This window comes from Hemiscyllium ocellatum, chromosome 10, assembly GCF_020745735.1.
Source record: "Hemiscyllium ocellatum isolate sHemOce1 chromosome 10, sHemOce1.pat.X.cur, whole genome shotgun sequence".
NCBI lineage: Eukaryota > Metazoa > Chordata > Chondrichthyes > Orectolobiformes > Hemiscylliidae > Hemiscyllium > Hemiscyllium ocellatum.
The window spans coordinates 24,721,476-24,793,564 of NC_083410.1; positions in this window are offsets into that span (position 1 = coordinate 24,721,476).

Sequence of the window (72,089 nt, forward strand, 5' to 3'; positions counted from 1 at the left end):
TCAGCCAATTGGCCCATCTGATTAAGATCCCAATGTAATCTGAGGTAACCTGCTTTGCTGCCCACTACACCTCCAATTTTGGAGTAATCTGCACACGTACTAACTGTGCCTGTTATGCTCACATCCAAATTATTTATGGAAATGACAAAAAGTAGTTATAAGAATCAGTAAACAGATTAAGTGTGAATATAAACTTTAATGCAGTTAGAAGAGGTGTTATTTTTAGGTACATAAAAGATTAAAGTAACATGTAAGACTCTGGCCCCTCAAATGTGATCAGCAAAGAGATTAAGGGAGGGGTCTAGCAACTTCTTCTGCACTCCATCGATATTGTATAATCTACCTTACAATGAGCCCTATTTACTTATGAGTGGGCACATTCAGTGCCCATTTGATCTGGATGACTGGGATGCTGGTGACTTTCTGATTTGTGCTGGAATGCTCTCTTTGGCCCCAATTTGTACAAAGTTCGGTTAGTCTCTGAAAATCCAAATATCCTTTTGCTTCTAAAACTTAGGAGTCATTATGTCGTGGTGCTGAATGCTCTGTGGAGTACATGAATATTATTGTAGGAGTTTAAAATTTTACATGGAAGCCTACCTCTGGGTCTTCCCTTAGATTCATAGAGTCATAGAACTCTATGAAAAGCATGAAAAGAGACCCTGCAGTCCAACCCATCCATGCCGACCAGATATCCCAACCCAATCTAGTCCCACCTACCATCACCCAGCCCATGTCCCTCCAAACCCTTCCTATTCATATACTCATCCAAATGCCTCTTAAATGTTGCAATTGTACCAGCCTCCACCACTTCCTCTGGCAGCTCATTCCATACATGTACCACCCTCTGTGTGAAAAAAGTTGCCCCTTAGGTCTCTTTTATAACTTTCCCCTCTCACCCTAAACCTATACCCTCTAGTTCTGGACTCCCTGACCCCAGGGAAGAAACTTTGTCTATTTACCTTATCCATGCCCCTCATAATTTTGCAAACATCTGCAAGGTCACCCCTCAGCCTCCACGCTCCAGGGAAAACAGCTTCAGCCTGTTCAGCCTCTCCCTATCGCTCAAATCCTCCAACCTTGGCAACATCCTGTAAATCTTCTCTGAACCTTTTCAAGTTTCACGATATCTTTCCGATAGGAAGGACACCAGAATTGCACGCAATATTCCCAACAATGGCCTAACCAATGTACTGTACAGCCGCATCACTGCTGTACTCAATACTCTGACCAATAAAGGAAAGCATACCAAACTTCTTCTTCACTATCCTATCTATCTGCAACTCCACTTTCAAGGAGCTATGAACCTGCACTCCAAGGTCACCTTGTTCAGCAACACTCCCTAGGACCTTACCATTAAGTGTATAAGTCCTGCTATGATTTGCTTTCCCAAAATGTAACACTTCGCATTTATCTGAATTAAACTCCATCTGTCACTTAGGTAAAAACAATGACTGCAGATGCTGGAAACCAGATTCTGGATCAGTGGTGCTGGAAGAGCACAGCAGTTCAGGCAGCATCCAACAAGCAGCGAAATCGACGTTTCAGGCAAAAGTGCTTCATCAGGAATGGCTTTTGCCCGAAACGTCGATTTTGCTGCTCATTGGATGCTGCCTGAACTACTGTACTCTTCCAGCACCACTGATCCAGAATCCATCTGCCACTTCTCAGCCCATTGGCCCATCCAGTCCAGATCCTGTTGTAATCTGAGGTAACTCTCTTCGCTGTCCACTACACTTCCAATTTTGTTGTCATCTGCAAACTTACTAATTGTACCTCTTATGCTCACATCCAAATAATTTATGTAAATGACAAAAAGTAGAGGACCCAGCACCGATCCTTGTGGCACTCTACCGGTCACAGGCCTCCAGTCTGAAAAACAACCCTCTACCACCGCCCTCTGTCATCTACCTTTGAGCCAGTTCTGTATCCAAATGGCTAGTTCTCCCTGTATTCCATGAGATCTAACCTTGCTAATCAGTCTCCCATGGGGAACCTTGTCAAACGCCTTACTGAAGTCCATATAGATCACATCTACTGCTCTGCTCTCATCATTCCTCTTTTCTACTTCTTCAAAAAACTCAACCAAGTTTGTGAGACATGATTTCCCACACACAAAGCCGTGTTGACTATCCCTAATCAGTCCTTGCCTTTCCAAATCCCTCAGGATTCCCTTCAACAACTTGCCCACTACCGACATCAGGCTCACTGGTCTATAGTTCCATGGCTTGTCTTGATCACCCTTCTTAAACAGTGGCACCCCCCACGTTAGCCAATCTATCGATGATTCAAATATCTCAGCAAGAGGCTCAGTAATTACTTCTCTAGCTTCCCACAGAGTTCTAGGGTACACCTGATCAGGTCCTGGGGATTTATCCAGCACAAGACATCCAGCACTTCCTCCTCTGTAATATGGACATTTTGCAAGATGTCACCATCTATTTCCCATTTCGATGATCAGATAAATCCCACACCAATGGTGTGCTTCTTCTGCATTTGGATATATACGTTACATTGAGCTGGGATCAAGCTATGCAATTTGGATGGACCTTAACATGTTTCCCTCTGTTGTCATGCTGGAAGAGAACAAGGCTCAGTTTGGTAGAGATTGGGAGCTTTCCATCTTTAGGTCACATGTCTTAGATCATATGGTGATGACATATGACACTTAAAGGTATATAATTTATATCTACTGAGAGACGGAACACAATACTCACAGCTCATATTCCCACCTAGCTTCATTAGCAAAATAACGTACATTCTTAAAGTATGCTCCTGTGACTCTGTCACCGGTCACCTATATGTGGTTGGCAACTATTCCACCATGTTTTCATGTTGACTTGATCAATGTTATTCCTGATTTCTGGACATCTCTATATAATCTACATCTAACCTTGCCTCTCCATTTTAAAGTTAAAAATCACACAACACCACGTTGTAGTCCAACAGGTTTATTTGGAACTACAAACTTTCGGACCGCTGCTCCTTCATCAGGTGGCTGTGGAGCAGGATCATAAGACACAGAATTTTTGAGGAAAAGATCACAGCATGCAACTGATGTTGTGTGATTTTTAACTTTGTCCATCCATTCCAACACTGGCACCTCCACATCACCATCTCCAGTCTCTTTCTTGAGAGCTTTCATCCTGAGTATATCTTGAAACCTTTTCAATCAATCTTCCCTGCAGCTTCTCCAAAAAGGGTCAGAGCAACCTTTGTAAAATGGGGTCTCCAAAATTAGACACAATACTCCGGTTGAAGCTGAACCAAGTGATTCAAAAAAAGGTTCAGTGTAACATCCTTGCTTTTGCACTCTGCCTCTATATATCAAGTTGCCAGCATTGTTGGAGGCTGCTCTCCAACAGTTGGTTAGCTGTTGCTAGTTTAATGAGTTGGCATGTAAACCACAGGTAGTCAATGTGAGAAAGTCAACATGTACATTATTACTTTGTAGCACATCAGCTTGGGTCTTTGAACTCCTCTTGATGGATCACATAAAGGGCAAGAGTGATTTTACTCTTTTTTAAAATTTCATTGCATCGCCACACGTTGTCGTATTTACTCACCAGTAGACTGTTTATTGCAGCAGTTGGTATACAGCCCCAGCCTGTTGTAACATTTGCAGTGTGATTATCAATTATTAAAAACCTGGAAGAGCATTAGCATCCCCTTTTACACCTTGCTTTGTTCAAAAAATAGCTCTCACTGTCAACAGCAAATTTAATCTAGAAAAAGAAGAGCTTTTAATATAGAAAATGTCCCTCAGGTACTTAAGACTGGTGGAATTTTTAAAAAGATCAGTGAATGCTTTCTGCTCTTTCTGTTGCTTTAATGGTGTTGGCATCATAGGTGAAGTAATCAACACTTTCTGCCAACATTTATGTGCATAAATCTGAGCTGCTGAAATGGTAGTCCTTATAAATGAACATGTTGGGACAGAAGAGGCTCTGTTAGACAAAGCAATCACAGAGCTTGGGCAATGAGTTGGGTTAAAGGAACAATGTTAATGAAGAAGCAAAGGGCTTTAGAGAAGGAATCAGAGTGTAGATCCTAATCAATGGAACACACAGCAACTACCACTGGGGTAAAGGGATTACACCTACCCACCTGCCCAAATCCGCCCACACAGCACAGGAGTTGGGAGGTCATGTTGCGGCTGTACAGGACATTGGTTAGGCCACTGTTGGAATATTGCATGCAATTCTGGTCTCCTTCCCATCGGAAAGATATTGTGAAACTTGAAAGGGTTCAGAAAAGATTTACTAGGATGTTGCCAGGGTTGGAGGATTTGAGCTATAGGGAGAGGCTGAACAGGCTTGGGCTATTTTTCCTGGAGCGTCGGAGGCTTAAGGGGTGACCTTATAGAGGTTTACAAAATTATGAGGGGCATGGATAGGGTAAATAGGCAACTTCTTTTCCCTGGGGTGGAGGAGTCCAGAACTAGAGGGCATAGGTTTAGGGTGAGAGGGGAAAGATATAAAAGGCACCTAAAAAGCAACTTTTTCACGCAGAGGGTGGTACATGTATGGAATGAGCTGCCAGGGGATGTGGTGGAGGCTGGTATAATTGCAACATTTAAGAGGCATTTGGCTGGGTATATGAATAGGAAGGGTTTGGAGGGATATGGGCCGGGTGCTGGCAGTGGAACAAGATTGTGTTGGGATATCTAGTCAGCATGGACTGGTTAGACCGAAGGGTCTATTTCCATGCTGTACATCTCTATGATTCTATGACCATCTTCCCACAGATAGTGGCCCAAATCCCTTTCACCTGTTCTCTCCATGACAGTGACCTAATTCTCATTTGCTTTCTCCTCTCACCCAGGCCATAGCCAAGCTCTCATCCACCTCTTCCTGACTATTGGCCAGGACTGACTCTGTGTTACCTCTTTTTGATGCCAGCATTTCCCTGAAATACTCTCATTCCCATTTTCACAAACTCACTGATATGGCTCTGGGCTTTGACATAGCTCACTCTCCATCAAACCTGAATTGTTTCTGTTGACCCTGTTGACTATGGAATTCCTAATTGGCCAAAGCTAACAACCCCAATAAGGGAAGCCCTGGCTGAACAATATAACCAGGAGATTAGAATCTCCTCAGTTGAGGACTGACTCTTAGCTGGCTGGCCACAGCCAGTGTACTGTGCACTAGTAAATAAAGGTGACTTGGTGATAGGATATCGACCTCTGTGTAGATATTTCAGTGGTGACGAGAGTGGGATTTTCAGTAAATAGTAAACCGTTTCTCGCAGCTGGATTAATACCAGATCCCTTGCATACAGGACTTGTACGCAAAGTTGCAGGAGCAGTGGAGGGGGTGGGGGGAGCTGTCCTTTATGAAGCTGAACATGAACCACACATATCTGCAATTGTGACTGGATGAGGATTCCCAGAAGTACAGGACAGTTAATACCCATAAGACTTCATATCAATAAACAAAACTGCAATTTGGCGTATCATCAGCCTTCGCCCTTTTTCAGCGGACCATGGAGAATATTTTATAAGGGCTGCGCCAGGTTGCCATTTATCTGGATGACATAGTAATAACATGGTAGACCAATAAAGAGCACTTGAATAACCTGGACACAGTGCTTCAACATTTCTCTTAGATGGACATATGCCTTAGATGGGAAAATGTGTGTTCCAGGCACCCCAGGTCAATCATAAGAGCCCCAGCTCCCATGTCTGTACCAGAGCTAAAGCCTGTCCTTTGGTTAGTGAGTTATTACAGAAAACTCATACATAACCTGACCTTCATCTTGGCACCCTTACACCTGCTAATGGGAAAGGGTCAGGCTTAGAAATAGTTGGGTGGTCAAGAAGCAGCCTTTAGGGAAGTTGAAAAAACAGCTCTCCCCATCTAAGTTATAAGCCTACTACGATCCGAAGCAAGTCATAACTCCCCGTACTATATCCGGGTAGTGGTCGCTCACCAGTGGCCCAACTGAAAGGAACGTCTGATAGCGCATGCTTCCCGAACTTTGGCTGATGCCACACGCAAATATGCCCAGATAGAGAAGGAAGGGTTGGCAGTCGTCTTTGGGATGAAGGAGTTCCATGAAATACCTTTATGGATAGAAATTTGTCAAAATAACAGACCGTAAACCCCTGCTCGGGCTACTGAAGGAAGACAAGGCAGTGCCACCCACAGTTTCAGCAGAATTCAGAACTGAGCACTTATTCTCAGCCCACTCAAATTCGAATGCTGTCCAGGAAGCCAAGCAGCTAATGCAGATGCCATTGAGCTGCCTCCCACTGGCAGATACTCCACCGGTGGTGCCTCCCCTGGAACAGTCCATTTTGAGTTAAACTTCCTGTACACTCTTTCAGTCACCACAGACAATATCTGATTGTGGACACAAAAAGGTCTTGTTCTTACGAAACTGAAACAGCCTATGGAGAAGACAGAAGAGCCATTGCAACCAGGACTGAAACCCTTCTGGACATGACAAGACGAGATCACCATAGAGGATGACATATTACTGTGGAGAGCCAGGGTGATTGCCCTGATTAAAGTCACTGGCAGATACTGGCTGAACGCCACCAGGGTCATCCGGGGGTTCCAAGATAAAGATGCCGGCAAGAAGCTTTGTCTGGTGGCCAGGGTTAGGTGCCGACATTGTTGGGGCAGTGCCCAGAACACCAACAAGGTCAGAAAGTGCCACCAGCAGTGCCCCCACATTCATGAGAATGGCAGGGTAAACGCTGGATTTGGTTGCATGTTGACTATGGTCAAGTTTACAATGGAACTGAAAAAGCACAGCATGTCAGGCAGCATCCGAGGAACAGGAAAATTGACATTTCGGGCAAAAGCCCCTCATTCCTGATGAAGGGCTTTTGCCTGAAAAGTCGATTTTTCCTGCTGCTTGGATGCTGCCTGACATGCTGTGCTTTTCCGGCACCCACCAATCTTGACTCTAATCTCCAGCATCTGCAGTACTTAGTTTTGCATGTTGACTATGCCAATCCTTTCATGGAGTCAGTGTCCCTGGTCATCATTGATGCCCATTCAAAGTGGTTGAACGTATATAAAGTATTTTTGGCAAGTCTAGGGATGACGATTGAGAAGCTGTGAGCATCGTTCATTATGCACGGACCTCTGAAAATATCGGTCACGGACAATGGGACATCATTTCCCAGTAGGGAATTTGAATATTTCTTAATGGCATTTGACTCATAAGGACGGCTCCATACCATCCATTATCCAATGATCTAGTGGAAAGAGTGGTCCAAACAATGAAGGCAGGCTTAAAGAGGCAGCCCATAGTGCCAATTGATATCAAACTGTCCCAGTTCCTGTTCGAGTATAGGACCACATGACATGCAACAACAGGGATGGCTCCAGCAGAGTTGCTGACAGGGAGAAGACTCCACACCAAGTCAAAGCTGATCTTCCAAGACCTGGGGAGAGGAAGAGGGTGAATCAGCAGCAGGAACACCAGCCACATGTTTTCTCGAAGTGGGAGAGAAAATGTACTTCAGAGGATGAAGTTTAGTGCTGCACCCATGGAAATGGCCAGTACGGCTATGAGGTGAGGTTGATGTGAGGTCAGGTCCTGTCACTTACAAAGTTCAGGTAGGCAATACACTCCTGAATAAAAACGTAGATCACCTAAAAGCTGTTACTACACAAAAAGGGCAGGAGCAAATCATAGCAGGCCACTCACAATAACCTGAAGACTTCTCAGAAACCTTACGATCTCATCCTCTGTTGAGTGTCGAGGAAACCTCAGAGTCTGAGATGGATGCAGCCCTGATGCTATTACTGCCGGGAGGTGGATACCACCTCAATACCATTACTGTTGAGAGATGGATACAGCCTCAATACCGTTACTGCCGGGAGATGGATACAGCTTCAATACCGTTACTGCCGGGAGGTGGATATAGCCAAGATACTGTTACTGCCGGGAGATGGATACAGCCTCGAGACCGTTACTGCCGGGAGATGGATACAGCCTCAAAACAGTTACTGCCGGGAGATGGATACCGCCCTGATGCTGTTATTGCCGGGAGATGGATATAGCCTCAATACCGTTACTGCAGGGAGATTGATACAGCCTCGAAACCGTTACAGCCGAGAGATGGATACAGCCCTGTTACCATTACTACCGGGAGACAGATACAGCTCTGACACCGTTCCTGCCGGGAGATGGATACAGCCCTGACACATTACTGCCAGCAGATGGATACAGCTCTGATGCCGTTACTGCCAGGAGATGGATACAGCCTCGATACCGTTACTGCCGGGAGATGGATGCAGCTCTGATACCGTTCCTGCCGGGAGATGGATACAGCCCTGACACCGTTACAGCTATGAGATTGATATAGCTTCAATACCGTTACTGCCAGGAGATGGATACCGCCCTGATACTGTTACTGCCGGGAGATGGATACAGCCGTGATACCATACTGCCAGGAGATGGATACAACCCTGATACTGTTACTGCCAGGACATGGATACAGCCCTAATACCGTTACTGCCGGGAGATGGATATAGCCTGATACCGTTACTACCGGGAGATGGATATAGCCTCAATACCGTTTCCGCCAGGAGATGGATACAACCTCAATATCGTTATTGCCAGGAGATGGATGTTGCCCTGATACCATTATTGCCGGGAGATGGATATAGACTCGATACCATTACTGCCGGGAGATGGATACCGCCCTGATACCGTTACTGCTGGGAGATGGATATAGCCTCGGTACCTTTACAACTGGGAGATGGATACCGCCCTGATACCGTTACTGCTGGGAGATGGATACAGCCTCAGTACCGTTACTGCCGGAAGATGGATACAGCCTCAGTACCGTTACTGCCGGGAGGTGGATATAGCCAAGATACTGTTATTGCCGGAGATGGTACAGCCTCGAGACCGTTACTGCCAGGAGATACATACAGCCTCAATACCGTTACTGCCGGGAGATGGATACAGCTCTGATGCCGTTACTGCCAGGAGATGGATACAGACTCGAAACCATTACTGCCGGGAGATGGATACAGCCTCGATACCGTTACTGCCGGGAGATGGATACAGCCCTGACACCGTTACAGCTACGAGATGGATATAGCCTCAATACCGTTACCGGCAGGCGATGGATACCGCCCTGATACTGTTACTGCCGGAAGATGGATACAGCCGTGATACTGTTACTGCCGGGAGATGGATATAGCCTCAATACCGTTACTGCCGGGAGATGGATACAGCCTCGAAACCGTTACTGCTGGGAGATGGGTACAGCCCAGACACCATTACAACCAGGAGATGGGTACAGCCCTGGTACCGTTATTGCCGGGAGACGGATATAGCCTCGATACCATTACAGTTGGGAGATGGATATAGTCCTTGTACTGTTACTGCCGAGAAATGGATACAGCCCTGACACCGTTACTGCCGGGAGATGGATATAGCCTCGACACCGTTACAGCCAGGACATGGATACAGCTCTGACACCATTATGCCAGGAGGTGAATATAGCCCTGATACAGTAACTGCCAGGAGATGGATACAACCTCGATACCGTTACTGCCAGGAGATGGATACAGCCCTAATACAGTAACTGCCAGGAGATGGATACAGCCCTAATACAGTAACTGCCAGGAGATGGATGTAGCCTCGATACCGTTCCTGCCGGAAGATGGATGCAACCCTGATACTGTTACGGCCAGGACATGGATACAGCCCTGGTACCATTACAGCCAGGAGATGGATACAGCCCTGATACCGTTACTGCCGGGAGACGGATGCAGTACAGCTCTGACACCGTTACAGCTACAAGATGGATACAGCCTCGATACCGTTATTGCCGGGAGATGGATACAGCTCTGATATCGTTCCTGCCGGGAGATGGATACAGCCCTTTGTTGGGAAGGGTGCTGCCTGTCACTGGGTACTCGCGCATTTCCTTTCTTCCTGGTAGTAGAATATGGATAAACATTTTCTGCACTCTTTGCTCTTCACTCTGTCCTACTCCTGCACACATATGGCATGGTTGCTGTGAATTAAGTAAGCACTACTGCTGTTTGGCAGGACTGTGAGGGCTTATTTAAAAGAAAGGAAAATAAGGACATGTGTTACCAGGACATTTGGAATCTGAATAAATATTTCTGCATGAAAACATGGAACTAGGGGATTTAGTACCTCCCCAGTTCAGACTGTACTGTATATACCTGTGCACTGTGTTAACCTGTATACTGAATGTACCTGCATACTGTATATACCTATGTACTGCATATACCTGTATACTGTATAAATCTGTACACTGTTTGTACCTGTGTACTGTATATACCTGTATACTGTCCATAAGTAAATAAAAAGTGAATCCCTGACAGAATATCAGTCTCTGTGCAGTTATTTCAGTTGCTTCAGCAGCAAGAAACACCATCCAAACGGTCCCTGCAAGATCTTGCGGATACACCTGCATTCTGAAATCCAGTGGTGGGTTACATGGGATCCCTCACTGGGTTACATTGTGGATCACAGACTACATAAGAGACAAACCTGTGTTAGTGACATTGAGCTTAATGCAAATTCAGCTCCATTTTGTCCCAAGTTTACACTTATTCCCTAAGATTCATCAGCCTCATGTTCTGTTCTCTGGTTCCCTAGAAGAGTCACACTGGTCACATTAACTTGACTTCTTGCTCCACAGTTGCTGCAGGTCCTGCTAGGTTTCTGCTGCACTTTCTGTTTCTTATTTCAGATTGCGAGCATCTGGCAGTTCTTGGTTTTTTTTATATTACTCAGCTGCACAACATTTGGAATCATTTTATCCAATCACTTTTCATCACCAGGTGTATTGACTCTTACCTCAAGATGTTTTGTTTTTAATTATTTTTTTCATGTTTACAATATTGAAATGTCCAGAGGGGACACACAGTAGAGATCATGATATCCCTGAAAGAAAGTAAAGTAAGAAGCTTCTCTGATAAGGTCATATGCCATCATCAATAAGGTCACATGCCATAACACAGTAATTACATTTTTTGGTATCCTATGTACTACCACTGAGACACATTACAACAAGTTGAACATTACTTTCGCCTATTGCCATTTCTTCATTGCTGATGGGTCAAAACCCCTGAACATCCTTCCCAATAACACTGATGGTGTATCTCCACCAAACAGACTTGAGCAGTTCAAGAAGGCAGCTCACTACCAGCCCCTTGAGGGCATTGAGAAATGGGCAATAATTATTAGTCTTGCCAACCAAAACTCATATTCCAAGAAAAAGTTTTAAAAGTGCATCCTTTGGCATATGCCCTGATTACCACTGCTGGCAGCTCATGGTATCTGGCACTGCTGCTGTTACATGGGCTAAGGGTTCCTGAGATATTTTGCAGCCATTAATTCTCCTTTGTCTCCGCTGTGTCTACAGTCTGTCTAGTTATCAGTGCTAGAGGAGAGTCTGCTTGTGAGTCTGGCCAGATGAGGCATTTGCTTTGGTTAACAAAATAGTTTGTTGTATGATTACAACAAATTGAACTTAAATGATAAGTCAAGCATAACTACTAAGGATTTTCAGGAGCTGTACAAAAGAAAGACCTTCTCCCCATAAAGGTCAGTGCAAAGCAAAGTTGCCATTGTCCCAATATACCATAGAGTCACTTTCTCATTTCAGTGAGATGACTGGTGGTGAGCTTAACTTAATGGTCACCACCCCAAGGACTGGAGTTGAGAAAGCAGGCACCTTCATGGTGATGTCAGCTGGTCTAGGAAATGCAACCAAGCTGTCGCCATCATGCTGAATCACAAGCCAGCCCTTAGACACCAAACCAACCCTCATGTCTTCTCCAAGCCTGGTCAGAGGCTGAGGAGATTTATAAAATGATGAGGGGCATGGACAGAATAAATAGACAAAGTCTTTTCTCTGGGATGGGGGAGTCCAGAACTAGAGGGCATAGGTTTAAGGTGAGAGGGGAAAAATATAAAAGGGACCTAAGGGGCAACTTTTTCACACAAAAGGTGTGCCTATATGGACTGAGCTGCCAAAGGAAGTGGTGGAGGCTGGTACAATTGCAACATTTAAAAGGCACCTGGATGTGTATATGAATAGGTAGGGTTTGGAGGGATATGGGCCAAGTGCTCGCAAATGGGACTAGAATAATTTCAGATATCTGGTCAGCATTGACACTTTGAAATGCATCTTTTACTCATGAATGTGCATTGACCTGAAACATGAGTAGGTCCTACTTCCACAGATCTTGTCTGATCTGTTGTGTATTTCAACAAATCTTATGCTTATTTTTGGTTTCCAGCATCAGTTATATTTTACTTGGGCAATCCACTTCTGTTGGAGTGCTGTTAATCCTAAACCATAACCTTTCGGGGAACAGGCTTTCAATTTTAATTAAAATACCAACCTTGGAGACATTCCCTTGCATTTTCATTATATAAATTCATCTTTAAGCAAATAGAAATTGCCCTCAAGGTTATCCCAAACAAAGCTGTGATTTCAATTCATCTTGTTTGTTATCTCCCATTAGAAGGGGATGTTATGAAGACTTTGAAAACCTGCAGTCTTAGCAATTCTCAATGATATTATGTTCTTACCAATGCATTCACTTGTCACTGTTCTGATTAAGTTTGTGCTTTCTACAACATATGTCTGTGCGGCATAACCAAGAGACTGGGAAAAGGGAAATATAATTCAGAGCTGACTGTTTGCAATGCCATGGGAAATCCATTCATAATGATTTGCCTGTTTGGTGTTATACTGATTTTATTGTTTTATAGGATTTGCACATTGCTGGCTCAGCTAGCATTTATTGCATGTCCCTAATTGCCCTTGAAGGTGAGCCAACCTCATGAAGCAATTTTATTGGAGTAGGTACACCCACAAAGTATTGCAAACAATTGGCAAGATGTTGGCACAATAACAGTGAAGGAATTGTGTGTAGCTCGGAGGGGAACTTGCAGGTGATGGTTGTTACCTTGCATCCCACAGCCTTTGAGCATCGGGATGATGGAGGATGTGGATTTGGCAGATTCTATTTAAGCAAACTGCGGCCATTCATATATGGTATTCTTTGTTGGCACTCCGCATCAAAGATGCAGGGAGAGATTGCTGAAATGTTAAATGTTGTAAATACATTTATTTTGATTTTGTTCTATTGTACAGAATATAGTTCTGTGAATAATTCATTCCCATGTCACATTTATTAGATGGCTGTGTATTATTGCACAGATTCTAAACCGGACATACAGTGTAGCGTTAACAAAAACAAAAATTGCTGGAAAATCTCAGCAGGTCTGGCAGCATCTGTGGAGAGAGATCAGAGTTAATGTTTCAGGTCCAGTGCCCCTTGCTCAGAACTTTTGAAGAAGGTTGACTGGACCCAAAATGTTAATTCTGATTTCTATGCACAGATGTTGCCAGACCTGCTAAGATTTTCCACCAATTTCTGTTTTTGTTTCTAATTTCCAGCATTCACAGTTCTTAGTTTTTTATTCAGTCTACCTTAAAACAGTAATATGTGGCATTCTGAGATAAGGCCTTGACTTCAGTTGCTGTTAATGCAATGGAATCAATGAAATATCCTCAGTCAGTCAGATATTTGTGTGTGATGTACAATGACATCAGTAAGCATAGATATGTATGTCTGTGATTTGAAAATGGTGTAAGTAGTGTTGTTAACAATCTTTAAGGCATTTGTCTCATCAAGAACCTGGTCTTTGTGATATATGTTACGTGAACTGACATATACAGCAGCACCCAGATTATATTATTATTGCAGGGCTGTTTGACTCAAGAGTCTATATCATGGTGACACATCAACTGGGCAGGATGTATAATCATTCAGTATGACTGCTGTTCTAAGTAACCATTTTTTATCAGGAAACAATTCATTTCAATGATTAATTGAGAAAGTGCAGACTGCTGTTGAACTCTTAACTCTACCTTTCCTCATACCACACACTGAATGCAAGAATGAGAAGAATGATAGACAGGCAAGCTACATCCGAGTTGATTACTTGTGTGACCTGCTGATTTATATGAATATTCTTCCTTAACCTTGCCTCACCTTATAGTCATGACACCACGAAGGTATGCACATAACATTATAGTGTGCATTCTATCAATCCGCAGTTAATCAAAGAATCAGAGAGTGATATTGTACAGAAGGAAACATTCAGTCTATTCATGCCAGCACTGGTTCTTTTACTCTCTTGCTATTTCCAAATAGCTATGAACATTTTTGCATCTCATGTCTGATTCCCTTTTGAAAGTTAATGATTGAAGCTGCCTCCACCACCTTTTCCAACAGGACATTCTAAATCACAACAATTTACTATTAAAGAACCAACAGTAATGCAATGCAAGTTGATGTTGTATGGTCAGCTTTTTTCCATCATGTTGCTTTTGATTCTTTTATTAAATGCCTTGAAGCAGTGTTTAATTACTGATCCTTTTGCCATTGATAATAACTTCTCCATATATACGATATCAAATCCATTGGTGATTTCAATCACATTGATCAAATTGTCCCTTAACCTTCTCTGTTCTAATGAGAATAATCCTCAGTTTCTCTTGTCTCTGTGTAATTCAACTTATGTTTGACTTTGGGCAAATCATGTTTGACTAATTGCTCGAGTCCTTCAAAGATGTAACAGGCAAAGTGGATAATGGGGATCCTGTAGATGTAATATATCTGAACTTAGGGAAAGCATTTGATTAGGTGCCACACAAAACATTAATTCACAAGGTTGGATCAGAAGATTAGGGGTAATTTATTAGTTTGGATAAATGACTGGCTAATGGACTGAAGACAGAGAGTTGGGATAAATAGGTTTTATTTTGGACGGCAGAATGTAACTCATGGGGTGCCATAGGCTTGGTCCTCAGATATTTACAATCTACATTAATGACTAGGGTATAGGGATAGAAGGCTCTGTAGCTAAATTTGCAGATGACACAAAAAATAGTTAAGATGGTAAATTGCAATGAGAAAATAAGAACTTTGCAAATGGATACATTACAAATAAGAACCTTACAATACCAAAATGTGACAGATGGGGTTTAATGTAGGTAAGTTTGAAGTCTTGCATTTTGGTCGGAAAAATGGGAAGGCGACCTAATATCTAAATGGGGAGAGATGTCGGGATGCTCAGGTGCAGAGGGATCTGGGTGTCCTCATTCGTGAGTCACAGAAAACAATCACTCAGGTATAGCAGATAATATAGAAAACAAATGGAATGTTGGCTTTTATAGCTAAAGGAATAGAATGTAAAGGTAAGGAAGTATTGTTGCAACTAAACCAGGCATTGGTGAGACTGTACCTGAATTTTGCTCCCTTTATTTGAGGAGAGATGGAGTGGCGTCGGAGGCAGTTCAGAGGAGGTTCACTGGATTGATGCCAGAGATGAGGGATTTGTCGTATGAAGAGAGATTGAATAGTTTTGACCTACACTCTCTGGAATTTAGAAAAAGAGGGGTGATCAAATTGAGATACTCAAGATAAAATAGACGTGGAGTGGATGCTTCATCTTGTGGAGCATGCTAGGAACTACTTCTCCCAAACGGTTGTGAATCTGGGGAATTCACCACCCCAAAGTGTGGTAGATGCTGGGACAGTGGGTAAATTTAAGGAGGGGTTAGACTGATTTTTAATTGGTAGTGGGTTGAAGGGTTATGGGGAGAAGGCAGGAAAATGGGGTGAGGAGCATATCAGTCTTGATCTTATGAACTTTTTCATTCCTGGTGTTATTCTCATAAATCTCTTCAGTGTCCAGATTTCTACATCCTTTTACTTTTAAGAAAACAGATACAATACTCCAATTGGAGTCAAATCAGTATTTCATCGAAGCTTGTTATAGATTCTTTGCACTTGTGCTCCATGTCACCATTTATAAAGCCAAGGGTGCCACATGCTTTTTCTTTAACAATCCTGACATCCCATCCTGATGCCTTCAAAGACTTGTATACGTATGTTGCCATATCTCTATGCACTTCCATCCCCTTTAAAATTGAACCATTTCTTTAATGTTACATACCCACATTTTTGGTTTAAAATTGAATTGTCATTAAGTATATTCAAGATGAAGATAGGTTGTTAATCATTAAAGAAATCAAGGATTATAGGGAAAAGGCAGGAAAATGTAACAGGATTGTCAGAGCAACCATGATCCCATTTACTGCTGGATCAGATTTGGTGAGCGGAATGGTCTACTTTGTCTCCTACATTGCGTGGTCTTATAGATGCAGCAAAGGTTTGCACTATCAGACAATGGCTCTTCATGTTAGACTTTCCTTGAAGCTGTCATAAGTAAAGACTCTCTGATCTCATCAACACAACTGCATTTAAACTAGGCTTCAGATGTTACAGACAGTCAACAGCCATGATTTGTAGCTCAATATTGAGCTGACACTAAATAGTATGCTCATGGCAACGTCCGATATGGTAAAACAAATCTCACACTGGTGGCCTGGAAAGAGCTCTACTATTTTAATGCTAAAGCATGTCTTTGGGACCTGCAGTGTCCAGTTATGTTATCCTTGACTTGTGAATATTTGACACCGACAATGTTATCATCTCGTGCAAAGATGAATAGTTTCAATTATTTAGAATGAGCGTTGTCCCCTATTCTTGAAATAAGCCAAACCCTTGCCCTATTCGGAGAAAAAAATAACAACGTAATAATAATACCCTATTTCTAAAATTCTAGTGTGGTCTTTGATGGCAACCACTAAATCAAAAATAACAACTTTTGCAACAAGTCTCTGAAGTAGTTTAATTTAGTTTCCTGCATGTGATCTACACGTCTGATTATTACACTGGAGAACATTCATCACTCAAACAAGTTTAATGAAGAGAATCCAGGCACTAATGGTATCCTCTGCTGTTAGTACTTTCCCATCATGCTCCCGTAATATGATTTCAAAACCATTCAATCGTGAAATGCTTTTATTGCTGCATCAGTGGTTATCAGCCCTCAACACTGTTCAGTGTCAACTTGAAAAAGATGTCCAATGTGGGATTATTCAAACATCCTGCATTATTTAAACAGGAAAGGGATTCTAAATGCCCTGAGATGGCAGTATCTGTCCCATTCCTGTTACTCCTCCACTGTCTGTATTGACAATGTATTGCACTTTTGAATTTCAGACTGGTAAGTGCCATGTCAAAGCAGGGAAATTGTGTGGAGCTGCCTCATGAGTGGTGTCATTGCAGAAAGGCACACTGGACTGAAAAGTTCATGATCTCAAAGGGGCAGAACTTTAAAAGAGAAGCTGAACAGAAAACTCCTGGGACCAATGCTTTAGAATGGAAACAGGAAACAGGAAACTGGCATATCTAATCCAAATAGTGTTATACAACACAGAAACAGACTCTTCTGTCCAACCAGACTTTGCCGCACATAATCTCAAACTAAACTAAGCCAGCCTGCACTCTAAATTTACTTAGATATCTTTCAGATCTTACTGTAGTTTTAATGAGCTTTGGGCATGAATTAGCTGGTAGCATGTTCATCTCTGTGTTAAAGTTTCCAAGATCAAGTCTCCTTCCAGGGCTGAAGCACAAAATAAAAGCTTGACAATGCAGCATTAAACCCATCTGCTCTCTCAGGAGGATGATATGGCGTTACTTTGGAGAGCAGGGGAATTATCCCTCAATCAGCACAGCAAAAACAGATTACCTGCTTCTTATCATCTTGTTGGTTGTGGAGCTTTCTGTGCATAAATTGACAACCACATTTCCGATGTTACAACAATAAGTATACTTAAAATAACCAACTTAATTATCAGTAAAACACCTTGAGAAAACTGTTCATTATGAAAAGTGCTGTAAAAATGCTAATTTTCCTTTCTTTATTCTCTGATATTTCACTGGACACAAGATTTGAAAAGGTACTCATTATTTGCACACCATGCAGTAGGTTTGCTGTCACCATCTGGATGTTAGGTTCCACTACTTTGATATCTTCAGTTGTTCTGTCCATGAGTTCACATGACATCATAAAATTGGACTGTGGGGGATTATGACCATCCTAAATTGTAACCCTTTGAGGCCTTTTCAGATTCATCTTTCCCCCAGCTTTATTTATCATCCTTCAGGTTATACATTTGTGTATATAAGTTTCTTACCAGTACCCTTCTTCCCCAGGTCTCTGACTTTACAAATTCAGATGATCCCCAGAGAATGTTCTCTTCAGAGTTGACAAACTGATAGCTTGATAAGTGGAAGATTATTGCCTTTTCATCTATAAATCCCTCGAAACTGGAAGACTTTTAATCTCTTGGACTTCCTTCATGGAGTAGACATTAACTGCTGAAGCAGACTATTTATTTCTTGCAATATCTTGAACAGTTGGATCTTTGTTGTTCCTTTCCATGGTGGCTTTCATGGAGTTGTATGCACCATATCTTCAACCTGTCTCAGCAGATTTTTATTCCCAATCTTCCTGTAGCTCTGTGCTGAACTATGTGGAATTTTCATTCAACTTTTTAAATTGTTTTGGACTTTTTCATCCATCCTAAACTATCACATTCAAGCAACTAAAATTCTAACATGTTGAATTGAAAACAAATGACTCCCATATCTCTTATCGTTTCTCAAGCCGAATGTCACTGTTTGTGGCCTTAGCAAATCATTCCCATTTCCATAATGGATTTATTGAATGAATCCCATTACCTGCAGCTTGATTAAATGATGTTTACTTTAATCAAAATTTTACTAAATAATTCCAGCCACTTGTAACTTAAAGAGATGAATCCAATTCAATTTTAAAAATTGTTTTTTTTGTCTGATTTCTGCTGTCTGTGGCTCCAATAATGAAATGGATTTTTCAGTGTTTTTTCTCTCAGATAGTTCTCATTGCCCATGGTTTTAATAAATGTTTCCTGTTTTAACACCATTTTAATGAAGGATGTTTTGTCTTTGACTGTGGCCTTAGTGAAGTCTTCCAATGTTTTACTTCTGAGGCAGCTTCGGCCTTTAATCTACTCTTTTGTGCCTTTAATTCTAACATTGCAATGTTCCTGAGCCTACAATCTCAGTAGAAATTGCTTTTGTCACCCTTGATTTCCCTGTGGCTATGCCTCATAGCACCTGCCTACTATAGCAGCAATGTTCTATCTGAGCTGTGAGTGTTGACCGTACCTCACCCTTTCCAAGTCTGTAAGTACTGCACTGCGTTTTAAAGTTTTTCCTTGTACTGCATGGTTTTAACTTTATTTAAACAACCACTGTGTCCATTCACTCTGTGACTGAACCCCAACTTGAGACTGCTGCTATAGAATACAAGCTATATATTGCAATAGGGTCTGTACCTGCTTTAGAGTAACTAATTCTCCTTCACCAGGCAGTGCCAACTCTCCTGATGCAGCACCTCTCTTACCAGGTCTGAAGTGATTCTATCATTGATTATAGCATCACAAAGTCATAGAGATGTACAGTATAGAAACTGTCCCTTCGGTCCAACTTGTCCATGCTGACTAGATATCCCAAATTAATTTGGTCCCATTTGCCAGCATTTGGCCCATCTCCCTCTAAACCCTTCTTATTCATATAACCATTCAGAGGCCTTTTAAATGTTGTAATTGTAATTGTACCAGCCTCCACCACTCCTCCAGCAGCTGATTCCATACATGCACCATCCTCTGTGTGAAAACGTTGTCTCTTAGGTCTGTTCTACATCTCCCACCTCTTACTTTAAATCTCTGCCCTCTAGGTTTGGACTCCCCTACCTTGGGGGAAAGGTTTTGGACTCCACTAGCCTGGGGAAATGATTCTTTCATGTTGAAATTTGCCATGTTGGGTTTCACCCGTAAGTTTCTTGAACATTCAGTTATTTAATAATGCTGACTGTTTGCAGGAGAAGGAAACTTGAAGCTGGTCTGTAGATGCTAAAAATAATCTTCAAACCTCCATCTCTGCCAACGTGTTGGCAGAGGCAGCTAAACAAAATCCACCCTGCTACTTCGTGCGTTGCATGTGCGGCTAAACCGGGTTTGTGCCTCACCATGTGGTAGGTTTGCTGTAAACATCCTCCTTCATCTCCAGGACCTGCTTTGTCCAGTACGATGGAGGAAAGTCACTTCCTGATCAAACTGGATGAGGCCCTTGCACCGAACAAGAAGTAGTTTATTACCTGTTCTGAAGTTGGGTCACTGAATGCAAAACATTAATTCTGCCGGATCTACTGTATTTTTCCAGCAATTTCTGTTTTTGTTTCTGACTTCCAGCATCTGCAGTCCTTTGGGTTTTTTGGATAGATTTAAAAGAATCAAGTATAATACTTTTTACACTATCCAGTATAATAGTGTTTTTCACAGCTCCAAAGAAAGTGGTGTCATGTATAATAACAAACCTGTAACATTTGCAATTTTTAATATGGTTTACTTATAGGTGTGTTAGTCCGATTTCATCACTTAGTTTCTTTTGCATTGTGCCAGGCTGCCTGTTGCTCTATGGATTGCAATTTACGTAGTTCGCACATTAATATTTCCACTTCTACTACATCCAAATTGCAGGTTGAAGTGTAATTATCCAAAATGTTTGTATGGTGAGCAGCTTAGCAGCCACCTTCAGCCAAACAGCATTTTCCAAGCAATGCACAACTGAGTAGCCAATCCTGACAAAGGGCTTATGCCCGAAATGACAGTTCTCCTGCTCCTCGGATGCTGCCTGACTGGCTGTGCTTTTCTAGCACTACACTCAGACTCTGATCTCCAGCATCTGCACTCCTCACCTTCTGCACTGTAACTGATCTGCCGAGTTCTGTATTACACCCACAATTCCCACTGAGCTGGTGAGAGGAGCGATTCCTTAAGTTTTAAAAACATGATGGAGCAACCGAAATGAAATGTTTAAATGGAACTTTTATCAAATGCTCCTGAAGGACATTGGGAATTGGATACTGATGCGTTGTTCCCCACTCATCCGGGGTAGGGCTTTTGAGACAGAACAACGTGGAGAATGAATGTTGTCAAAGTAGCCGAGGGTGAAATTGAAGAGAGGCCAGTCAGGCTATAGTCTGGGGGAAGTAATGCTGAAACTGTATATAGTTCACTGGTCAGGTTGTATCCTGATATTATGCCCAGTTCTTGTCACTAATGGAGATCTTCAAATGCTCACGATGGAAAGCAGGAATAGGTGCATAGAAGAACAATAAGAGAGATTCTCTTGTGATTGAATAATGAAACAACACTAGAGAAACATGATATATTACAACACTGAAAGATGGCCAAATGACCTTCTTCATCCATGCATACCTTGAGATTGATCAGTTAATCAATAATGCCTCAGTTATATCGGCTTCTGTCCCATTATTTTTATCCTTGGCCTTTTTTTTGCATCATTGGCCTTAGCCTTTTAATCTTCTTTTAATTTGAAAATACCCTCAATAAATGTAATTATAATGTTCCCAAATGTATGAGTAGGTCAAGTATGACTGCAGAAATAAACTCAGTACATTTTAATTAGCTGCAACAGCACTAAAACCAGACAAATCCTGAATATTTTCATCAAGGAACAGTTTGTGTTTTGCCATCCAGTTCAGGCTTAAGTGGTATCATCTAAACTTGACTCAAACTATCTGTCATCAACCAGTTCAGTTTATATTAATATTTCATCTACCAATCTTCTGTCAGAAGCACAAAAACTGTTGAGAAAGTCAACCATGCATTAGCAACACTCAGAAGTCAGACAACAAAGTTATTAATGAGGAGACAATCATTAAAAGGGAATTTCTGGAAGCCCCATTGTATGCTGGGTTGGCTCCACATGGAAGAACGCATGGAAACACCCAAGGTTCAGGGTGATTGGCCATCCCAAGCTGAGAGGTGGGTGCTAGTGCTGCAATCACTGGGGCTGTCTTGACTGCAACTCAAGATGGAGGTACCCTCTGAAGACTTTACAAAGTGCAATTATAAAAGGTGGTCACAGTGGGCCAGGCATATGGTGCATAGGGAGAAAAGGATTTTCTAAAGAAGAATGAGAAATAGCAATATAAACTGTTGGTACAATCTTACAAGAGGTGCTGGAACAGAAGGACCTGGGGCATGTACACACAAAGTTTAGAAGGAGGCAGGACAAATTAAGACAGTTTTCTCGAAAAAAGTGATGATATTTTGCCTTGTCTGCAAAGGAATACAACACAAAGTAATTAAGTTTTGCTAAAACAACAAATTTATGCTTTACGCCAGACCCTGCAAAATGCTGGCTAGGCTTCAACTAATTGTGATCAATTCTATCACACTGTAATTGGATTGATAAGACATGAGAAATGTTACAGCAGAGACTTACTGAAGTAGCAACATGGTTAAGGTGAAATCTTATTGAGGTGTTAAAAATCAAGAGTGGTTTTAATCAAGTAAATAAAGGAAAACTTTTTCCAATGGTTGTCCAGTTCAATAATCAGAGGACATAAAGTGAAAATTGCTGAAAGAGCCAGAGATAGTGTGAAGAATGTGTACATATACACATCATTCTGCTGGGGCGTGTTTGCAAGGAAACAGATCCAACAGTGAAAAGAGAATTGTAAGGGGAGAAAAATTACAGGGGAATATGATTAATTACATGGCTCTACCAACAAACTAGTAAGGCATGATGGGCTGAATGGCCTCCTTCATAGCTATATTATTTAACGATTATGTGATAAAATATAAAACTATTCTCTTTTTTAGGCTTGTTTGTTGCAAAAAATCAACACATCTACTTTGTAATGTGATTATATGAAACTTTCTTTTGTTGACAGGCCTTCCATTTAGTAATTATTAATGTTTCATTAACATCCTTGAAGCATTTTCAATACTTGTTTAATTCAGGCTTTGGCAGGGCCCACTCAGCACATTCTCATGTAAATCAGTCTTCACTGATTCCTGGAAGTGATTTCAAATGTTTTTTTTAAATTGCTGACCTGCTGCGTGACACTTAGAATCCATATGGTTTGTTTAACTTTAGATGTTTTTCATCACGGAAGTTCTTTTCCAGTCTAATTACAGCGACTTAAATAGTTATATTTATCTTCCACCAAAAAAAGTTGATTGAGGATTTTTAATGTCTTTTGCATACTTTTCTCAATCATTTGCAATAGTTGCAATGTTTAATTTTTCTTCTCTAACTTAAATAGTGGAGAAATGGAACCTGTAGGATATTCCAAGGTTAAATGATGGTTATGTATTTGCATGATTACCACCTTGCTCAGTTGTTGATCCTTCCTTTCCAAGGACAACGGACAGATCATGGACTAGTAATTGTTTTGCCACATGCTGTTCAGTATGCAAAATTAAATATTTTTTAAAATTATATTTAATAGAATGCAGGTAATAGGCACCAGTTAGGGATGCACATGTTTCCCTAGAAATAGATGGGTTGAAACTGTGGTTATTAAGGTAGGCGGTCCATGTTTGTAATATGCAACTCAAAATGAATGCTTGTAAAAGTGTGCAAAGATTGGTTCTAGTTCATCCTTCAAGATTAGAGTGGTGCTGGAAAAGCACAGCAGGTCAGGCAGCATCTGAGGAGCAGGAAAATCGACATTTCAGGCAAAAGCCCTTCATCAGGAATCAATCATCCTTCACCAGGCCTTTTGAGTTTAAGAAAGAAGAAACAAGATTATCATTATCTTGTTCCTTCTACCATTATTTGTCACCAATTATTCTTCATTCTAAGGTACCTGCCCTGCTGTTATTCTAACAATATTGCTGATATTCCTCTGAGTTTCTCTTCTTTCTTCCAAACCAAAAATAGACCATGTGTCCCAAGGAGCTAATTATACATTCAATGATTTTTATCAAAAAATAATAATAATATGATGAAAAATGAAATCTTGTTAAATTTGTCTGAGGCTTTACTAAGACTATACTTGGACAACTCATCCTTGCATTCAAGGGAGAATATATTTGCTTTGTAGAAGGGTCAGTGACCCTTCACTAGATTGTTCCTGGGATGAGACAGTTGATGAAAGAATGTAATTTGGGCCTGAAATCTTTCGGGTTTGGAAGAATGATGGGTGATCTCAATGAATCTTACAAGACTCTGATAAGAGATTGATAGGGTAGATGTTGAGGACAGTTTCAGATAGAACACAGAGGCACAATTTCTAGATAAGGGATCATTTAGAGTTGAGATAGAAAATGTCACATGCACACACTCACTTGGTCTCCCCTGCACGCACGCACACACACATATAAATTGTTGGGGTGAATTTGTACTTGCAGAATTACATTTTATTTTGCTCAAAAACTGCATAAATCCATGTAAGATTCCATAACTCTCACTTTAGAAACAGAATCAGTCTGACCTAACGTCGGGACACAGACAGACTTTAAGTTCACATCTTCAATGCATTATCTGAGCGGAGATGACACCTATTGTTAAAAGCAATCTTGAGAGTGTAACTGTAAAAAAGTTCTAAGACTTACATATGAAGGAACTGAAACTAACATGATCATTCTAAAAGATGAAAGACTTAAGCTAAGTTTATTTGATGTTACATTCCATGACACTGCAATCCTGTTGCTATAAAGTGACATGATTCTACTCCACAATCACCTGATGAAGAAGCGTCGCTCTGAAAGCTAGTGCTTCCAAATAACCCTGTTGGACTGTAAAATGATGTAAATTGGCACTTCCAAATCTATCTATGCCAATCACAACCTAGTCAAATATATCTGGTCGCCCCATAACTTCCTGCATTCCAATGAAAACAACCCAGTCTATACAAACTTCCTTCATAGCTAAAATCCCCCAAACCAGGCAACATCCTGGTAAACCTTTTCTGTACCCTCCCCAAAGTTTCCACATCGTTCTGGTAGTATGATGACTAGAACTGTATGCAATATTCCAAGTGTGGCCTAACTGAAGTACTGTAAAGGTGCAATGTAACTTGTCTAGCTTTACGCTCAATGCCCCTTCCAATGAAGGCAATCACGCCATAGACCTTTTTTGCTACCTTATCTACCTGAGCTACCAGATGAGAAGACATTTCCTCAGTCAACTGACTGTGATGCCTTGGAATTCCCTGCCCTAGAAGATTGTGGATATTCTATTGTTGAGGTTTTTATTAGAGACAGATTTTTTGGGGTCAGATATTAGCTGAGCCAGTAATATTTGGGTGGTGGGTTCTTCCCTGGGTCATAAACTCTCCCTCAACAGGTGAGGTGCTGCTTTGTGTACAGGCAAGGGGTTAATTGGCCAAGTTTAGGAAGCAACAGTTAGTCAGTGGCTGTAGGTGCTGGCAGGAACAGAGATGGAACATCAGGTTCAGGGTTGAATTGACAACCATCATGATGACTGTCATCTGTGCATGCCCTGAAGTGATGAAAGCATATCTGAATCATCAACTTGGCCATAGAAGGTGGAGAGTTGGAATTTCAGGTAGTTTCGGGAAATGGTATTATTACTAAGTGGTGTTGCTGGGTTAGGGTTTTCTTTTCAAATAAAACTTTCTCTGTGCTGTTGTTCCTGATCATCACAGGTAGAGCTGTTCAACTTTACCCAGCTCCCCCATCTGCCTGACCCCATGAAAACCTGGTGAACTTAGTGTCACAGTGTTAAACATCTGAACCTGCTCAGCACATTATAATGATGCGATTGATAAGGCTGGGGCAGACTCACACCCACAATCATTCCTATTATCAGTCTGCATTCTTGATGCTACATAGGCGAGGATGCCTACATAAAGTCTGTGACAGAAGAAAGGTTTGATATTAATAAAGATATTCAAGATCCTGACAGGAAAAGACAGTAGATAAAGATAAACTACAGTAGTCCCCCACACCCATGGGGGTTATATTCCATGACCAATGTGAATAGGAGCGAACCCATTCATTTAAATGGAAAACATAGATTCCGGCAGTCCCCTGGTCCCCTGGTGCTGGAACATTCCCGATAATATGTTCCGGCTGTTGTAAACCATGGGTGAGTGAAACTGTGGAAAACAATTCCACGGATGAGGGGGTCGCCTTATACTTCCACTAATTGGGGATTCCAGAACTAGGGGGAGTGGTCTAAGAATAAGAGTCCGACCATTCAGGAGAAGCACTTCGATACACCAAGGCTGGTAGATATTTGAAACTCATTCCTATAAGTGGCAGTGGATGCTGGATCAATTGTTACTTTTAAATCTGAGAAAGATAAATTATTGTTAAGCAAGATTTTAAGGGATACAGGAGTTTGGCCACAGATCAACCATTATCTCGTTGAATGACAGAACTGGCTGAATGGACCTACTCCTGTTCCCATGTCACAAGTAAACAGTAAAAGTTTTCATCTTGTACTGATTAGCTAGTTACATCTCATCTTAGATACATTATTGTCACTTATGAGAGAAATAGCGCAACTTGAGAGTAAGCACACATTACTGCTATCGAAACATTCTGGCAAAACATCTACAATTCTGGTGCAGCAACACAAACTGAACACTGATCAGCCTTTCCTGTTCTACTGAAAAGTAAATTTTATTTAAAGGCGTTTGTGGCAATTGTTTAAAAAATGTTATTTCAAGCACAGCAAGACCTAAAACTGTAGAATTCACTGTTGCTACACGTGAAGCCGAGAAAGCAGGCAACTTCAGTGATTCCAATAGTCACTGGGGTGATATTCAGAGGGTGATATTTGGGGTCTCCAATAGTCACTGGGGTGATATTCAGAGGGTGATATTTGGGGACTCCAATAGTCACTGGGGTGATGTTTAGAGGGTGATATTTGGGGATTTCAATGGTCACTGGAGGGAAAACTGTTCTGCTTATATGTTACAATCTTTGAAGGGTAATGGAAATGCTGGAATAGGACAAACCTTTTCTGGTCTTTCTGCTGTTTTTCCACCAAAACAGCAGCATTCAAGGTGGAGGGAAAGTACTTCTGTCAACATTTCTCTTCCCAAAAGAAATAGCGAAACACTTAAAAGTTGAGATGAAATAATTAACAATCACCACAGGGGAGTGTGGTTGGGTTCTCCTCTCGATGTTTGGGTCGCAATCACATATAGTCCACTCTACTATAATGCGTATTTCTTCAACGTGAATTGGCTTTAACGTAGTTGAAGAATTTACACTGTCATTTGCAGAATGTGAACTTTTCTCCCCTGTATTGGCTAGAACGCAATTCCAGCCCCATTCAGTTTTTGCACAATTTTCTTATAATGCAAGATTGCATAAGAACAGAGTGATGGTGTTTTATGAGAATCGATTTGTATTCATAGATTTGCTACAGTCCAGAAGGAGGCCATTTGGCCCATTGCGCCTTAATTGGATCTATCACCTAGTGCCAATCTCCTGCCTTTTTCTCATATTCTTGTACAGCATTTCTATTCAAGTAACCATCCTGAATAGCTCAATCAAACCTGCCTCCAGCATCTTCCTGGCAGTGCTTTCCATAGCCAACCTCTAAGTATTTTCACAGATTCTCCATGGGAAGAGAGATCTGCCAAGTGTTGTGGCCCTGCCATTACCAGGGTCTAATTTCCTGGTGGGGCTTTGATGGGGTGTACATATATCTCAATGCAAGGTATCACAGTCGGGTACAATGGGCTTCATTGTCGTATGGGTCCATCTTCTTCTGTGCATGTTCATGACTGGGGAATGGGGGCTGGCAAAATCAATTCAGTGAGGAACCTAGGGAGGTTGACGGGATGAAAAATCTAGCAAAGAAACCAAGGTAGGTTCCTGATAAGAATTAGTAAAGGGAAAGGAGTCCTCAACTAGATGCTGCAACCTCCATTAATCAGACCCCATAGCTCTCTGCACCTAGTTGAAGGATATATCCAGCACTTGCCTTATGGATTTTGAGGCCTTGTTAACGTATTCAGATAAAGCGAGGGGCCAGGACAAGCACTATTGGAGGGGAAATTGTTGGAGTGACAATGTGATAGTGGGTTTCTGCCCAGCATAGCTACATTTTCCATTGCTAACACATCCATTCATGGACATTATAGCATGGGAATGCCTAGCTCAATGTACATTGCTAATTTAGCACTTAAACCATCGATATCTTCACCTCTGCCTGCCTCAATGGTTGGAATGCAAAGAAAACCGGCTCTAACTTTTATTAAAAGCTCTAAGCTTTGCACCATTTTGCACTGATGGCTGTGTGTTGAGTAAATGTTTGTGCTGTGACAGATTTCATTGCCTCGGAATAAGAACAGAGATATGGTGTTAAAGAGAGAAGGTACACAGTCGCTTTGTGCAACATAAAATAGCCATATGTTCCCATCTTTTGCCAATCTGTCCCCTTGACTCAGAAGAGGAGCCTGGCAAACATGCAACAAATCCATTTTAAGATTCCATGCTGTGAAGAGAGGTCTTTTGCAGGAAACTGCCGGAGTTATCTCCAACAGCAGACAGCTGCTGCTTGCTAATTGCAGTCAAAAGTATGCTCATAATTGTCAGTTTAAGAAAAATTAGTGGATGAATGTTGATAAGTGCGGTTCCTCTCCCAAAAAATGGTGATGAGAAAGAAAGGACTTTACAAAGCTTCTTTTAAAAGGGCAGCCTATATTTCCCTTCCTTTGACCACATTCAAAGTGGATTGCAGTGCACAATGAGGTTAGGAGATGTACTGTATAAAATATGAGGAGCACACCATGTTGTGTCATGGTAGTGTCTTCACTTCTGAGCCAGGAGGCCTGCCTTCAAATCCCACCTGCTCCAGAGATATTTTGATTAAAAACATCGATAAAATGTGAGGCCTTTCTGTCATGGCAGTTAATTTGTGCCAAGTAAATCTGCAAGTGAGCATGATCTTTGGGTGGAGATGTTTGTCAGATCACATTAAGATCCTTCACATGGAGAGTCACTGGTGGGACTGCCAAATCTGGCTGGTTATATTCCAGGAAATCACAGGAAACTGGTGACTTGGCACTTGTCAGTGAAGCTTGAGGAAGGGGAAAGAAAAATGCGTGGAAAGATTAAGGCAAAAAGGGAGTACACAGAGTTGGGCTGAATGGCCTCTCTCTGAGCTGTCTTCCAATGTAGTGCATGAGATTGACAGCTACAAAGATATTGGGAAAGTCGGCTTCCTATTTTCATAGAAACACTGAAAATAGGAGCAGGAGCAGTCCATTCGGCCCTTCAAGCCTCTTCCACCATTGAATACAATGAAGGATCACTGGTGGTTGGATGAAAAATTGAGTGTCATGCTAGCTCCAACATTCTCAATAAGCCCTAAGTGCTTGCCCCAACAGCTGGGGAAGTGTCAGCTATTCTGTGAATACAATGAAGGCTGAATGTACAATTCATTACTCTGGTGCTGCTTTACCTCATACCCTTCAATCCCTTTAGTCCACAGAACATTATTTTAAAGCTTCTTGAAAACATACAAAGTTTTCATCTCAACTTCTTGTCACAGAGAAATCCACTGTCTGGGTGAAGAAATTCCTCCTCATCTCAATCTGAAATGGCCCACCCCATTTTCTCAGACTGAGACCCTGTTTCTGGATTCCCTAATCATTGGGAACATCCTTTATCTTTTCTAGTCCTGTTAGAATTTTATAGGATTCTATGAGATCATCCCTTAATTGTTTAAACTCCAGTGAATATAGTTCTAACTGATCCAGTCTGTTTTCATAGAGCTGCCCTGTTATCCCAGCAATCATTCTGGTCAGTCTTGAGTTACATTGGCTGTTCCAGTGAAATGGGAACACTGATCCAGTGTGACACTGAGTGAGAGGGATTAAACTTTTCTAATTTCTGTTGCTGGGTTTGAACAATTCCTTCCCTTCAACTTGGGGAAATAAAGATCTGCAGTGGACCACATTTTGCCTAGTCACGACCAACTCAATCTGACACTGATTAATAACAGCAATTAATCTCTATGGCAGCAACCGGGCAGTTTCAACAGATTGTAACCTTGGCTCATTATCAGCTCCCTTTCTTTCAGATCTACAGCCCAAGTGAACATTACCTCATATAACTGGAGCACTGATATAATCGTTTGTAGGCCATTTGAATCGTTATGTCCTATGGTCTCCATTGACATTGAGTCAGGTTTTTCCACAGTTGGAAGAGTAGGTTCCTTCTTAGAGAAGATCACATGGTGCCCGAACACAAGCAATGATTTGCTGACAGTTGGTCCTAGTCACTGTTGCAAAGCACTGACACACACTCCTAATGCTTTCTTTGATCTCTTGAAGATTGAGGGCCAATTCTGGTTCGTACCTGGCCACTCTTGGAGAGTTGGCCTGGCCACTTCAAGGAGTGGTATTACATCTCACATGAAGCAAGACTTGTTCATTTTCTGTGTATTTGTTCCTGTAAATTAAGAAAGTGGATGTGCTGGAAATTCTGGGAAGCATCAAGATAGTTAAGTCCCCAGAGATGGAATAGATACATCCAAGGTTACTACAGGAAGTGAGGAATGAGATGGCTTTGCCTCTGGCAATGATCTTTGTATCCACACTCTCCATGGGAGTAGTACCGGATGATTGGAAGGAGGCAAATATTGTTCGTCTGTTTAAGAAAGGGAATAGGGAAATCCCTGGGAATTACAGACCAGTCAGTCTTAGGTTTGTGATGTGCAAGGTACTGGAAAGGATTCTGAGAGCTAGGATTTATGACTATTTGGAAAAACAGCTTGATTAAAGATAGTCAGCATGGCTTTGTGAGAGGCAGGTCATGTCTCACAAGCCTTATTGAGTTCTTTGAGGATGTGACGAGACAAGTTGACAAAGGTCGAGCTGTGGGCAGGGTGTAAATGGATTTCAGAGAGGCATTTGAGAAGGTTCCCCAAAGTAGGCTCATTCAGAAAGTTAGGAGGTATGGGATAGAGAAATTTGGCTGTCTGGATATAAAATTGGCCGGTTGAAAGAAGACAATGAGTGGTAGTGGATGGAAAGTATTCCACCTGGCGGTCGATGACAAGTGGTGTCCCACTGGGACCTGTTCTTGGGCCTCTACTCTTTGTTGTTTGTATAAATGACATGGATGAAGAAGTGGAAGAGCAGGTCATTAAGTTTGCCAATGATACAAAGGTCGGTGGTGTTGTAGATGTGTTGAGGGCTGTTGTTGGCTACAACAAGACATTGACAGGATGCAGAGCTGTGCTTAGAAGTGGCAGGTGGAACTCAACATGGATAAATGCTCAGTGATTCAGTTAGGAAGGTCAAATATAATGCTGAATATTAGGTTAAAGACAGGATTCTTGACAGTGTGGAGGAATAGCCAGATATTGGGGTCCACATGCATACTCCCTCAAAGTTGCCACCCAAGTTGAGAGGGTTGTTAAGGCAGTGTATAATGTTTTGGCTTTAATTAATGGGGGATTGAGTTTAAGAGCCGCAAGGTTTTGCGACTGCTGTATAAAACCCTGGTTAGACCAAACTTGGAAGATTATGTCCAGTTCTGATCGTTTCATTATAGGAAGGATGCATATGCTTCAGAGAGAGAGAGCAGAGGAGATTTACCAGGATGCTGCCTGGATTGGATGGCTTGTCTTATGAAGAGAGGTTGAGTGAGCTCAGGCTTTTCACACTGGAGAGAAGAAGGAAGAAAGGTAACTTGATAGAAGTGTACAAGATAATGAGAGGTATAAATAGAATAGATAGTCAGAGACATTTCCCCAGGGCAGAAATGGCTGTCACGAGGGGTCATAATTTTAAGATGATTGGATGAAGGTGTAGGGGAGATGTTCGAGGTAGATTCTTGATGCAGAGAGTGATGAGTGCATGGAAGGCACTGCCAGCGGTGGTAGTAGAGTCAGAGACATCAGGGAAATTTAAGCAACTGCTGGACAAGCACATGGATGGCAGTAAATTGATGGATATGTTGGTTAGGTTGATCTTAGATAAAGATAAATGCTTGGCACAACATTATGAGCCGAAGATCCTGTACTGTGCTGTACTGTTCTATTTTCTAAAGTTTAAACTGCATGTTTGTGTTATTCATGTATCATTGCTCTGAATCACAACATCGTTATATATTTTAGGTATGCCTTCTGATTAATGGGATGTTCTGTTATCTTGTGGCAAAAGAAGGGGAGTGCTTTGGGATAACTTTAAAAGACCATTGGTCAGATCTTCCCAAAGTTGAGGTCATGACCTCTTTGGTGTCCTAGTTTCTGAGGCTACAATGGCATCATGAAGCTCTGAACAAGTTGTAACAGCTGTGCCCCCACTCTAACATGCCCCAACTCTCAAAACTACCTCCCAACTTCAATCAAAGTCACAACTGTACAGTGAAAACACTATTTTCAATTCTTGAGATGGGGTCACAGTGAAAAAAATGGAAATCAGTTGAAACTCGCCTACAGAAGAAGTGTCATGTCTCATATGGCCTGGGAGTTGTAAGTGTAGACTGACAGTGTAAGAGATCTAGAAACATACTCATGTGTACACATATTCCTGTTCAAGATATTACAGAGAACATACATATTTGCTTCATACTGTTTCAATTCCTGTGACTCCTACATCATTTACAACCTTAAAGAAACAAACAATATAGCAGAGAATTTCTCATTCAAAAGGGTACAGCTGCACAGTTCCTTGAAAGTGGAGTCACATGATATACAGGGTAATGAAGGAGGCTTTTTGTATGCTTGCTTTCATTGGTCAGCGCATTGAATATAGGAATGGGGATGTCATGTTGTGGCTGTGCAGGACATTGGTGAGGCCACTTTTAGACTATTGTGTTCATTTTTGGGCACCCTGCTATGGGAAAGATGTTGTTACACTTGAAAGGGTTCAGAAAAGCTTTACAAAAGTGTTGCTGGGATTAGAGGGTTTGAGCTATAGGGAGAGGCTAAATAGACTGGGGATTTTTTTTTCCTTGGAGCATCGGAGGTTGAGGGGTAACCTTATAGAGATTTATAAAATCATGAAAGGCATGGGCAAGGTCTTTTCCAAAACTAGAAGGCATAGGTTTAAAGTTAAAGGGGAAAGATGTAAAAGCGACCTAAGGGGCAACTTTTTCATGCAGAGGGTGGCACATGTATGGAATGAGCTGCCAGAGGAAGTGGTAGAGGCTGGTAAAATTACAGAAATTAAAAGGCATCTGGATCGGTATGTGAATAGAAAGGGTTTAGAGGGATGTGGGCCAAATATTGGCAAATGGGACTAGGTTAATTTAGGAGATCTGGATGGCATGGACGAGTTGGTCAGAATGGTCTAGTTCCATCCCTGTATGACTGTATAACTCTAATAAAGGAGTAAACATTTTGTGGAGGAGCCAGTGTTGGACTGGGGTGGGCAATGTTAAACATTACACAACACCAGGTTATCATCCAACAGGTTTAAGCACGATATAAAAGCAAATTACTGCGGATGCTGGAATCTGAAACCAAATGAGAAAATGCTGGAAAATCTCAGCAGGTCTGGCAGCATCTGTAAGGAGAGAAAAGAGCTGACGTTGAGTCTAACTGACCCTTTGTCAAAGCTGATCAAGATCAGGATTCCAGCATCCGCAGTAATTTGCTTTTATCCAGTGCTTAACCCACTGCCACCTCTCCTCCAGGAATGCCTACCCTGAAGAAATACTACTCTTCTCTCCCAACTTTGACGAAGGATCAGCTAGACTTGAAACATCAGCTCTTTTCTCTCTTTACAGATGCTGCCAGACCTGCTGACATTTTCCAGCATTTTCTCTTTAGATTTAAGCACGAGCATTTGGAGCGCTGTTTCTTTATCAGGTGGTCGTGGAGAATAAGTTTCTTCACTGTGAGCCGAGAGTTAGTGGCATCGATTTTTTTTCATCTTGTGCAGCAATTCTCCTTTCATTTCAAACAAAGCTCTTGTTCCACTCTTCCCTTCCTATGAACATGAACTTTCCCATCCAATATAAACCTTGCATGAATGAAATTGCTTTCTGTTGTATATTTTGCTTTCAATCATTGCATGAAAGCTCAATATTACTGGCTATCACTATTTTAGAAAGGGTGGAGAAGGAAAATAAGATAAAATTGCATTATTTCAAGGGGACATTCTTTAATGATGCTGATGCTCAGTTTAGTTGAATCTAATTTAGATATAACAAGGACTTTGTGACTATGTTGGGATTTTATTGTAGACCAGAATGGATGAGATTTGTAAGTATTTGAGGAGGTATCCAGATGTAATAGATTTTTAATTATTGGGGATTTTAATTATCATAAATTAGATTGAGGTAAGACAAAATGCCCTTACTTGCAAATCAGCAGATTAAAGGTAAGACAACACTTGGGAAATAATAAGTGTGATCTAATTAGCATTGCTCTGAAACTAAATTAAGAAGTAGATGAGTCAGAGATCAAGGTGCTGAACTGAAAGTGATCATATTTAACATCAATTAACCTGATTAATTGATTGGAAACAAACAGCTCAAATATAAGACCAGTAATGTAAAGTATTTGAAAAAGCTCGAGATAAGGTTATTGGTTTTAGTTATTCCAAAAAAGAATCAAAGACTGGTGTTCTAAGACAAATAAATAATTTGAAGCAAAAAACGAAACTCCAAAAATTACATAAAGTGACATATATTAGAATTCAGGGAACTGTAATGAAATATGAACATAAACTTTTGCTTTTCTTTGATGAAATGAACGTGATCATAGACACAAAGAAATTGGATTGATCCGGATAGTCTGCAAACGCATGAATATACAACCATCTTCAGATAGAATAGTTGTGTAGATGATCTGCCTTGGCTTCCTCCAGAGGTCTCCAGCATCGCAGATACCTGTCTTCAACCAAATCGAAACACTCGACATGGTGCCAAGGAAGTAGTGAATATGCTGGCTACTGCAAAAGCTTTGGAGGGTTCCAAGAATATTCCTGCAATAGAACTGAAGACTTGTACTCCAGAACCCACTGTGTCGCTATCCCAGCTATCCCAATAGCAACACTGGCATATGCTCAACAATATGGAAAATTGCCCAGATATGTCCTGTCCACAAAATGCAGTATAAATCCAATCTGGTTAAGTACTTCTGCTTCAATCAATTCTCAATCATCAGAAAAGTGATGGAAGGTGTCTTCAAGTTACACATATTCAGTAATAATCCATCCGCTGATGCTCAAGATTAGATTAGATTCCCTCCAGTGTGGAAACAGGCCCTTTGGCCCAACAAGTCCACACCTACCCTCCGAAGAGTAATCTAGGAGGATTCTGTGGGACCATTCTGCTCCTGATTTCATTCATTACAGCCTTTGTCCAAATATGGATAAAGGAGCTGAACTCAAGAGGGGAAGTGAGAGTGACTGACTTTGACATCAACATATTTGACTGTGAATGACATCAAGGAGCCCCAGCAAAACACTGAAGTCAATGGGAATCAGAGGAAAACTCTCTCCTGGTTGAATCATAACTAGTCCAAAGGAAGATGGTTATGGTTGTTGCATTTCAGTCCCAGGTCATCTCTCCCAGAGTTTCTCAGGATAGTGTCCCAGGCCCAACCATCTTCAGCTGCTTCAAAAATGGCCTTCCCTCCATAAAAAGCCCAGAATGGGGTGCATTTGCTGATGAGTGCACAATGTTCAGCAATACTCACGATTCCTCAGGTACTACATCGGTCATTGTCTATATGCAGCAAAATCTGGATAGCGTCCAGATTTGGACGGATAACAATTTTATTCAAGTCACATAGTCCAACAAGAGAGAATCCAACCATCTCTCTTGCCATTCAGTGGTATCACCATCACTGACTCCCTCACTATCAACATCCTGAGGGTCATTGTTGGCCAGAAACTGAGCCAAGCCCACCTGTGGTTACAAGAGCAGGTGAGATGCTTGAAACTTTGTGATAAGTAACTCAGCTCTTTTCTCTCCAGTGCCTGTCCTTACACTGTGGGACTGTAATGGAATACTCCACAATTGTCTGAATGACTACAAGTCCAACAGTACTCAAGAGTCTCAATACCAATCAGAACAAAGCAGCCTGTTTGATTAGCATCACATTCATACCCTCCAGCATTATTACAACGCAATGAATGTGTACCCTCTACAAGATACACTGCAGTAATCCGCCAAGTCTCCTCTGAGGGCACCTTCTAAACCTTTGAACTCTACTGCCTAGAAAGAGAAGAGCAACTGAGACATAGGGACATCACCACTTGTAAGATCCTCTTCAATCCACACACATCCCAAATTGGAACAATTTCAACATTTCTTCACTGTCACTGGGTTCAAACCCCCAAAATCCTTTCCTCACACCACCTGGTTTGCAATGGTACAAGACATTAGCTCCCCACCACCTTGTCAATGGCAATTGGGAACAGGCAATAAATGCCTGCCTAGCCCTCGATATCCACATCACATGAAACAATGTGCAAAAATGACTTAAAAACAGAAATCACTGGAGAAAATCAGCAGGTCTGGCAGTGTCTGTGGAGAGATAGCACAGTTAACATTTCAGGTCCAATGACCTTTCTTCTGAACGGTTCTGTGCCTGAAATTTCAACTCTGTTTTCTCTCCATAAGGGGCTGCCAGACCTGCTGAGCTTCTCCAGCGATTTCTGTTTTTGTTTCAGATTTCCAGCATGCGCAGTTCTTTGTTTTATTCAAAAATGACTTGCCCAGCATAGCTGTCCCTGCCTGCAGTTGGTTGGGTTTGTACATCTGCTTAATGCTGGTCGCTGTCAGGAAGATCCCAAATTGTTGCGCATTTTGACTTTTAACAAGTCCTTAACAACTTTAATTGACCTGCTTGGGAAGCAAAGATGAGGTTTGTAGGCCTCTCCTAGAGTGTCGATTCGATGGGTCATACAGCCTGCTTCCACACTATAGGAATCCATAATTCCTGAAAGTGGCTGATGATGGAAAGAGAAGCAGAAAGCCTGGGAGGGCGACGTAGCAATAGTTTTATTTTAGTTCTATCTAGAACTGCCCTGCCCACTTTGAGACAGCAAAATTCAGTTGGAGGATTGCAACCTAGCTTGAGCATGGTCCTGGAATTTAATTTTAATCTCTGAACCTTCCACTGCCCCCAGCCATATCTGATATTTTGATATATAATAAACAATCGTTTTGAAGGAATATATAAAAGAAAAACAGTATTTTTTTTAATGCTACAGTGATATTTCTCCAGGGCTGCTTGCGGCAGTGTCTAGGAGATTGATCTACAATTCCGGATGCTCCATTACAGTCCCTAGGTGAGGGAACCAGCTTTGTCATTCATTAACAACGTTGTGTTGCTCAGAGGAGCTCATAGGGTGTCTGCTGACAGCAAATCTGCCCTCACCTGCCACTTCAGATTGTTGCTAACCTTTGTTCAATACAGATCCTGAGTCACTTTTACCACATTAAACCTGGAAGTCAATTAACTCAGATTTACCTCTCCCTCAGGCTGCGCAGCATTCTCTTAAAAAGAATTTTGTCTGACAGGTTTAGACAGAAGTGGCCTGAAGAAATAATGAAAGTATGACCTGCATTACTCAAGACCATCTCTGGAGGATTCTCAGCTTCACTTCGGAAGGTGTTGCTTACACCGAGTTGAATAGTGGAAATGTTCATGCTCACTGTTGAAAGATATGCTGCAGAGCCCTGGCTTGGGCATTGTTGCTGCCCTTCCGTGGCTTGCTTAATTATTCTGATTATTTTTTGATTCAGCCTGTGACAAGATGGATATCAGAAGTATTTACATTACGTAGATATAAACTCTTTTTGTTTTGTGTACTCTACTGAAGAAACTAATTGTTCATTGTAAGAAATGCTTTTCCCTGGTTATGGTGGTCAATGCTTCAAGTATTCATCTTCATTTAATAACATGCTAACTCTCCTGTAACTACTATATGAGTATCTCTTACTCTGAGAGAACATACAACAGGCTATTGTTATTACCTTGTTATGGATCAGACCAAATCCCTCAAAATATATTAAGACAATAGCTTAGACCCTAACTTTTTCTGATTTTAAAAGCAAGTGCCAGGTGTTGTGTTTCACATGCAAATCAACTGGTCAGACTACCATTCTTGAACAAAACACACTTTATTAATACACTATCATTAAAATATAACATAGGAAAGAACTGGAATAACTTAACTCTATTGAAAAGCATAACAGAACAATAGATTATTTAACTTTTAAGCATTAACTGTTCCAATATCCATAGAACTCCTACAGTGTAGAAACAAGCCATTTCGCCCAACGAGTCCACACTGACCCTCCGAAGAGCATCCCACCCAGATCCCAACCCTATTTCCTATGGCTAATGCAGTTAACCTACACGTCACTGAACTTTACGGTTAATTTAGCATGGCCAACCCAACTAACCCTGCACATCTTTGGACTGTGGGAGGAAACTGGAGCGCCCAATGGAAACCCACACACTCATGGGGAGAATGTGCAAACTCCACATAGATAATCCAAAGATGTGCAGGTTAGGTGACTCAGCCATGCTAAATCACCCTTGGTGTTCATGGAAGTGTAGGCTAGGGGGATTAGTCAGGGATAAATATAGGGTAGGGGAATGGGTTACTCTTTGGAGGGTCAGTGTGGACTTGTTGGACGAAATGGCCTGTTTCCACACTATAAGGATTCTATGTGCCATTGTTCCCTTATCTGGCCAACATGACCTTCCAAACCCACAACAGTATGACTCCTAATTCCTTGCTAAAAGGGCCTAGATATTTTCAAATAAATCTATTCAGAGATGTTCTTAAATAACTGGAGTAAGTGGGATTTGTATCCTGGTCTTCTGACTCAGAGGTAGGGACACTACTACACAGGAGCTGAGGGACAGAGTCCTGTACACCAGCAACACTACCACACAGCCCCACTGAAATGACCTAATGAGCCTGCCAGTATGAGGCCAACTAGAGATGGACACATACTATCAAACAAAAAAAACCTTTCCCATTAATAGTCATTACAGTGCTTTCACTTGTGAAAAGTTGAATGTAGCAAATATCGACAGAGATTTCATGCAGCTTAACTATCATACAAGCAACCAAAATTATATTCTCCAAAATGTAAAGGTTCATTAAAAAATGTTTTCTTGTCCCACGGGTCTGATTTGTGTGGAAGCTCCATGCAGCGATCAATGAATCTCTAAATGTAGAAATATTCAACAGCTCATTGATCTTGGGGATTGTTGTCTGATTGGGTAGTGGGGAGGTGGTGATGAAAACCTCAATAATGAACCTTCTGGAAAAGCATAGAATCATTTTCAGCAACTTCCAGAGCTCAGGATGTTCAGAATAATTCAGAAACCCAGACATTCCTGTCAGTTTCTGTGGAATAATGATGTTGGATACTAACAGTTTTGCCATCATTATCATTGTAAAACGCAAGCCTTTAGAAACATGGATGCAAGAATTGACCATAGAAAAACATTGCCATAATAAATGTGTGTTAAACCGTCATGTTAGAGAAATTGAAACAAATGCCATTTGGATTGTATAAGGGACATGTTGATTCATTCTAAAATCTACTACCAGTTTATTGAACTTGGAAAATTACCTGCATTATGTTTCATTCTCCAGTCACTCTAGGCTCTGCAATGACAAAAAAAATGACATCAAAGGGTACTAACTTTCTTATGAATTTTAATATAAGTCCAGAGGCTCCTTGAATTAAAATGAATGCTACATATATTGACCCAAAACTGAAGACTAATGTAATGACAAGACTAATTGCAGTTGCAATGGTCACTTCCCACTCAAATTAAATACATTGTTTCTCTCCTTTTGCAGCTCATTATTTTTAGTTTTGGACTCTAATCAGTTTTTTTTCCTTTATTCATTCATGGGATGAGGGCAGTCACTGGCTAGGCAGCATTCATTGCCCATCATTAATTGCCCAGAGGGCAGTTAAGAGTCAACCACATTGCTGAGAGTCTGGAGTCACATATAGGCCAGGCCAGGTAGGGATGGCAATTTCCTTTCCAAAAGGACAATAGTGAACCAGATGGGTTTTTCCAACAATCGACAACAGATTCATGATCATCTGTAGACTCTTAATTCCAGATTTTGTTTTTGAGTTGAATTTAAATTCCACCATCTGCCAAGGTAGGATTCAAACCAGAACATTACCTGGGTCTCTGGATTAACAGGCCAGTCATACAATAGGCCATTGCCTGCCCGAATTTAAATAGAAAGAAATAATATAAGCATAATATAAATCACATTTGTATTTAGAAATCCAATTGTTGTACCTTGATGACCGAGAAGTCAACATGGCAGCTGTTGAAATAAATGGTTATTTGCCAGTACTTATTCTTGATATTCCCCATTCCTCTTTGCAAATTCTATGCAGACCCAAAATATTTTTCCATATTAAGTGAATCAGACTATCTACTAACAGACAGGTCATTTGACCGAACACACTCAAATTCTCATCAGTTTAGGTTGGTCAGTTTCTTTAAGGTTATTACAAAATGATACTTTAGCTAGCAGCCAGCAATATCATTGTATCTAACGCAAAAACAAAACTGAAAATGCTGGAGAAACTCAACTCTGAGGAGAAAGAAAAAAAAAGTTCCATTTTGAGTTCGGTGTGACTGCTTCAGAAAATAGACTATTCTCTCTCCACAGATGTTCCCAGACCTGCTGAGTTTCTCTCGCATTCTCTGCAGATTACTAACATTCATAGCATTTTGATTTTATTTTATATTTAATTTTATCTCATACTGTATAATGACATAACCTGAAATTAAGCAGTTATTAATTTGGTGGGGATATTTACTCCATCTAAATTTATTGATTGCAAAACTTGAGTACTGTTCCTTTTGGCATTTTAGCTTTGAACTTGGTCCCTGTGCTCTGGCTACCTTTGTTATTGTTGCATGCCATTCTCCATGTTAGAGCCTTACATATGGTCCAATCAGAGAAGAGTAGCTCATCCTTACAATTGTAATCATTTTGATTTAGTCCTTGCCCTCCCCTTCACTGTTTTGATCACACAGCATTGCCCTTTGATGTGAAGGGCACTGCTTGTCACTGGCCACTCGGGTGTTTTTCCGGTTAGGAGTTGGACCAGTGGCAGTGTGTGCCTGTGGGAGAAGAGAGAAGAAGAACAAGAACAAGAAGGAGGAAGGAGGTGAGAGCTTTGTGTTCTGGGCCTAGCGTTTGAGCTGACCTGGGGCCCACTCCCACTGCTGGTCTCTGGGACCCCACCTGGGCCTGCCTCCACCACCGCAGCCTGGGACTCGCCTGAGGCCCCTTTCCCACAACCTCCACCACTGGTGTGACCTGAGGCCTACCTCCACTGCTGCTGCCTGGGACTTGCTTGGGAGTCCCTCCACTGCTGGGACCAAGGGCCAGCCTGGGACTCGCTAGAAGCCTGCCTCAACTACTGCTGCCTGAGGCCTACCTCCACCACTGCAGCCTGGGACTTGCCTGAGGCCCCTCCCCACAACCTCCACCACTGCTGCGACCTGCGGCCTACCTCCACCGCCGCTGCCTGGGACTTAGCTGGAAGTCCCTCCCCAACCGAGGGCCAGCCTGGGACTCGACAGAGGCTGCCTCAACTGCTGTCGCCTGAGGCCTGCCTCCACCACCGCAGCGTGGGACTCGCCTGAGGCCACTCCCCACAACCTCCACCACTGCTGTGACCCGAGGCCCACCTCCACCGCTGCTGCCCAGGACTCAATTTTGGGGCTGCCTGGGACTTGTCTTGGGGACCCCCGCAACAGGCCTGCCCCCAACACTGCAACTGAGGGCCTGCCGAGGACTTGCCTGAGGCCTGCCTCCACGACCGCTGCCTAGGACTGGCCTCGGGCACCTCCCCAAGGACTCCACCGCTACTACTACCAGAGGCCCACCTCCACCGCTGCTGCCGGGGGCCGACGGAGTATGGCGAGCCCGAAGGTCGCAGGGCCCAGCCGGACCTACGCCAGGGTAGCCGCTGCCTTAGGCTCGGCTGCCCCAACCCCGGCCGCAACCGCATCCCCCTTCAGGCACCTGACCAAACGCCTGGGGGTAAAGGCCTATCCCCATCCCAACATGACCATCGAGGCCTGCAGTAAGGCCATGGCTAGTGTGGTCGGCCCACTGGCCATTGTCGCTGCGGCCCGCATGTACGGGAAGTCCGTCTTCTTCCTGAAGACCGAGCAGGCGGTCCACCTGGCCGTGGAGAGGGGGCTCACTGTGGGCAGGACACATTTGCCCGTCGACCCTTTGGAGGTCACGGCCCAGAGAGTCGTGATCTCCAACGTCCCGCCCTTCATTGCCAGTGAGCTCCTTCTTCCCCACCTCAACACCTTGGGGGAGATCCGGTCAGGTGTTCAACCGCTCCTGCTCGGTCTTAAGGACCCCGCCCTCCGTCACGTATACTCCTTCCGACGCCAGGTGTTTATTTGCCTGGCCCGGGAGGAGGTCACGGAGGGCTCATTCACTGTCCTCCACGAGGGCGCGGCATACCGCGCCTTCTGGATGGCGGACGGCGTGCGGTGCCACCTGTGCCGCGAGGTGGGGCATATTAGAAAAAAACTGCCCCACCCAGAAGGCTGCCCAGCCCCCACCAACGGCTGCAGGTGGCGCCGCCGCACCCACTCCCCCTCCCCCAAAGTCAACACCACAAGCCCCGGCACCGGGGGCTAAGCCGGAGGCTCCCAATGCCTCAGCCTCTGGCAGGGAGGGGGGCGAGCGTCTGACCGGACGGAAGGCGCTCAGGAAGACGCAACGCATCAAGCCCGCCCACGGGGAGACCACCCTATCCCCATCCCCTTCCCCTTCCCCTCCACGTAGCCCACGACCTGCCCCGCCCCGGCACGACAATGCCCCTGCGGCCGTGCCAGCGTCGCCCCGGCGCGGGAACCCTGACCCCCGAACCCCCAAACACGTACCTGATCCCGGTCCCACTGACCCCAACACCCACCTTGTCACAGGAACACCTGGGGCTTCAACCCCTCCTCCGGAAACCGAGCCCAGCCACCCCGCCACCCCGCCACCCCGCCACCCCCTAGCACTAACCTCGGGGGAACCACCGCTGCTCTACTTCCTCCAGCGACTTCCGTGTCTCTGGGCCCCAGAGAGGAAACTGGGCCCCTGCCCCGCCCGCCATCACCTGATAAACCAGGGGCGGGGCAGGAAGTGACACGGCTGACCCTCCCCACCCTGGCCACGCCCCTGCCTTCCCCCAGCCAATCGTATTCCGGGAAAGGCTGGGGGGAGGGACCTCGGGCCCCATGACCACCAAGGCGGGCGGGGAGGGGAAGACCCATAAATTCCCCCCTGTCTCTCTGGGAAAGAGGTGCTGGCCCTTGGAGAGGGGAGAATTCCCATCAGCGCACTGGTGGTGCTTCCCCTCTCCAGGGGATGAGCCGACAGTGTCTCCCCACTGTCCTGCACCATGGCCCGACCTGCCCAAACCCCCAGGGGCGACAGCCGGGCCTTCCACCGCCATAACTCCTCCAGCCCCGGGGAGGATTTTAATAACAACACGGGCCATGGCGCAGATGACAGTCTTTTATTCACTGCTGGGTCGTCGAGCGGTGGAGGCGAGGAAGGTGTTATCCTCGCTCCTCCCTCCCAGACTGTTTTTCCGGGGGCCTTGGCCCTGGGGGAGGACCTCTTCCCTGAGGAGCCGGGCGTCCCGGTGTCGGGAGAGGAGCGGGGCCCCGAGCCTCCGCCGCCCGGCGACCCGAACTCGGGGCGTTCCGGGAAGGGGTGTACCGAGGAAGGTACTGAAGGTGACCCTGGGGGTGGGGTCACTGGAGGTTTGAGGCCAGTTGGCGGTGCCGGACCAGCCCCCATCTTGGTGGGGGAGGGGTCGGTGACCGAAGGCGACCTCCCGGAGGAGGGCTCTGAATCGGTGGCGGACACCGGGGACGACGCAGAGTCCGTCTCCAGCGAGATTTTCGAGTCCCAGGTGCCCCCACCGATCTCCCCCTCATCCCCCTCGAGGAACTCCGGGAATTTGTCGAGGAAACTCGGAGTCGCCGGGATAGAGCCCAACTGGCGCTCGACCGCTGGAGCTCCTTCGAAAGAGTCTACTGGTCAGCCCACGCTGCGCGCCAGGTGCCCAGGCTTGACGTGAATGAGCGAAAGCGAGTCAGGAACTTCCTGGGAGCACTCCTGGTGAGGGCGAGGGACTTCTGTGCCCCTCTCTCGTCCTCCCAGTAAATATGTATATAGTTTAACTGTGTGTACTGGTGGTGGTTGCACTATACTTCCGACATGGAGACAACTATAGCCAGCCTCAACATCAACGGCAGCAGGGAGTCACAGCGCAGATTCCAGACCCTCACGGTCCTTCGGGACGGGAGGTATGCGGTGTGCTTCCTGCAAGAAACCCACACTACCCCGGGAGACGAAGCTACCTGGCTCCTGGAGTGGCGAGGGGGGGGTCTACATGAGTCACCTCACCCGCAGATCTGGCGGGGTGGCTATCCTGTTGGCCCCGCATTTTCAGCCGGAGATCTTGGGGGTCAGGGAGCCAGTGCCAGGCCGTTTGCCTCACCTGACGGTTCGGCTGGGGGGGCGCGGTGCTTCACTTGGTGAACGTCAACGCTCCCCTGGCCGGGCCGAGGCAAGCGAGCTTCTTTGAAGAAGTGTCCGCTCATCTTGCTTCCATCGACGAGAACCAGTGCATCGTCCTCGGGGAAGATTTTAACTGCGAGCTCGAGGACAGGGACCACGGCGGTGCCCGCACGAGTTCGGCGTCTGGGAGGAGGTTGGGGGACTTGATCAAGTCTTTGGACCTGGTGGACGTCTGGCGGAATCTCCATCCTGACTCCATCGCCTTCACCTTCGTGAGGCCTGGGGTCGGAGCGTCCAGAATCGACCGCCTGTACGTTTCGCGGGCGTACGCCTCCTGTTTTCCGAAGGCCTCCACACGCAGGTGTCGTGCACGGACCATCACCTGGTGTGGGCGGAACTCCTTCCGTTCGGCGCCAGGTTGGGCTCCGCGTACTGGCACTTTAACAACCTGCTGCTGGAGGACGAGCGGTTCCGGGACTCGTTTCGTCATTTCTGGGCCGGCTGGAGAAGGAAGCGGGGAAGCTTCCCCTCCCTGAGGCTATGGTGGGACGTGGGCAAGGCTCACGTCTGCGTCTTCTGTCAGGAGTACGCGAGGGGGTCGACAAAGAGGCGGAAATCCAGGATCGGGGAGTTGGAGAGGGAGATGCTCGACCTGGAGTCACGCCTCGGTCAGCCCGACGCGGACCCGGCCCTGCGCGGGGTGTACGAAGAGAAGAAGGCTGCGCTCCGGGACCTGCAGCTCGTCGGGGCTCGGGGCGCGTACGTGAGGTCGCGGCTCCAGCTCCTCCAGGACCTGGACCGCGGCTCCCCCTTCTTCTACTCGCTGGAAAAAAGGCGTGGCACCCGTCAGCAGCTCCTTGTGCTGCTGGCCGACGACGGGTCCCTCGTCTCGGATCCGGAGGGTATCAGGGCCCACGTCCGATCCTATTACACGGCCCTGTTCTCTCCGGATCCGTCCAGCGAGGATGCTCGCAGAGTTCTGTGGGAGGACCTGCCACAGCTCAGCCCGGAGGACACCGGAAGGCTCGACGCTCCCGTCCTCCTAGAGGAGCTGACCGGCGCCCTCGACCGGCTCTCGAGGGGCAAATCCCCGGGGCTGGACGGGCTGACTGTGGAGTTCTTCAGGGTGTTCTGGGACGTCCTGGGGAGCGACTACGCACAGGTCCTGGGGGAGTGTCTAAATGCCGGAGAGCTGCCCCTTTCTTGGCGCAGGGCGGTCATCGTCCTGCTGCCAAAGAAGGGGGACCTTCGTTCGTTGAAGAACTGGCATCCGGTCTACCTCCTCAGCACAGACTACAAAATCTTCGCCAGGGTGTTGTCTTCTCGCCTGGCTTCCGTGCTGGCCCACATGATTCACCCGGACCAGTCCTACACGGTCCCGGGCCGGAGGATACACAACAACGTCCATCTGGTCTGGGACCTGATCCATTTCTGTCGACGGGCTGCTCTGCCGAGCGCCTTCCTGTCTCTGGACCAGGAGAAGGCGTTCGACAGGGTCGATCACGAGTACCTGCTCGGGACTCTGCGGGCATTCGGGTTCAGGACGCAGTTCGTCGCCCGGATCCGACATTTGTACGCCGCCGCAGAGTGTCTGGTTAAAGTTAACGGGTCCCTGACGGCGCCCCTTCGCTTCGGGAGAGGAGTGCGTCAAGGCTGCCCCCTGTCCGGCCAGCTGTATTCCCTGTGCGTGGAGCCTTTCCTGTGCCTCTTGCGGAGGAGGTTGTCAGGGCTGGTTCTGCGCGGCGTGGGCACGGGGGTGGTCCTTTCGGCCTACGCCGACGACGTGCTCCTCACTTTCACCGACCCGGCTGACCTGGGGAGGATGCACGAGTGCCAGGCCGTGTACTCGGCGGCGTCTTCCGCCAGGATCAACTGGGCCAAATGTTCCGGGCTACTGGTGGGTCCGTGGCGGGTGGACTCCCTGCCGGAGGAGTTTCGGGGGTTCAGCTGGAGTACCACCCATCTCCTCTACCTGGGGGTCTACCTCAGCCCGACCGAGGAATCCTGGCCGGCCAACTGGCAGGAGCTGGAGGCCAAAGTCTCGGCTCGCCTAGGCCGCTGGACAGGACTGCTCCGAGTGCTATCTTACAGGAGCCGAGTGCTGGTCATAAACCAGCTGGTGGCCGCCATGCTGTGGTACCGGCTGGTCACTTTGGTCCCTCCTCCTGGCTTTGTCGCTGACATCCAGAGAATGTTGGTCGACTTCTTCTGGGACAAAAAGATGCACTGGGTCGCTGCGCAGGTTCTGAGTCTCCCTATTGAGGAGGGCGGTCAGTCGCTGGTGTGCGTCCGCACCCAGGTCGCGACCTTCCGCCTTCAGACCTTGCAGCGATACCTTTACGTCGAGCCTCCTCCTAGGTGGTGCGCCCTGGCCACGTATTTTTTCGCCAGGTGCGTAACCTCAACTACGACACGCAGCTCCTGTTCGTCGACCGTGACGGTTCGGAGGTCGCCCTCCAGGTGCTGCCTGTCTTTTACCAGGACCTGATCACTGTCTGGAACATGGTCGAATCGCGTCGCGCCTACCCTCCGGCAGGAGTAGCGGCTGTCGTCAGGGAGCCGTTGCTCAGGAATCCGCACCTCCGTGCTTGCGGGTTCGAGTGGCTATCGGAGGGGAGGGCCGTGGCGGCGAGGGTTACCAGGGTCGGGGACGTGCTGGGTGCCGGGGGCCTGGGCTGGACGTTGCCGCAAGACATAGCGAGCAGGGCAGCGGTAGACGTCCGGTACGTGGCCACCGGCATCCGACGCCTTAAAACGGCGGTGCTCGGACCCAACGTAGTGCACCAGTTGGAGGACGCTCAGGTGTGCAGTGGGATCCCGTCCGTGTTCACCCCAGCCCGGACGGAATTTCACATTGGCCCCAAGGTCCCGTACTTCCTGCGGGAGCCTGTACCCCACAACCTGAGCCACCTCCGAAATTTTAATTTTGTCCCGTTCAAGGACGTTAAAAGGTGTGCCCTATATCGACTGCTGCTGCACGCCGTCCACCTCTTCTCCCTCATCCACCGCCCGGACACGCCCTGGCGTGTCCATTTGCCACCGGGCGGTGGGGATCCCCAGTGGAGGGCCCTCTATGCTGGAGTCCTCCCCCTTTCTCTCGGGGATCTGGGGTGGAGGGTGCTGCACGCAGCGGTCCCCTGCAACCGCAGATTGCAGTGGTTCACGGACTCCCAGCCCAACTGCTTGTTCTGTGGTGCTGTGGAGTCCGTGGACCATGTGTATGTTGGGTGTGGGCGTTTGCACTCCCTTTTTGATTTTCTTTAAAAACCTCCTCCTCTGCTTTTGGTTGCACTTCAGTCCCACGCTCCTGATCTTCGGGCACCCAGTGCGGAGGAGGGAGGGCAGGTCTGAAGACCTCCTCATGGGTCTGCTCCTGGGCCTGGCCAAACTGGCCATAAACAGGTCCAGGCAGCGGGCCGTGGAGGGGGTCGTTAGGGCCGACTGCCTGCCCCTCTTCCGTGGTTACGTTAGGGCCCGGGTGTCCTTGGAGAAGGAGCACGCGGTGTCCACCAACACCCTGGAGTTGTTCAGGGAGAGGTGGGCGCCGCAGGGAGTGGAGTGCATCATTTCCCCCTCCAACTCTATTTTGATTTAGTCCCTGCCCTCCCCTTCACTGTTTGTTCACACAGCATTGCCCTTTGATGTGAAGGGCACTGCTTGTCACAGGCCACTCGGGTGTTTTCCTACTTTTCCTGGTGGTGGAAATTGAATAAAGATTTGTACACCTTGTCTCTCACTGTGTCTCACAGCTGTACACACACACACCATGGGTGCTGGGGATAAAAATAATAAGCACTACTGCAGTTAGGTGGTAGTGTGGGGGTTAATAATAATAATATAAACAGGAGATTCTGGAAAAAAAACAACCCTGCCCTCCCCTTCACTGTTTTGATCACACAGCATTGCCCTTTGATGTGAAGGGCACTGCTTGTCACTGGCCACTCGGGTGGAAGTTGAATAAAGATTTGTACACTTTGTGTCTCACAACTACACACACGGGCACCATGGATGCTGGGGAAAAATAAACACTACCGCAGTTAGGCGGTAGTGTGGGGATTTTGAATAAAAAAGAAAAAAAGGAGTGTAGGAGCACTGCTTGTCAAAAAAAAGCAATTGTAATCCTTTTTAATTAAGTCCTGTTTAGGCTTTGCCCACCTTTTGGGACAAGGCGGACCCAAAACTGGACCAACACTACCACTGAACCACAGAAGCCCACATCCTCCCAACTGTACACTCGCTTCCGCATTATCAATGCACTTACACTTTCTTTGAGCTGAATATGAGTAACTCAGATGCCATGAAGCGGAAAAGAAAAAGGAAATTTTGAATATGGAGTATTATTTTCTATGCATGTGTGGGTGAAGCAGGTGACATGTGATGGCTGAATTGAAATTAACTTCCTGAGAGAAAGCAGACTGTTTATTTGCTGCCATCTGTTTAAAACATCTCACAAAGTTCAATCCAGCTTCCCCATCCCCCCATCCCCTGCACTAGATTTAATATTCTCTCCGTGTCTCCTGCTCACCACTAGGTGGAGTTGTAGGTGGCTTGGGTGGTGAAGAAGGTGTTTGGCACGCTTACCTTCATTGGCCAGAACATTGTCGTGTACAGGCCATTGTTGAGGCCAGCTTTAGAATACCGCACGCTATTTTTATTGCCCTTCTATAGGAAGGATATTGTTAAACTTGAAAAGATACAGAAAAGATTTACAAAGATGTTGCTGGGACTGGAGGGTTTGAGTTTTCAGCGTTTGAATAGGTTGGGGTATCAGAGGCTGAGGGGAAATCTTATAGAGGCTTATAAAAACATGAGGGACATAGATAGGGTGAACAGCAAAGGTCTTCTTCTTGGGATGGAGAAGTCCAAGATTAGAGTGCATAGGTTTAAGGTGAGAAGGAAAGATTTGAAAAGGACCTGAGGGGTAACTTTTTCACACAGGAAGTGGTGTGTGTATGGAGTGAGCTGCCACCGGAAGTGGTGGAGTAGGTACAATTGCAACTTTTAAAAGGCATCTGAATGGGTCCATGAATAAAGGGTTTTGAGGGATATGGACCAAATGCTGGCAAAAGAGTCTCAGTCAGATTGGGATGTCTGGTTGGTGCGGATGAAGGATCGAAGGGTCTATTCCCTTCTTAATGGGCGTGGCCAGCAAGCTTCTCATTGTGCTGTCTAGATTTATTTCTGTTAGTAATTTGGAGTTGTGAGGAAATGTTGGTAAACTTGCTCCACTTCCTTGCATCCAAAATTGTAAAAAAACTGTGAGCAGTGCCTTCTGAACTGATTTCCATATCTTTACTCCTCAAACAAAATATTGTTAAGCACTTTGAAAAAACAGTACAATAGCAGTAATCTTTAGCTGTGATAAAGGCCTGGCTTCCTCTCTGATACGACAGAAATTGAAATAACATGTGTCAAAGAAATGGAAAAGAACATAACGGCTGTCTAAACTATTCATTGCTACTTCTTAATTGTTAGTTAATACCTTCTACTGGAACAGTGCTTATAACATCAAAATTCTATTTCTAGTTACCTACTATTTCTATGAGACAAGACAAAGGAAAGGAAAGATGACACTTCATATAAATTCATTCCAATCTTAACATTACAGAACAAAAGATCTTGATAAACACTTTGTATAGAAAATTATGCATCATTTTCTTGTCTTCCCCACATCTCTCCCACCCCCTACATCTAGCCTTTACTATATTTTGTTTCATGGTCTATGGAATGCTGGGTGACGGGTCATCTTATGTGATTAGATTCAAGAATTGGTTTATTAGATTGTGGTGATGCTGCACAGTTACAGAGGAAGACACAACAAAGCCATGGGACAATGCACTGCTTTGAATGTTTGCTGGGGACATGACACAGGTTTTGACAAATGAGAAATGCTGGCATGGAGTGGCTTCAATTTGGACAAAACACAAATCAGTTCACTCTACTATGCTTTTTAATAAATGAAATACAAACTGCCATGTTATGCAACAGAAGTTTGCCCTCTTTTGTCGCTCGGTTAATTTTTCTATTTGAAATGCCTGAAGTTTTCCCTATATATAGTCTGAAAGGCCTCACTGACTTAGGATGCTTCTCATTATACTGAAACACATGTCTTTTTGGGTCATTTCATTATGTCGTGTGATTGAGAGACTGGATATTACTGACATAACCTAGACAGGGACCAGTTAATGAATTGCAGGCAGTGATTACATAGCAAATATTGGATACCTGGGAATGATTAGATAAAGAATAATAAATATCACAAGGGATTACATATGGAATAGAAACTCACTGTACGAAGGACACAAGAATAGTGGAATCAAAAAAGTATTCTAATTAGCCACCTTTTCCATCCTTTATCTTCTGGCAAAATAGAAATAGATGCAATTGTACTGTGAATGCTCTAACAGACTGTATGCTCAGCAGAATGCAGCGGTCAGTGAAGTAAATGAGTAACTCAGAATGTGGGAAATTATAGCCAAGTTAGCTTATAGGTTTTTAATTCACATTTCCTAGTCCTGGTATAGGTCAGATTACATTGCATACATCTTATTTATTTCCTCTACTATTAAGCACATGAATTACAGTAAAAAATTGGATTTATATAGCATCATCTGTTAGTCCAATTACATTCCACAGTCAAAGCACTTTTGAAATGTTGTCACTTTTATAGCAGAGGGCAACACTATGGGCAACATACATAGCAGGATCTCACAAAGCAACAATGAACTAATGGCCAGATAATCTGTTATAATTGGGGGATGATTGTGCAAAAATCAAAATTAATGGCATTAGGGGAACTCTCTTCCTCTTCTTCAAAAAGTGTCATGGAGTCTGTACCTCCATCTGTATCTCTATTCAATGGTACATCATTTAAAGTTAAAGTATTTCTGACATTACTGTGCTGTGCTGGACCAGCAACGGAGTACCAAATAAATTATCAGGTCAAGACTCTGGAGGGAAGCTTGAGTTCACCATCTTCTCTGATGAAAAATGTGTTGCTGGAAAAGCACAGCAGGTCAGGCAGCATCCAAGGAACAAGAGATTCGACGTTTCGGGCGTAAGCCCTTCTTCAGGAAGGGCTTATGCCTGAAACGTCAAATCTCCTGTTCCTTGGATGCTGCCTGACCTGCAAGAAGGGCTTATGCCCGAAACGTCAAATCTCCTGTTCCTTGGATGCTGCCTGACCTGCTGCGCTTTTCCAGCAACACATTTTTCAGCTTTGATCTCTAGCATCTGCAGTCCTTACTTTTTCCTTCACCATCTTCTGACAGGAGTGAAAAGTTTGTCATGTTAATCTAAGATGAACACTTTCCCCAGTATTTGTCCTGTATAGGCTGTCTTGCCTGTCTTCATAAGATGTTCTTCTCAGTATCTCTGTGGCCTTGTTCTAATGTAGCAACCACCTGGATATGGTGTTCCCTATAAAGTTTTATTAATACATTATAGTATCAATAAAACAGCCCTCCATTGCACTATGTACATAATAAAATACAAATTAATAGCAGAAATAGGCCATTCAGACCCTTGAATCTGTATTTGCCATTCAATAACACTCCAGTAACCTCCAGCTCATGTTCCTGCCTAACTCTGATAACCTTGTACTCCCTGGCATGACCAGAATCTATTTACCTCTGCCTTAAAAACATTCAAGGACGCTACTTTAACACCTTCTCAAGAAGAAAGTTTCACCCTCTTCGAGAAGAAATGTCACCTAATGTCTGTTTAAATAGATGAACTCTGATTTTTAAACAGTTAGTCCTCGTTCCAGATTCTCCCATGAGGAAACATTCTCTCCACATCTACCCTGTCAATACACCTCAGGATTTATGTTGTTTGGTTCAATCAAGTCAGCACTTACTCTTATAAACTCCAAAGGACATCAAGTACAGTCTGCTCAATCTTTCCTCATAAATCTATCAACCCCCTTTCAGATGTTAGCAAACCTTCTCTGATCTGCCCCCAATGTATTTTCATCCTTCCTGAAATAAAGTGGCCAATATTCTGCACAGTACCCCACAGGTAGATGATGAAGGAGCAGCAGTTTGAAATTTCATACTTCCAAATAAAACTGTTGGTTTATGACCTAGTGTTGTGTGATTTTTAACTTTGTCCACCCCGGTCCAACACCGGCGCCTCCACATCATACTTATACAACAAACACAGATAATGCTAAAGAACTCAGCAGGTCTGGCAGCATTGATGAAGAGAAAAACAGAGTTAACCTTTCCAGTCAAGTTTGATACTTCTTCAGAACACTGCTTACTTTTGAATTCAATTCCCTTGCAATAACTATATCATTCATTGAGTTGCTGTAATTACTTGCTGTACCTGCATTCTAACTTTGTGTGATTCATGCACTCAGTCACCCAGATTCTCTTGCATCCCAGCACTGCAATATTTTACCATTTAGATTCTTCTTTAATTTTCTTGCCAAATCGGAAAAAAAATTCACACTGCCTCACATTATACTCCAATTTCCATATCACCTAATCTATCTATATCTTTTTGTACCATCCTTATGTCCTCTTCAGAAATTATTTTCCTAGCTATCCTTGTGTCATCAGCAAATTTGGCAACAGTACCTTCTGTCACACCTAAATCATTTCTATAAATCGTAGGCAATTGAGTGCCCAGCATTGAGCCCTGTGGCACACTCACACATTGCATCTAAGTCTGCATTCACAGCTGGTCACATGTTTTCCTTGAGTCACTCAGCTTCACAAACAGCAGCCAAGCTCACAAGCTCATTACTTTGAGTGTAGCCATTGAGAATGATACAAACTAACCTGGCAGAAAAGGGCAAACATGATTTGGGATGCATTAATTCAAATTTCTTAAAATAAACAATTTTAGCATCATACCATTTCAACCTAAAATAGGATACTGGAGGAATAAAAGTCTCAAGATCATTTTCTGACCTGTGTTAAGTTAGTGGAGGCAGTCCTCTTGTTAGCTTTGCAGATTTAAGGAATTACTGATGTTAATCCATTCTTGTGCAAGTAAGTAGAATAGAACTGTTAAGGTTAATGCGGCGGCACGGCGGCTCATTGGTTAGCACTTTGCCGCACAGCACCAGGTTTGATTCCAGTCTCAGGCGACTGTCTGTGTGGAGTTTGCACATTCTCCCCGTGTCTGCGAGGGTTTCCTCCTGTTTCCTCCTACGGTCCAAAGATGTGAAGGTTAGGTGAATTGGCCATGCTAAATTGTCCATAGTGTTCAGGGATGTGTAGGTAGGGTGTGTAAGTTAGGGGTAAATGTAGGAAAGGAGAATGGGTCTGGGTAGGTTACTGTTGTGAGGGTTAGTGTGGACTTGTTGGGCTGAAGGGCCTGTTCTCACACTGTAGGGATTCTATATTCTTATATATATGTTTCTGTAGGGATGCTATATTCTTAATCTGCCAATTGAATAAGCTCCTAACATTTGCTGTAAAATGCTATGTATGAACAGAGCTCACTTGAGTGAGATACCAAAGTGTGAGAAGCGTATATAGAACAGGATGGAAGCCAGTAAAGAAAGTTGGTGAGGTTATTTCCTTACCCTTCATTCTCTGAGCTATTTACCCCAATCCTGTTGCATTATGACTTCTTACACACTCTAACTGGATTAATGTTACATTGGATGTTGCGTTAGTCCCAGAGGCAAAGGTTTAAACTTCAAAGACCTTAATTATGCTCAGATAAGATTTTGCAGAAATATGTTAACAGTAACGGTTGAGTGGAATTTCAATGCCTAGGTATTAGCAATTATATCTTGTTTTTATTTATAACTAAAATATATCCTTTATCCATCAAAAGAGGAGAAGGAATATGATGGTAAAATAATTAATTGTAGCTTGATTTGTTTGTCTTTTCTGCCTCTGTCCTTTTATTTTTGACAGACCCCATTTTCTTCTTTGATATCTGGAACATTTCCAAAGAACATTTTATACATTTTGCAGGGTTTTTTTGCTGCCAGTCTCTTTGCAATTTGAACGATAACTTGTTCAACAACAACTTTATATATTATCTGATAATCTCCATTCACTACATTCCTTAAAATTTGAAAACATTTATATGTCCAGTTGTGCTACATTATCTGTAAGTATTTCACTTCGAGGTTAAAACTTTTATTCTGTGTAATTATATATTTCATTCATATTCTCATTAGAAATATGGATGCAGAAGGTTAAGAATAGGAGAGTCTCCTGGTCAGTCATGACGCAGATTATGATCCCAAAATGACAGCTTCTGGTTTCTGGTGTTTGTTGATCATTATTTCAACTGAATGTATGTTCCTGAATCTCCCCAATTGCCTGTCATAGTGACTTATTCAGTTTGCATCCAAGGAGCAGGAGAATCGACGTTTCGGGCATAAGCTCTTCTCCTGCTCCTTGGATGCTGCCTGACCTACTGCGCTTTTCCAGCAGCACATTTTTCATCTCTGATCTTTAGCATCTGCAGTCCTCATTTTCTCCTATTTATTCAGTTTGCCTGATATAATTTACTTTTGGAGATTTTAGAACACAAACATGTCCAGGCTCTTCTGGTGTGCTGGTAGTATCCCAACCTCTGAGCTAGGCTTCAAGTCCCACTCCAGAGGTGTATAAGAACTTGTTTCAGAGGTGTGTAAGGTGGTCCAATCAGTAAGTTTGCAGATGACATGAAGATTGATGCAGTAGCAGAAAGCATAGAGGACTGTCAAAGAATAAAGGAGAATGTAGATAGACTGGAGAGTTGGGCGGAGAAGTTGCTGATGGACTTCAATCCAGGCAAATGTGAGGTGATGCACTTTGGGAAGTCTAATTCTAGAACAAACTATACTGTAAATGGAAGAGCCTTGGGAAAAGTTGATGAACAGAGAGATCTGGGAGTTCAGGACCATTGTACCCTGAAGGCGGCTGCATTTGATAAGGTTCCTAATAATAGACCATTGCAAAAATACAAAGGCATGGGATTGAGGGTGACTTAGTCATTTAGATGAGAAATTAGTGAGCTGCAAGAAGACAGAGGGTGGTGGTTGATAGGAAATGTTCACCCTGGAGTTCAGTTACTAGTGGAGTCCTGCAAGGGTCTGTTTTGGGGCCACTGCTGTTTTTCATTTTTATAAATGATCTGGATGAAGGAGTAGAAAGATGGGTTAGTAACTTTGCAGATGACACTAAAATTGGTACGATTGTAGATTGTGCAGAAGGATGTTGCGGGTTACAGAGGAACATAGATAAGTTGCAGAGCTGGGCTGAGAAGTGGCAAATGGAATTTCATGCAAAAAAGTGTGAGATGATTCACTTTGGAAGGAGTAACAGGAAGACAGAATACTGGGCTAATGGTAAGATTTTTGGTAGTGTGGTTAAGCAGAGAGATCTTGGTGTCCATGTGCAGAGGTCCCAGAAAGTTGCCACCCAGGTTGATAGGATTGTTAAGAAGGTATAAGGTGTATTAGATTTTTATTGGTAGAGGGATTGAGTTTCAGAACCATGAGGTCATGTTGCACCTGTACAAAACTCTGGTGTGGAATTAATTTGAGTATTGTGTCTAGTCCTGGTCACTGCATTATAATGAGGATGTGGAAGCATTGGAAAGGATGCAGAGGAGATTTACCAGGATGTTACCTGGTACGGAGGGAAGGTCTTATGAGGAAAAGCTGAGGCTGTTTCATTAGAGAGAAGAAGGTTGAAAAGTGACTCAATAGAGACATTCAAGATGTTCAGAGGATTAGATAGGGTGGACAGTGAGAGCCCTTTTCCTCAGATGGTGATGGCTAGCATGAAGGGGAATAGCTTTAAATTGAGGAGTGATAGATACAGGACAGATGTCTGAAGTAGTTTCTTTACTCAGAGACTAATAAGGATGTGGAACACCCTGCCTGCAACAGTAGTACACTCGCCAATTTTAAGAGCATTTAAATGGTCATTAGATAAACATATAGATGATAATGGAATAGTGTAGGTTAGATGGGCTTCAGATTGGTTTCAAAGGTCAGTGCAACATTGAGAGCCAAAGGGCCTGTACTGCGCTGTAATGTTCTATGTTCTTTGCCAATTACCTCAAATCTGTTCTCTTTCATGTTCAATTCTACCAGCAATGGGAAAAGATCTTCACAGCTCATTCTGTCCAGACCCCTCATGATTTAGAATATCTCTATCAAATATCCCCATAAATCTCCAAGGAAATCAGACATAACATCTCCAATCTATTGAAGAAATTGACTCTTTGTGCATTTCTGTGTCTTAGTGAATCATTCAATGGAAATATGTTTTGGGAGAAACATTGAAGAGTAACTCGCCATTTCCATGTTCTTAACAAATCTTTTTAAAACCATTTAGTCTAACTGTTCTTCACTCTCATTCACTGACCATTTAAATTCACGAACCCATTTATCACCAGTGATTTCTTTTTCATTTGTATCCTATGAAAGCCTTCCAAATGCAAAATATTACATTCTATCTCTGTCTTCTCAGTGAACTTAGAAATAAGGGCTGGTACCTTATGGTATCATCGATTCACTTTATTTCTTCCCAACTATAGGATATTATCAAGTCTGATGCAATCCCTGCTGAATGTTATTTCCCAGTCCCAACACTTTTCTTCATTAACTCTGACCCTCTGCGAAGTAATGGATCTGTTTTATTCTTTGTTAACACATTCAGCAGCATGAAATAGCTCCCTATTAGGTCGTGTACTCAACTTTCCCAGTTAAACAATTGCTTTCTCCAATCCCTTGGAAATTATAACATAAAGAAACTTTCATAAAATCACTGCTTGATGAACATAAAATATTTAATGCAAAATTTATTTAACTGTACTTGTTTAAACAATCTATAAATGCAATTATTTATCTAAATTGATGAAATATATTTGACAGTCATAGAGATGTACAGCATGGAAACAAACCCTTTAGTCTGTGCTGACCAGATATCCTCACCTAATATAATCTCATTTGCCAGCATTTGGCCCATAACTCTCTAAACCCTTCCTATTCATATATCCATCCAGATGCCTTGAAATGTAGTAATTGCACCAACCCTCTCCAGTTCCTCTGGCAGCTTGTTCTATACATGTACCACCCTCTGCCTGAAAAGATTGCCTCTTAAGTTCCTTATAAGTCTTTCCCCTCTTACCTGAAACCTATGTTCTCTAGTTTTGGTTTCCCCCAACCCAGGGAAAAGACCTTGTCTATTCACCTAATCCATGCCCCTCATGATTTTGTGAAACTTCATAAGTCACCCTTTAGCCTTCAAAGCTCCAGAGAAAATAGCCCCAGTCTATTCTGCCTCTCTCTAAATCTCAAATCCACCAACATTGGCAACATCCTTGTCAATCTTTCCTGAACCCTATCAAGTTTCACACCATCCTTCCCAGAGCAGGGAGACCAGAATTGAACACGCTATGCCAAAAGTGGCCTAACCAATGTCCTGTACAGCCACAACATGACTTCCCAACTCCTGTACTCAATACTCTGACCAATAAAGAAAAGCATACTGAATGCATTATTCACTATCCTATCTACCTGTGACTCCACTTCCAAGGAACCATGAACCTGCACTCCAAGGTCTCATTGTTCAGCAACACTCCCCAGGACCTTACCATTTAGTGTATAAGTCCTGCTCTGATCTGCTTTCCCAAAATGCAGCACTTCACAAATATTATCTAGATTAAACTCTATCTACCACTCCTCACCCCATTGGCCCATTTGGTCAAGGTCCGGTTGTAGTCTGAGGTAACCTCTTTCGCTGCTCACGACGCCTCTAATTTTGGTGTCATCTACAAACTTACTAACTATACCTCTTATGTTCACATCCAAATCATTTACATAAATGTCTATACCTGACAAAACAGTGGACCCAGCACCAATCCTTGTGGCACAACACTAGTCACCGACTTCCAGTCTGAAAAGCAATGCTCCACTACCACCTTTGAGCCAGTTCTGTATTCAAATGGCTAGTTCTCCCTGTATTCTATCTCATCTAATTTTGCTAACCAGTGTACCTTGTTGAACACCTTACTGAAACCATATTGATCACATCCATCACTCTATCCTAATCAATCCTCTTCATTATTTCTTAAAAAAAATCTCAGTGAAGTTTGTGAGGCATGATTTCCCACTCAAAAAGCCATGTTGACTATCCCTAATCAGTCCTTGACTTTCCAAATACATGCACATCCTGTTGTCAGGCTTCCCTCCAACAATCTGCTTGTTACCAACATCAGGCTCACTGGTCTATAGTTCCCTGGCTTGTCTTAGAGTCATAGAGTCATAGAGATTTACAGCATGGAAACAGACCCTTCAGTCCAACCTGTACATGCCGACCAGATATCCCAACCCAATCTAATCCCACCTGCCAGCACCCGGCCCATATCTCTCTAAACCCTTCCTATTCATATACCTATCCAAATGCCTCTTAAATGTTGCAATTGTACCAGCCTCCACCACTTCCTCTGGCAGCTCAGTCCATACACATACCACTCTCTGTGTGAAAAAGTTGCCCCGTAGGTCTCTTTTATATCTTTCCCCGCTCACCCTAAACCTCTAGTTCTGGACTCACCGACGCCAGGGAAAAGACTTTGCCTATTTACCCTATCCATGCCCCTCATAATTTTGCAAACCTCTGTAAGGTCACCCCTCAGCCTCTGATGCTCCAAGGAAAACCGCCCTAGCCTGTTCAGCCTCTCCCTATAGCTCAAATCCTCCAACCCTGGCAACATCCTTGTAAATCTTCCCCGAAGCCTTTCAAGTTTCACAACATCTTTCTGATAGGAAGGAGACCAGGATTGCACGCAATATTCCAACAGTGGCCTAATCGATGTCCTGTACAGCTGCAACATGACCTCCCAAATCCTGTACTCAATACTCTGACCAATAAAGGAAATCATACCAAACGCCTTCTTCACTATCCTATCCATCTGTGACTCCACTTTCAAGGAGCTATGAACCTGCACTCCAACGTCTCTTTGTTCAGCAACACTCCCTTGGACCTTACCATTAAGTGTAATAGTCCTGCTAAGATTTGTTTTCCCAAAATGCAGTACCTCGCACTTATTTGAATTAAACTCTATCTGCCACTTCTCAGCCCATTGGCCCATCAGGTCAAGATCCTGTTGTAATCTGAGGTAACCCTCTTCGCTGTCCACTATACCTCTAATTTTGGTGTCATCTGTAAATTTACTAACTGTACCTCTCATTCTCGCATCCAAATCAATTATGTAAATGATGAAAAGTCGAGGACCCAGCACCAATCCTTGTGGCGCTGCACTGGTCACAGGCCTCCAGTGTGAAAAACAACCCTCTACCACCACCCTTTGAGCCAGTTCTGTATCCAAATGGCTAGTTCTCCCTTTATTCCATGAGATCTAACCTTGCTAATCAGTCTCCCCTGGGGAACCTTGTCGAACGCCTTGCTGAAGTCCATATAGATCACATCTACCACGCTCCCCTCATCAATCCTCTTTGTTAATTCCTCAAAAAACTCAAACAAGTTTGTGAGACATGATTTCCCATGCATAAAGCCATGTTGACTATCCCTAATCAGTCCTTGCCTGTCCAAATACATGTACATTCTGTCCCTCTGGATTCCTGCCAACAACTTGCCCACCACCGAGGTCAGGCTCACCGGTCTATAGTTCCCTGGCTTGTCCTTACCACCCTTCTTAAACAGTGGCAACACGTTGCCCTACCTCCAGTCTTATATCACCTCACCTGTGACTATCGATGATACAAATATCTCAGCAAGGGGCCCAGTACTCACTTCCCTAGCTTTCCACAGCATTCTAGGTTACACCTGAACAGGTCCTGGGGATTTATTCACATTTTTGCATTTTAAGCCATCCAACACCTCCTCCACTGTAATATGGACATTTTTGAAGATGACGCTCATTATTTAACCATGCTTTATACCTTCCATTTCCTTCTCCTCAGTAAACATTGATGCAAAATATTCATTTAATATTTCCCCTATCTCCTGCAGTTCCACACATAAGCAGCCTTGCTGATCTTTTAGGAGCCCTGTTCTCTCGCTACTTACCCTTTTGTCCTTAATATATTTCTAAAATCCCTTTGAATTCTCCTTAAACCTACTTGCCAAAGCTATCTCATGTCCCCTTTTTGCCCTCCTGATTTCCCTCTTAAGTGTACTCCTACTGCCTTAATACTCCTCTGAGGCTTCACCCAATCTCTGCTGTTTATACCTGATATATGCTTCCTTCCTTTTCTTAACCGAACCCTCAATTTCTTTAGTCATCCAGCATTCCCTACACCTACCCGCCTTTCCTTTCACCCTAACAGGAATATACTGTCTCTGGACTCACATTATCTCATTTCTGAAGGCTTCCCATTTTCCAGCCATCCCTTTATCTGCAAATATCCGTCAATCAGCTTTCAAAAGTTCTTGCCTAATGCCGTCAAAATTGGCCTTTCTCCAATTTAGAACTTTCACTTTTAGATCCAGTCTATCCTTTTCCATCACTATTTTAAAACTAACAGAATTATGATCACTGGCCCCAAAGTGCTCCCCCACTGACACCTCAGTCACCTGCCCTACCTTATTTCCCAAGAGCAGGTCAGGTTTTGCACCTTCTGTAGTAGGTACATCCCACATACTGAATCAGAAAATGTCCTTGGACACATTTAACAAAATTCTTCTCCATCTAAATCCTTAACACTATGACAGGCCCAGTGTATGTTTGGAAAGTTAAAATCCCCTGCCATAACCACCCTATTATTCTTACAGAAAACTGAGATCTCCTTACAAATTTGTTTCTCAATTTCCTGCTGAATATTGGGGGGTCTAAGGTACAATCTTCATGAGGTGATCATCCCTTTCTTATTTCTCGCTTCCACCCAAATAATTTCCATAGACATATTCCCAGGAATTCCTAAGTACATTCGTAATGTTAGCCCGAATCAAAAACACCAATCCCCCTCCTCTCTTGCCCCCTCTATTGTCTAAACCTGGAACTTTAAGCTGCCTGTCCTGTCCATCCCTGAGCCATGTTTCTGTAATTGCTATGATATTCTAATCCCATGATCCCAACCATGCCCTGAGTTCATCTGCCTTATCTGTTAGGCCTCTGTCATTGAAGTAAATTATTGAGTATGAATTAGCATTAACTTAATAATTCAAGAACAAATTGTAGTTCTCAGCAGCCTATGTTTCATTGTTCATATGCCTATTGAATACAAAACACACTACCGTGGAAAGATATTTTCCAACAAAAATAACATTGAGGCCAGTGGTGTTCATCTCTGTTAAGGTGTAATTGTAATAGATTGCCATCTGCAAATACACTTTGAAACTGAGTAATCAAGTAGTTTCAGTTTCAGTCACCAGGAACTTGCACTCGAACAAAATACTCACCGTTGAAAAGCATTGAACATACCAGTGTCATTTTCTAGTATGCACCCACTAAACATGCTAGAGAATCACTGAAAACAACAAATGCTGGAGATCACAGCAGGTCAGGCAGCATCCATGGAGCGAGAGCAAGCTAACAATTCGAGTCCAGATGACTCTTCATCAGAGCTACACCAGTCAAGTTAGCCTGGTCTCTCTCCAAGGACCCGCTGTGATCTCCAGCATTTGTTCTTTTCAGTACAGATTCCAGCATGTAATTTGCTCCTATATTATGTTGGTGAATGCTAGGCTTTGTCCATTCAAATGGAGATTAGTTTTTAATGATATGATAATGCTTAACTATTGCCAGAAAACTCTGACACAGAATAATTACCTTTAAAAGAACGGAATCACTGTCCTGCAGATTTTAATTACCCACTACAGCTTTAAAATAAAGATTCAGTCGGGGAGTCCAAAACTAAAGGGCATTGATTTAAAGTGAGAGAGGAAAGACGTAAAAGAGACCCAAGGGACAACCTTTCCACACAGAGGATGGTGTGTGTGTGTGTGTGTGTGTGTGTGTGTAATGAGCTGCCACAAGAACTTGTGGCAGCTGGTACAATTATAACATCTAAAAGGCATCTGGATGAGTGAATAAATAGGAAAAGCAAAGCTACATGATGCTGGCAAATGGAACTCGGTTAATTTAGGATATCTGGTCAGCTTGGCCAAGTCGGACTAAAGGGTCCATATCCATGCTGTGTAACTCTATGACTCTATACTCAATACACTGACAAATAAAGGCAAGTGTACAAAATGTCTCCTTCACTAACCTATCTACCTGTGACTCCAACTTCAAGGAATTATGTACCTGTACCCCAAGGTCTCTTTGTTCAGCAACATGGTGTATAGGTCCCGCCCTGATTTGCCTTATTGATCAGCCATAACAATTGAATGTTGGAGCAGGTTTGAGAGCATAGATGACTTACTTGAGTTCCTGCGCATAATATATACATATGAATCTCCTTTCCAACTTTACCTTGTAATTCTACATTACAGCATTGTCACTTAATTAACACTTAACACAATATCAATCTCAATTTTGTCTCTTTTTCCTTATATTCATAGAATATGCATGACTCAAATAAATGCTTTATCTGATGTTTTACTATGTGTTACAACACAATGAAACATTTAAACCCTTTTCTCAATAGTTTCGCCCGTGTTTGCTGCCCGCTATCTTCCCTGTATGAGAAGCAGACCCTTGACTCAAACCCTTTTATGTTTCTTGCATTACCAGCCGAGATTAGAATAAACAATTCTAATTAAATATTCACTGGTTATCTCCTTACTCTTCATTATCAAAAGAAAACCTAGAATTTAAACCTGTGATTCACTTAGTGTCATTATTGAGGACTGGTTTCCATACAGAGCAGGCAAGACTTATTGAATTATGAGAATAGGCTTGGGATTCCCCGTTCCACCTCAGCAAGGTTACATGGAATATTGTGCAGGAAGCATACTAAAGAGATTTAAATGATTTGACCTTGCATACTTAGGTGGCGTTGGTTGATAAGCTAATAACGTGAATGTATTTGGGAGCATTTTGTGCACAAGTCACTTTGATCTCACATAGGAAACCAGTCCTTAAATGGCTTCAACTTCACAAGCATCAGCACTGATTTTAAACATGGTAGGCAGAACTTAATACTCCCCCTGCAACGCATAGAGTCATAGAGATGCACAGCATGGAAACAGACCCTTCGGTCCAACCCTTCCATGCCAGCCAGATATCCCAACCCAACCTAGTCTCACCTTCCAGCCCAAAGCCCTCCAAACCCTTCCTATTCATATATCCATCCAAATGCCTTTTAAATGTTGCAATTGTACCAGCCCCCACCACTTCCTCTGGCAGCTCATTCCACACATGTATCACCCTCTGCATGAAAAAGTTGCCCCCTAGGTCTCTTTAGTATCTTTCCCCACTCACCCTAAACCTATGCCCTCTAGTTCTGGACATCTTCAGGGACAGGGGTGCATTTGACCCGGTGGGTGAGTGCAGTCTGGTACCTGGTTAGGCCTCCATCCCATGATGTCTATCCTGCCCTCATTCAGTTGAATTTGCCTGTAGTCTGGGTTCTTTGATAATGGCGAAAGTGGGTACTGCAGATGTTGAAAATTAGAGTCAAGATTTAGAGTAGTGCTGGAAAAGCACAGCAGGTCGGGCAGCATCCGAGGAGCAGGAAAATCGACGTTTCGGACAAATGCCCTTCATCAGAAATGCCTGATGAAGGACTTTTGCCCGAAACATTGATTTTCCTGCTCCTCGGATGCTCCCTGACCTGCTGTGTTTTTCCAGCACTACCCTAATCTTGTCTTCCTTGGCAATGGACATCTCTGCAGGTGCTTTACCAGCAAATGGCACTGATTGCCATGGTGAAATACTTGCCCAGACTGGCCAACACGTTGCCGCAGGCAGGAATACCACCTGAATCCTGGCAACAACCCGAGGCTGACCTGCTAAGCACCTGATGGATGTTTTAGTCTATCAGGCCACCCCAATTGAGGAAAGGTCGGGAAGGGGGGCACACTGATATCAGTTCCCCAATTGGTGGGTGAGATGCCCATCGCCAACTTTACATTCCACCTAATAAGTGCATTTCATCCATAGCAGGCACTTTGCTTCTTCTCACATTGTCTCAGATCACAGTCACTGCTGATAATTGATCAATGTCCCAGTTGTAAGCTGTTCATATAATCCCCATTGTGTTTGATTGCCTCTTTTTCTCCAGTTTTGCACATTGCTCATGTATCAAACTTGGTCTGAACTTTGAAACAAAGTCTAAATATTACTTCTTCTTTCTTAAACTCAAACTCCCTTGGTTCCCATGAATACAAGAAGATTACACACTTGCCCATTATAACTATCACCCATCATGGAATTTTATTTCAACCATTTCACTGTCATGATTTGTGGGGATCCATTCAGTCCCTCTTCAGGTTTGCCCTGAGAGTCTGACATCTCTTGTGAAAAATGTGTGCAACTGCATCATGCTGCTGTCTTTATTTGAACTTGTTTTTATATTTTATTAGAGAAGACCCATTTGCCACAAAGTGAGGAAGATAATAGTTCATGATCACCAGTGAAATGAGTGAACTGGTGTATTCAGATACCCTGTGATTACTTAAAAATCTGTTTTCATGTTTCATTTTGCAAAGAACTTGTCCCGGCAAACAAAATAGGAAAACATTTGTTATTTTGCTTTTCAATGGTGTACTGTGTTTCACTTGTTTACCTCAGGTCTATCACTAACATGCTACACACTTACATTTTTCCTCTGTACCTTCATTCTGTATTAAAATTCAAATGCATTAGTACTAAAAGCGGTATCACTATGTTCCTCACTATCTTCTTCAAAGTCATATTAACATGCTGTTGCTTTATTTGATTTATGCTTTGGAGATTTATATTGGCAAAGATTCTCTTTTTTTTCCTTTGCACTTGAGTAAAAGAAGTTGACCATCTATCACTCCCATTCTGTATATTGAACAAAGACACTGTGTTAAGCATTAACTTACAACTGTGAAGATTAATGTCTGCTCCAATTTATTTCCACACTCACCATAAAAGTCATGGCAAATATTCAAAAACCAAATTTGGAAGGGAATAAAGCTCCTCTTTATTTATTATTCAGGTAAGAGAAAGGACACCTGCCTCCTAGAGATTCAATACTCCGTGCTTTGCAGTTTCTCTGTCTCCATTAGTGAACAGATTGAATCTAAACATGTCCTGTGCAGCTTGTTGAAAGTTTTTCATTTCCTCCTGCGCTCAGGCAAATCTTTATCTCAGATGTTTGTACTCATAATCCGCAATTTGAAAATTATCTCCAGGCTCCAAAGAAACTAGCATGAGCTGGTTGGGAGACGGCTGGGGGTAGTTGCATTGGTGAATGTGAATGTGAAGTTGACAGAAGCACTTGAGTAAATACATCTTTGAGCACATGGCATGTTTGTTATGGCCTGTTACAATCACATTAAAGGCCACATGGTACATAGATCATTCTTGTTTCTGATTACAGTCCCTGCTGACTGTCTGAGAGCAAACCTGCACTGTAGTAGCTGTCTCAAACATGTGCATGTTGGTGTGTGTACTCTAATTCTCTGTTTGGCCTGTAACAATTCTGGCAAGCAATAGGCACTGGCGTCTTGACAACTGTCCACTTAACTTTGAATATGGTAATTTGCCAAATAATGGGTGCTGCCCCATTGAATTCTGGGTCACTTTTGTTACTGCTTGGCATTCTTTGAGATCTCTTCTCCTCCATTCAGTGAAAAATAGGAAATCAACATTACATTTTTAAAAATACATTTTTAAAGGGACCAATTGGCTGAGGAGTGGCAGATAGAGTTTTATTTAGATAAATGTGAGGTGTTGCATTTTGGAAAAGCAAATCATAGCAGGACTTATGCACTTAATGGTAAGGTCCTGGGAAGTGTTGCTGAACAAAAAGACCTTGGAGTGCATGTTAATAGTTCCTTGAAAGTAGAGTCTCAGGTAGATAGGATAGTGAAGAAGGCATTTGGTATGATTTCCGTTATTGGTCAGAGCATTGAGTACAGGAGCTGAGAGGTCATGTTGCAACTGTACAGGACATTGGTTAGGACACCTTTGGCATATTGTAAGAATGTTGTGAAACTTGAAAGGGTTCAGAAAAGATTTACAAGGATGTTGCCAGGGTTGGAGAATTTGAGCTATAGGGAGATGTTGAATAGGCTGCGACTGTTTTTCTTGGAGTGTCGGAGGCTGAGGGATGAGCTTATAGAGGTGTAGGAAGTCATGAAGGGCATGGATAGGAAAAATGGAGAAGTTCTTTTTCCCTGGGGTGGGTAAGTCCAGAACTAGAGGGCATAGGTTTAGACTAGGAGGGGAAAGATATAGAAGGGACATAAGGGGCAAGTTTTGTTCATGCAGAGGATGGTGCATGTATGGAATGAGCTGTCAGAGGAAGTGTTGGACGCTGGTACGTTTGCAGCATTTAAAAGGCGTCTGGATGGGTATATGAATAGGAAGGGTTTCAAGGGATATGGGTTCTAACCTTGCTCACAAGTCTGTTGTGTGACACTGCATTAAATATTTTTCAGAAGTCCATGTGCACTGCATCAACAGCATTGCACTTATCAGTTCTTGCTGTTAACGCATCAAAAAATTCAAGAGAGTGAAATGCCATTTGGAGATCCAATGCAGACACAATGAAAATGGCCTCCATCAGTACTGTTATTATTCTGTGCTTCTATGAAATTAGTTAAGCACATTTTGCTCTTAACCTTCCACATTGACTTCCCTTAATTAACACAGATTTTCCCTAGTGTCTATTAACTTTCGCCTAATTGACACTTCTGGAGCTTTTCCACCACCAGAGTTAAACTGACAAGTCTGTAATTGCGAAGATCGTCTTTACAAGGGTGTAATGATTACAATTTCCAATCGTCTGGCACTCTCCAAAGTCAAAGAAGGATTGGAAAATTAAGGACACGGACTGCACTTTCTGCTGTCACTTTCTTCAGTATCTGCACCCAGTACTTAATCAACTTTTAAGTACAAAAAACCTATTCAATATTTCCTCCTTATCAATTTAAAATCCTTCAAGGGTCTGAACTACTTGCTCTTACATCATGACTTGGGCAGAATCTTCTTTGGTGAAGATAGATGCAAAATATTCACTTAATATCCAGTCTTGCCCTGCTTCCAGATGTAAATTTCTGTTTTTGCTCCCTAATCAACTCCGCACCAACATCTACTATCCATGTGTCGATGGAAGGCTTTCAGATTCCCTTTTATGTTAGCTGCCAGTCTCTTCTCGTTCTCTCCCTTTGTTACACTTATTAGCTTTTCCAATTCTCCAATGAATCGTTTATATTTAGCCTGGTTCATAATTATCTACCTGGCATCTGTTATAAGCATGCGTTTCCTACTTCATCCTGATTTCTATCTCGTTCATCGTCCAGAGTGCTCCGGAATTGTTTACCCTATCTGTCCCTTTCATTGGAATAGAATTTAGCTTTTTTTTAAACTATTGCTTATTCAAAGGGAGTCCACATTCAGTCACAATTTTGACTACTAATCTTTGATTCCAATTTATCAAGCCAAGACTCATTCCAATGCCATTGAAATTGGCTTTGCTCCAGTTAATTATTCATATTCTGAATTGTTTTTGTCCTTTTCTGTAACCAATGGATTTCAGCTTTCATTTTAAACCTGTAGCCAATTTGCCACTTTTTGCAATTGTAAAATGTTTCAGACTAAATTAGTATATTATTTTGCTAACATGAAATTTATTTGTAAAACAAGTGTGGAATAATACTTGCATATTTCTTCACCCAAGGGCAAATCTAAAATGGGATTTCAGTGTTCTGTATAGAATTTGTAGCTTGTCACTGTAATAAGAGAGCAATGGAAATATGAAAGATATAATGCAGGTTGCCATTCAGACTTTGAAAATCTTTAACTTGTTATAATTCTGCAGGATAAACTTAGTGTTAACAAAAATTTAAGGTATTAAGCATCAGTAATAGTCCTTTATGGAACACATTATTGTCACATCAGAATTGTTTTGTGCCTTTTTATTGGTTCCAAGTTCCACATTGAAGACATCAATAGAGTTACAAACATGTTCACTTTTTGAACGCGAAGAGGTGGCCTTATAGAGGTTAATAAAATCATGAGGGGCATGGATGGGTGAAAAGCCAAGATCTATTTCCTCGGGTCGGGGAGTCTAAACCTAGAGGGCATAGGTTTAAGGTGAGAGGGGAAAGATGTAAAAAGGACCTAAAGGGAGTGGTATGGAATGGACTGCCAGACAAAGTGGTAGAGGATGGTACAATTACAACACCTGGATGGGTAGATGTATAGGAAGGGTTTAGAGAGATATGAGCCAAATGCTGGCAAATGGGAGGAGGTCAGATTATTGTGTTCAGTACCTCTATGACTCTATGTGGGCATCACTGATAAAGCCAATAGTTATTGCCCTTGAGAAGCTGGTGGTGGGCTGTCTTCTTGAACGGTGACACAGCCGCAATATTATTACAGTGGGAGTTCCAGGGTTCCAACCCAATGACAGTAAGGAACAGTCATTAAGTTCTAGTTAAGTCAGGTTTTCATGTAATTTGGAAAGCATTAAATGCCCAGGCAAAAGTAAGGCAAGTGATCTATCCTGTTTTATTCCTGTTATCCCCTTTCATAGCGTTGCAGTTGACTTACTGAGTCATTCCAAAGTGCAGATTGGTTCCAGCCACATTGCAGTGGTTCTAGAATCACCTGACTGACAAAGATGACAGATTTTGTTCCATGAACAATATCACAACCTCCGTTCCCATCTTCTTCAGACAACAAACTGATTCAGCTATCGCCATTTACCTTTCCTCTGAAACTCCAACCTCTCCAGCCATTCCAACTTCAGTCATCGAGCTCCACCCTGCAGATGAGACTCATTCAGAAACTGAGTCAACATGGCCAGCATTGAGGTGCTAGTATCCAAATGTCAACTATGCTGGGTGTGACAAATAGCTTAGCTCCCTGAAGCCAGATTCCTGAAACAATCGCTCTTCTTGGAACTTCATCACTGCAGGAGACTCCCAGGCAGACAGCAGTAATACTTGGAAGATGGTTGACTTCTGAAGAGGTGGAGGAGATGGTGGTGGTAGGTGCAGTGGGAGCAGACTGACCATTCATGGAGCCTCAGAATCAAAATTTATTTGCTTATGAGCTTCTGATGGGCAGGATGGGAGATCCTCGTTGTCAGGCTGATTGGCAGACCTGGCATCAGGGAGGCAGAGACAGAGTGTCGACAGAGAAGGATACCCCTATCCTTGCTGTCCAGTTAAGTACCAAATTACCATTTAGCAGGGTGGAGCTACTTAAAAGAAGGAGATACAGGGCTCTTTCCAGCTCCCGAGTCAGCGACCAAGATTCCTTTTGCCGACATTAAATTCCATTCTACTTTTGGACCTCTCCACAATCAAACCTTTCCCTCTCTCTCTAAACGAAATTAATCTCCATCTCTCTCGAGATAGTTTTATGTCTCTTGAGATAGCTCTGTCTCTTTCTATCTTGCTAGAGATAGATCTCACTCCTCTCACCTCTCTGATGATTGAGAGAGACAGTGATTGATTTTCAAGATGAGCATTGTTTAAGTGCATCGAGCGTTCTGAATGCAGAGAGGCAGGGAACTGTAAAAGTCAAGGTCTGTGTGTTGTGATCACTGACATTTCAGTTTAACATTCAGAGATTGAGGGTTACTGCTGCAAGGAAAGCTTTGAGCTGGTTTTGAAACAATGGCAAGTCTGCTGCGTTGGCAATAACCAAGACTTTTAATAAAAAAAGAAAATCAACTATTCAAGCAAGTGGACAAAAAGCATGATACTGGTAGAGGCTGGGATGAATTTTACCATCATTTCCTGCATGGATTTCCTAACAGGGTGTCTACGGGCCATTGTTGCTGGTCTCCCTGATGAAGGGGCTAGCAGCTCTGAAGATGAAGATGTGATCACTGCAGAAGCAGGCAGGAGACCTTGGGGCACCTCCCGGTTAATAAGACACAACCGAAAATTCCAGGGAGATGTGGGCCACAGGGAAAACACGTGTGGACGTATCATTGAGGCCATTTTTATTTCAGATTTCCAGCATCCCACACATTATATCAGCATCCATCCAAATTGGTGGCAGGGTAGGGCACAGAAAGTTACAAGTGCTGTCTCTGGCTCCCTGGGGGAGCCCCACTTGGCAGACCTGGCATCAGGGAGGCAGAGACAGAGTGTCTACTGAGAAGAATACCCCTATCCTTGCTGTCCAGTTAAGGACCAAATTACCATTTAGCAGGTAGAGCTTCTGAAAAGAAGGAGGTACAGGGTTCTTTCCAGCTCCCCAGTCAGTGACCAAGACTCCTTTTGCCGACATTAAATTCCATTCTGCTGAAAGGGTTGGTGTCTCAGTGAGTCACCCTGCAATGCCTGCTGCACCACAGGGGTTGCATGAATTAGTTGCCCCCTCCTTCAGCCTGGGCAGCCAATCCCTACCTGGTCTCAGCGCTGAGGAGGTAACATTCTGACACAAGTCATCTTGTTTTTACTGGCACCCGGCCCTCTAGCCTGACACCAATTTGGATGGATGCTGGTATAATACCCAGAATACTGGAAATCTGAAATAAAACTGGAAATCTCTGCAAGAACTCAGCCAGTCAGTCTGATCTGGCTATTTCCAGCATTTTCTGCTTTGAATACTGTTCACTGGCATGAGGCAACATTCTTGATATCTCTTAATATTTAGAATAGAATCCCTACAGTGTGGAAAAAGGCCCATCAGCCCAACAAGCCCACTCCAACCCTTCGAACAGTAACCCACCCAGGCCCATTCTCCTATCCTTTTACTCTACATTTACCCCTGACTAATGCACCTAAGCTAAACATCCCTTGACACTACGGGCAATTTAGCATGGCCAATTCAACTAACCTGCACATCTTTGGACTGTGGGAGGAAACCAGAGATCCAGAGGAAACCCATGCAGACACGGGGAGAAGGTGCAAACTCCACATAGACAGTTGCTTAAGGCTGGAATCAAACCCAGCTCCCTGACACTGTGAGGCAGCAGTGCTAACCACTGAGCCATCATGCTGTTCATTTAATTGATACTAAAACTGTATAAATTACTCACAGTTAATGGACGGCACTAACGTTTCCTCTAGAATAGTTGATAGCTCAAAGTAATGGCATAAACACAGGATATTAAGAAGGTATGGAAATGTTATAGGAGGCAAGACTGAAATCTAGCATTTGTTCTTTCTAGAAAGATATAGCATTTGATTGAAATCCTTATATGTGAAATGTGGGAAACTGGTCATAGATTAGATTAGATTACTTACAGTGTGGAAACAGGCCCTTCGGCCCAACAAGTCCACACCGACCCGCCAAACGCAACCCACCCATACCCCTACATATACCCCTTACCTAACACTACGGGCAATTTAGCATGGCCAATTCACCTGACCTGCACATCTTTGGACTGTGGGAGGAAACCGGAGCACCCGAAGGAAACCCACGCAGACACGGGGAGAACGTGCAAACTCCACACAGTCAGTCGCCTGAGTTGGGAATTGAACCCAGGTCCCTGGCGCTGTGAGGCAGCAGTGCTAACCACTGTGCCACCGTGCCGTGCCGTGCCGTGGTCTTCACTGACTGTGAGACTTCAAGCCATTATATATTTTTTCTTCTTTAGGGAAAACGCCCGAGTGATCCAGTGACAAGCAGTGCCCTTCACATCAAAGGGTGATGCTGCGAGATCAAACAGACACTCCTGTTTATTTATTTATTTTTAAACCCCCAAACTACCGCCTAACTGCGGTAGTGCTTATTTTTCCCCAGCACCCATGGTTTGTGTATGTAGTTGTGAGACACAGTGAGAGACACGAAGTGCACAAATCTTTATTCAATTTCCACCACCAGGAAGATAGGAAAACACC